The sequence below is a fragment of the Trichomycterus rosablanca genome, chromosome 2 (genome assembly GCF_030014385.1).
Source record: "Trichomycterus rosablanca isolate fTriRos1 chromosome 2, fTriRos1.hap1, whole genome shotgun sequence".
Classification (NCBI taxonomy): domain Eukaryota; kingdom Metazoa; phylum Chordata; class Actinopteri; order Siluriformes; family Trichomycteridae; genus Trichomycterus; species Trichomycterus rosablanca.
In genome coordinates this window covers 29,317,356-29,389,444 of record NC_085989.1, presented here as the reverse complement: position 1 = coordinate 29,389,444, position 72,089 = coordinate 29,317,356, and the positions used below count along the sequence as shown (strand labels likewise).

General features: G+C 36.3%; 4 protein-coding genes, 1 long non-coding RNA gene and 1 other non-coding gene across 6 annotated transcripts; 3 read left to right on the top strand and 3 right to left on the bottom strand.

Annotated features, from left to right (window-relative positions):
• Positions 1–20,747: 20,747 nt before the first annotated feature.
• tfpi2 (tissue factor pathway inhibitor 2) lies at positions 20,748–25,850 on the bottom strand. Its single transcript, XM_062990685.1, has 5 exons — positions 25,739–25,850; positions 25,374–25,544; positions 23,589–23,768; positions 21,570–21,743; positions 20,748–21,464 (listed from the first exon to the last, which is right to left on the bottom strand). Exons 1-5 carry the CDS (start codon positions 25,818–25,820, stop codon positions 21,403–21,405), a joined length of 669 nt encoding a protein of 222 aa, XP_062846755.1. The 5' UTR covers positions 25,821–25,850; the 3' UTR covers positions 20,748–21,402.
• Positions 25,851–28,398: 2,548 nt separating this feature from the next.
• gngt1 (guanine nucleotide binding protein (G protein), gamma transducing activity polypeptide 1) lies at positions 28,399–29,159 on the top strand. The gene is made up of 3 exons (XM_062990686.1): positions 28,399–28,448; positions 28,541–28,639; positions 28,904–29,159. Exons 2-3 carry the CDS (start codon positions 28,544–28,546, stop codon positions 29,027–29,029), a joined length of 222 nt encoding a protein of 73 aa, XP_062846756.1. The 5' UTR covers positions 28,399–28,448; positions 28,541–28,543; the 3' UTR covers positions 29,030–29,159.
• A 1,965-nt stretch (positions 29,160–31,124) lies between these two features.
• Positions 31,125–33,883, top strand: LOC134308348 (uncharacterized). The gene is made up of 3 exons (XR_010010622.1): positions 31,125–31,237; positions 33,477–33,577; positions 33,691–33,883. It is a non-coding gene; the product is annotated as an uncharacterized LOC134308348 (long non-coding RNA).
• A 1,006-nt stretch (positions 33,884–34,889) lies between these two features.
• On the top strand, positions 34,890–52,153 carry zgc:85777 (uncharacterized protein LOC405871 homolog). Its single transcript, XM_063014077.1, has 9 exons — positions 34,890–35,093; positions 40,383–40,503; positions 45,108–45,237; positions 46,443–46,549; positions 47,574–47,741; positions 49,102–49,275; positions 49,745–49,906; positions 50,999–51,149; positions 51,664–52,153. Exons 1-9 carry the CDS (start codon positions 34,905–34,907, stop codon positions 51,752–51,754), a joined length of 1,293 nt encoding a protein of 430 aa, XP_062870147.1. The 5' UTR covers positions 34,890–34,904; the 3' UTR covers positions 51,755–52,153.
• On the bottom strand, positions 35,815–35,897 carry trnal-uaa (transfer RNA leucine (anticodon UAA)). Its single transcript has one exon. It is a non-coding gene; the product is annotated as a tRNA-Leu (tRNA).
• A 66-nt stretch (positions 52,154–52,219) lies between the features above and the next one.
• bet1 (Bet1 golgi vesicular membrane trafficking protein) lies at positions 52,220–56,522 on the bottom strand. The gene is made up of 4 exons (XM_063014088.1): positions 56,357–56,522; positions 53,899–54,008; positions 53,721–53,777; positions 52,220–53,044 (listed from the first exon to the last, which is right to left on the bottom strand). The coding sequence occupies exons 1-4, from the start codon at positions 56,373–56,375 to the stop codon at positions 52,889–52,891; spliced, it is 342 nt and encodes a 113-aa protein (XP_062870158.1). The 5' UTR covers positions 56,376–56,522; the 3' UTR covers positions 52,220–52,888.
• Between the last annotated feature and the right edge of the window lie 15,567 nt (positions 56,523–72,089).

The window sequence follows — 72,089 nt, the reverse complement described above, 5'->3', positions numbered from 1 at the left end:
CTGACTTAATAAATCATACATATTGACTGAATTATAAATACTGCTCAATACTTGGTCTTAAATCAAATTTTATTGTTAAATCTCATGTGTTTTATCTAAATCACTTTTGTCCACTTGTGATTAGCAATGTTTAAAATATAAACCTTAATAACAGACCTAAGCACAATTTTTACGGTGTACTGCAGCACTTACACTGATCATTTACTCTACAAATGTCCTTTAGGTCCTGTTTGTGTATTTACTCCTGGTAAATCACCTCAACAGTGAAAAATTAATTTATGTGGCAAGTAGAAACTGCTTAAGACATACTGTACATATAGACTGATGAATAAAACATGAATTAACAGCTAGATGCATGAATATAGAGCAGGATGAGAGTAAGCAATATCACAGTCTAACTATCATAGTCATAATGTCCACTTCCTGAATGTCCAGACAGCTGCTACACAGCCTTATTGTGCAATCAGTATGGTAATATTTCATCTTCATAACCATGTCATTGGATTCAAGGAAAACAGACAGTCTGATAATGAATCAATTTGAATCAGTTTGAATGAATGAGTGCAGAGATGATTTAAGTGCATGTCACTATGTACCCTGGAGCAAGACTGCTGTTTCTCTTTTTGTGCATCTTAATGCTCATTTCAAGCTCAAAGTTCGACCAACCATGGTATTTCTTCAGTTCAGTTTTAGACAGTGGTAAAGTTGAGGTTATACACTTGTACAGTACAGCATTTTCAATTTTTACTGGCTACATGTATCTATAAGGATTTGTTAAAATTATTTTATGTCCTAACAAATAATATGCTTTGAATTAGGTTCAAACGTTAAATTAAACTTTGTATCTGCCTCTATACTTTGAATCATTTCATTGTATACGGGCTCAGTATGTCATTCATGCATAGACCATTTCCTGATCCAATTTGTATGTTATGGAAGAGCCTATGGTGCTTCCAATGTAATCAACTGATGTTAAAGCAGGAAAACAGTCTGCTGTATGAGAGTATGTAACACATACTAAATTATATTCATTTAATATCAGAAAAACTAAAAGTAATTTCTAGCTGCAAGACACGTAATTGATCATAGCATGCTGAATAAGCACATACAGAACCTCATTTGTTTTACAATTACTTTCAGTTTTCAGGATGACAAGTGTTTATAAGTGGTAAACGTAGTTGTTGTTGACTGGTCAGCATTATGGTGATAGTTGCTCATTAGGTCTGTTATACGTATATTTACATGCTAGGTACGTCCAGAGGTGCAGCATTTTGCTATAATATGTTTTGGGACCTTTTTCAGTTAAATTGTAAACAGGGTAAAGTCGAGGCCGAATGCATAGCCACTTTTTAACAGACAGTTTGTATATTTGATGATTATCAAAATTTATAATGCTTTTTGGTGATTTACTCTGTTGTATTTTCAAACGTACATACCAAAGTCTACATTTAAGTAGAAAAGCATTTTGATATGATGATAGATTTGATCTATTGTTGACTTAATAACTAACTGATATTATCAAACACAATACAAAGATAGTATTTAAAGAAATAAATAATAGAAGAGTGAATATTTCAGTAGAATTAGGCAAAAAATAAATCACATCAAATTTCTTGCAACCTGAGCCTAGGGTTAATATTGAATAATATATATTTCGAACAATGCACCAGATATAAGTACTGTAACAACCTAAAATGTGACAGTCAGCCCTGATCAACTGTATTATTCTATACAGCTGTATACAAGCTTGGACTTAACAAGAGACTGTTCAGGCTTTTTAATGCATTTATCCAGTAATTGTCCTAATGTTAGTTATAAAAAAAACATCAGACATCATGTGCTTGAATTGTTAATATCAACATTTTTTAATTTTATTTCAAAAATGCTGTGATAACCAAACGTGTGGCGACCACCCCTGTACTCCTTTACTATTCTGGTCAACTGTATGCAGGTTTGGGAAAGAAAGAAATGTCATCAAATTTCTTGCAGCCAAAGAAACAGAGATATGGGTTTCAAAGCTTAATCAGTGATGCACCAGATATAACCAATACTTGACAACCAAACCCGTTCTCCACTACTATTCTATCAGTTGTGTGTAGGTTTGTATTTAAACAGCCTTTTATTGCTTATTTCTTGGATCCTCATTAACTCATTAAGTCAAACCATTTTTCTAATCTAATGCTTAAACTCACAGTATAGTTCTTACAGAGACAAGGCGCCTTCAAAGCTTGACATTTTTAAATCAATATTTCTAAACAGTGTCAAAAGGTGTTTAGAATATAAATGACTTTGACAACCAGCCCTGATTTCCTCCAATATACTGTACAGCAAATGTAGACTTAGACTTGGACCAGACAGAGTCTGGTTTGTGTCTTAATTCTTATTTCTTGTAACATTATTAACTATATTAAAACAAAGGTCAAATGTCACTACTATAGTGATCAAGGATCTTTAATTCCTAAATCAGTTTAAACCTAACACTAATTTTAAACGTTCACTTGTAAACTGTGTATATTTTAAATGTTCTATAGTATTTTACTTGTTTTCACTATTACATATGTTTGTAAAATACGTAAAAATGCAAGAAGAAAAATGATCTAACATTATTAGATCACACGTCTAGAAACACAAAAAGAGAAACAATTCGTCATTTTAACAGAGAAATTGGAGATCTTACCTTTGCAGGTTAAAACGTAAATCTGAGATGTTCTTCAGTGGTGTAGTTTAGACTGAAAAGCACTAATACTGAATTCCATCATCCGCAGTTCTCAGAAGTTGCAGTGATTTATCTCTGTATGTATTTCCCTAAAAACAGCATATCCACTTGAATTGAAAATAAACCAGGTGTTGGCGTCAGGGTGGCAGTATTTCAGTATCAGATGATTGGTGGTTTTAATGAGCGCTCTGATAAAATTACACTGGTCGTTGTAACGTTACAGCTCAGCAGCCGATAGTCCAAGCGCGTCTAACTGCCAGCACTTCCACGCGCGCGCCTGGCTTCCACCGCTACACTTCACTCGCGCTGATCGTCCGGGTTGCCAGATCACAATGATTTATTCCTCCAATCACCTTTAAGTGAGTCATCCTGTAAGACTATTCGGTAATGACGTTAAAAAAAGAGAAAAGAAAGAAAAAAAAGGAAAGGAAAAACGTGGCATGTTATTAACACATTAATACAGTCTAATAATAATACATAATGGGGTGTTTCCTGCCAAGTAAATTATACCCACGGATTGAATAAAAGAATGAATAAATGAATTAATGATTTAATTAATCAATTAAAAAGAAGAATATATTATTATTATTATTATTATTATTATTATTATTATTATTATAATAATAATAATAATTGTTATTGTTATTTTTATTATTATTAATAATAATAATATGACCAATCAAAAAGGATTATGAATTTGAATGGTAACGAAAATGGTCTTTCTTGATGTAGATGAGGTTAAAGTTTTTGACTTAAACTGAAATCACAATGACTTGTATATATTTTCATACATCATGTTTGATTATTTTTTATGAACCAAAGCTTGTATAAGCTGTTTTCCGCTGCCAGTTTACTGATCGGTTGCTTTTTAAGCTGGTCATTTCTGGTTTTGTGTTCAAAACAAATTTGTAAGAAAGAATGTATTTTAGTGTTGACACTAAAGTGAAATTAAAGTTGACTGGTCCAGTTTAGTTGAATCCAAAATTGTAATAGTATTAGATTAGTAAATCTGATTTAGCAAATCCTGGCAAGATACCTGGACACTAAAAATATACTACGTAATTATTAAGTATTTACCCATGTTAGTTATTTTTTTCCAATATATATTTACATTCAATTTGAAATTATAGGCCTACATTATTACTTATAAATATGGACAAATAATGTACACATAACAAAAACAAAACAAATAATGCAATTAAAACAAATTAATTGTTTTAATCACTTTAAAAGCAAAAGGGGGAAGTACAGACCCCATTTCCATAAAAGTTGGGTCACTTTGTATACATGCAATAAAAACTGAAATCTGTAATTTGTACGTTTTCAATAGGAGACAGATCTAGACTGCAGGCAGGTCAGTCAAGCACATGCAGCCTATATCTGTGAAGTCACACTGTTGTTAATCATACATAAAGTGTCCTGCTGAAATAGACATAGAGTTCCTGTACAGCTTGCTGCTGTGTTGAAGTTTAATCTGAGTGAGCTTTGACTCTGAACTTTTCAAAGCACCACCAATGTGACAAATTCTTTATATGATGGTGCCTTTTTTAGATATCAATCCCATGTTTACTAATCCTGAAATTGCGTGTAGCTATAAATGGCTTTATAGCTCTTTGATAAGTTTTAATGCAGACTTTAAATGAAGCAGTGATGTTTCATTAACACATTTTCATAACCCATTAGCCACGTAATGAATGAAACTCTAAATGCTTATAGTGTAAAAGCAGCCTAATAGGAGTTTGCTGTAGGTAAGGCTGTGACTGTATTCTCCAACACACATTGAGAGCAAATATGCCATTGTAACTTTAAACAATAGCAGTAGCAACAATAGGACAGTTTTTGGTTTGCCACACTGTTTGTTTGGTGAAACATGGTAAAACATGGTGGAGTAACACTTTAATGTTGTATTGATTAAAATTCTGCTTCTGTTTATTTAATTCTATGTCCACTGCCTGTAAGAAGGTAACAAAAAGGAAAATGTAAAAGATGGTTTCTTTTAATTTGACCCAAGTGGTTCTGCATTTAACCAATAGCTAAGCAAGAAACAATGGCAGTTGTAGCCTAGCGGGTGAGGTATTGGACTAGTAATAGAAAGATTGCAGGTTCAAGCCCCACCACTGCCAGTTTGCCGCTGTTGGGCCCTTGAGCAAGGCCCTTAACCATCAATTGCTTAAACAATATACTGTCACACTACTGTAAGTCGCTTTGGATAAAAGCGTCTGCTAAATGCCATAAATGTAAGAAACAAGAACTGTAGATACTTTAAAATATTAAGTATAAGACCAAATAAAAGCTGTAAACTCAATGTCAATATACACTATATTGCCAAAAGTATTCACTCACCCATCCAAATAATTGAATTCAGGTGTTCCAATCACTTCCAACTTCCGGTTGCCAGGAGAACGGTACTTGTCTGACTGCATTGTGCCAAGTGTAAAGTTTGGTGGAGGGGGGATTATGGTGTGGGGTTGTTTTTCCGGAGTTGGGCTCGGCCCCTTAGTTCCAGTGAAAGGAACTCTTAATGCTTCAGCATACTAAGAGATTTTGGACAATTTCATGCTCCCAACTTTGTGGGAACAGTTTGGGGATGGCCCTCTTCCTGTTCCAACATGACTGTGCACTAGTGCACAAAGCAAGGTCCATAAAGACATGGATGAGCGAGTTTGGTGAGAAGGAACTTGACTGGCCTGCACACAGTCCTGACCTCAACCCGATAGAACACCTTTGGGATGAATTAGAGCGGAGACTGCGAGCCAGGCCTTCTCATCCAACATCAGTGTCCGACCTCACAAATGCGCTTCTGGAAGAATGGTCAAAAATTCCCATAAACACACTCCTAAACCTTGTGGAAAGCCTTCCCAGAAGAGTTGAAGCTGTTATAGCTGCAAAGGGTGGGCCAACATCATGTTAAACCCTATGGATTAAGAATGGGATGTCACTCAAGTTCATATTCGTGTGAAGGCAGACGAGCGAATACTTTTGGCAATATAGTGTAGTTTAAAATAAATGCATTATTAAACAAGACGGATTCCACCCAACCTGGCAACTTTTATTATTTCGTCAACCTTGGCTTCAGTATAAGATGTGCGCTAAGCGCGGAGGGATCACTCACCTACCCCAAGGGTTACCCCATAGGACAGACCCATGTAGAATTGAAAAGCAACCTGAATATGTAGTCGACACCATGTCATATTGAAAGTAATTAGTGGCACCCATAGACTGTTGGCATGGCACTCACTTTTTGGTGAAGCTTGCCCTAGAGGGTATGTTGTAAGGGAAACTAAGGCACTGCATCTCATTTTGTTTAGTAAGGTTTTTCCCATCTCCAACAGTAAACTGCTGTTTACTGTTGTTTACATGCCACACTGCACTTTATACATGCTGTATAATACCGTAACTGCATCTTACATTACTCAACTATTTATTTTACACTATTCTTATATTTTCTGTACATATGCAAATTCTGATGAACATGTAAATTTGTACATTGTCTACATAGTCTTGTCTGTATATTGTATTGTTTGTAAATTGTAGAGAGTCTACATAGTCTTGTCTGTATATTGTGTTGTTTGTAAATTGTAATGAGCTAACAACAGCCGGAAACAAATTCCTTGTGTGTGTAAACATACTTGGCGAATAAAGCTGATTCTGATTCTGATTGCAGGTGCACATCAACATGTTTTCACATTTGGAAGAACACCTAAAAGGGCACTCCTTAGGTTTTTAATCAGAAAGGCACATGTAGGGAATGTAAAGTTTATCCCACTGTGAGTGCATCACATTACATTTTCTACACAGGAGGGAATTTCATTTAGAAGCTTCTCCACATTCTCATGCATGCTGGTACACCCTTTACAGCACTGCATATGGTTTTATCCACTGGAGGGGCACCACTCCATTAGAGTCAATGAATTAGAATCAAAAATCAAATCAAGTCAAGGTTTATTTGTCACATACTGTACATAGTCATACACAGTACAACTGGCAGTACAACACAGTGACTGCTCAGCCACAGTAGTTACAAAAGTAAACAAAGTAAACAAAAATATATATTATACAAAAAATAGAAATGTTTAAAATCTAAAGCGTAAAAGAATACAGAAATTAAAAAATTAAAATGAAGAAATAGCTTAAATATAATTTAAAAATAAAAGTAATTTAAAGTGAACCGATTGTGCGAAAGTGACAACAGTTGTGCAAGAACTTTACATAATATTGATCTATTATTGCGCAACATAATGCAAAATGCAGTGTGAATATCGTACACAAATACAAATCTATATACATATACACATATATACATACATATACATAGAACTGTATACACGCATATTCATATATACACACACAAACATATATATCTATATATTTGGCATGTCATCATGTTTTCTTAACTTTAGGAGTACCCTGCACAGAACTGTATCCTATTGGCACCCTTAGGAACACTGTTAAGTAGGGGCAGCGTAAAAAACCACTTAAAAACAGCACCCTTTTCCATTGGAAGGGCACTCATTAAGACACATTATTGAATTTTCTTGCTCTAGAGGGCACATCATTACAATTTATTTCAGGAAAGGGCACCGGATTTTTTTTTTCATGTGAACGCAGCCAATAGGAAACTTAATCTCATTTATGCCACTCTAAAAGGCACTTTATGGGTTGCCTGCCCACACGAGAACAATTTAAAAACTGCTAAGACAAGCATGTCCAATACTACTGTATATTTATTAAGGCTTTCCACAAGATTTTGAGTGTGTATGTGAGAATTTGTGCCTATTAAGTCAAAGGAGCATTTGTAAAGACTGGCATTGATGTTGTATGATAAGGCCTTACTCGTTATTTTATTTAAATCTAATGGTGTTTATTTGGGTTTACTGTGCAGACCACTAAAGTTTGTCCAAACTAAGAACAAAGTGAGCCTCTCGGCAAAAAAAGAGATGTGCGCCGGCTAGCGGACATTTACTGAACTACTGGTCTTGGTACACTCCTTGCAGGAATTTTAAACAATCTGAGCAGACATTCAGTTTTCCAGATTTTGTCAGTTAAATCCGAAATCCGTTAAATAGAGGTTCCGTACTTTTATGCAGCTGTATAAGCAAAACACTTGAACTTAGTAGCTAGTAGGCGTGTCCACATACTTTTGACCATGCAATAATTGATTTTGAACAGAAACCTGTTAAATTTATTTGGTATTTATTTAGACTCTGTTCTGACCTGACCTGTTTTGAACTAGTCTACATCTCGCTATACTGAGACTGCATTACAATTAACTATCGGAATTGGCATTATTATTACAGCATTGTATGCTTAAACACATTCATGGCTCACCAGAGTCCTGATTAAATGTCACAGCCTGCTGATTGTAATTCCTGTGTCCTTCTACAAGATTCTATTCAACCATGAATAAAGCAATAATGATAGATCTTATAAGACAGTAACATTTATTTTCAGTATCTCTGCTAGTAACTGTCACAGTTCATTCAGTGTGATTATGGGTTAGGTTTTTTTATTATATAAATGTAATATTGGCGCGGCACAGTGGCTTGGTGGGTAGCACTGTTGCATCACAGCAAGTAGGTCCTGGGTTTGATTACCAGGTGTAGTGGTCCAAGTCCTTTCTGTGTGGGGTTTGCATGTTCTCGCCATTTCTGCATGAGTTTACTTTGGGTGCTTCGATTTCCTTCCATAGTCCAAAGACATGCAGTCAATGTTCGAGCCCTATGTTCGAGTGTGTGTGAGTGAATGAGTGTGTGTGTGTGTGTGTGTGTGTGTGTGCGCGCCCGCGCCCTGTGATGGACTGGTGTCAGGGTTGTTTACTACCTGTCACCCAGTGAATTGGACTCACCGTGATCTTAAAAAGGAATAAAGACATTTAATGAATAAATGAATGTGAAATGCATGTAAACTACCCAGGATGACTACATAATTATGAAGCCCAAGCCATGTGAGTAGTGTGCTTCCCTGCAAAGAACTGGTGCCTTGTCCAAATAGTACTCCTTTCCAGGATAGGATCTGGATCACCAACACCCTTACCTAAGAAGAACAGTTACTGAAGATGAATAATGCATCAATCTGAGGTAATTTTGGAGCCTCTTGCCAGGTTAATACTGTGCCACCTACTTGAACCTTTGTCACATACAAATTGTTTTTAGAGAGGCCTCATCTGCTTGGGACCAACAGAATAATTTCCACCATGTTTTACATAATGAAACTACAGTAGATGCTGACACAGACAACAGTGGATAAAGATCTGCCTGTAGACTATATTCATATTTTTATACATAAATCACCTTATAGGCCATATAATTCATTTTCCCACCTATTTACTCACTCACTGGAAGTTAGAACCTGATGTCAGTGCTGAACAAGCCCCAGGTCAATACAGGAAGAAGAACAGCACTTCTACCAAAATAGAAAGCCACTAGGATCCTGTGCTCAGAAAGTGACGACTAAAAAAAGACCAGAGAAAATGTAACAAACATCGTAAACATTGTAAATGATGTAGTATCTAACTGTAAACGTATAACAAATGTGAACAGGGTATGTGTTCCTATTAAATTGGCCAGTAAGTTAAGACTAAAAGTAAAAACTGTTTACAAAAACAACAACACTGCTGCACCTGACACAATAAAACCAGAACAAAATGCATACCATGTCAATACCACATTAGTGTCATTACAGTGCTAAAAATAATCCACCACCCATCAGCGGAGGGCCTATGGGGTTTTCTTTGATTGATAAATAGTTTACAGGGGACTGACAAAGTCAGTAGCACTGTTGCCTCACAGAAAGAAGGTCCTGGGTTCGATTCCCAGACAAAGTGACTCGAGTCATTTTCTTTGTGGAGTCATTTTCTTTGTGGAGTTTGCATGTTCTCCATGTGTCTGCACATGTCTACATATAGTCAGGTTAATTTGTGAATGTGCATATCTGTGTGTTTGTGAGATTGCCCTGTGACGGACTGGCAACCGCCTGGAGTGTTTCCTATCTTTTGTCTAGTGAATCAGACCCACTGTAACCCTGAATAGTATGAAATGTATGAACAAAATAGGTGTATCTAATAAAGAGCTCCACAAGTGTAGTTCCACTGGGTGAAACATGCTGGTTAAGTGAACTGGCTACTCCAAATGGCCATGGGGATGTTAATATTTGGGCTTGTTACAGCTTTATTTGCAGAAAATCCACTAACATAATTCTCATATGTTATCATTTTTAATTCTGTCTGAGATCAGGTTTAAAACTGTGGTAAAACCATTTGGGCGTGCTTGGAAGACCCAAGCAGTAGAAAATATATTATTTGCCAGATGCAGCCCTTTTCTGCTTGGAACCCTGCAACTGTTTGTTTGCGAGTTATTTCACCAAGTCCCCACTGCCAAAGGCTATATCCCAATTGGTTTCAGTAAAAGCTGTTGCCATTATTTCACAATGGTCTTTCAGATTGCAGAATACCATAGAGAAGCATTTGAGAAACAAATACGTTTATATGTTCTATCCACAACTACAGATCCTTATTATGAGCTGTGTAAGAACCTATTTTGAGATTGTGCTGAGAATATAAATGAAAAGATTATATCTCCTCAGATTTGATGTGTTGGTTTTGTAAAGGGACAAAAGTATTGCATTGTCACTGAACAACAGAATAATTTCCTGTCCTACAAGGAATGGAATTTAGATGTTCTGTACCCATGACTTTAATAAGAAACAAACAAATCCACCCACACAAGCACACACATATACACAACCTATTTCTCTTTTAGCCAACCACCCACACATGTACATGCATGTATATTTACAGATTTACCAGTAGGTGATGAGTGCCAAGATGCATATTTATATACTATTTTAGGGTAGCAAGATATTTTGTTGTAAATGAGAAATTGTTTTCCTTTTTTGCTTGATATAACACTCCAGGGTCTCCGTAGTACGGTGGCCGAGAAGTGCAAAACAAATTTACATTTCAGAAAACAAAATTACAAAAAAACTAAAACAAATTTACAACAAAAGCAAAAACAAATTTACAAGTGCTTGGGTACCCAGTGTTTGTAAATTTGTTTTGGCATATGTAAAAGTGTTTCAGCACTTGTAAATTTATTTTCGGCATATGTAATTTTGTTTTCTAAAATGTATATTTGTTTTGCACTTCCCGGCCGCACATTTCTGACGGAAAAGGCAGGGACAATAAACCGGAAGTGCGTGTTGCTTACCTGCTGTCAATCAAACTGTTTCTCAGCGATAAAGTGAACGGAGTTTGTGATGGTGACGATAAACAAGGTTTTGTCTAGTTTGTGGAAATCATTTTATCCAGTTGACCTGCTATTGTTTTTCTTGTGGAAAGTTTTGTGCAGATGTTTAGACGTGGCGTGTGCATCTCTATTTACCGTCCGCTCTTCTAAACATCTAAGGAATTCCCACAAGAACAACAAAAGCGAAATAATGAAAATAATTAACACAAAATGGACAAAACATTGTTTATTAGGGACGGAACATTTGATACCGAGGCTTGTTGAAGCTTGTTTCACTTTTGTAACACTGGACTCAGCATGTGCGGGACTGATGAAGCTTTGTGCTGTGTTTTATCTCACTCACTATATAAGAGACAATCAAACCAGGGTTACCCACCGTCCTGTAACATACAGAATCCTGCTTTATCTGGAGACTAAACGCCGCGTTCTGTATTGAACTGATACAGGACGCTTTGTTCCGTATTTTTATCAATGGGAGACAGTGTGATGTGTATAAAACAGAAGGAAACTGCTGCTTAATTCATTATATTAAGTAGTGTTCACTTTTATTCTTAGTAACGTGACATAACCTGTTTAATAAACCGCTGTATGTGTAGCACAGTGGGAGGAGTGCGTTGTTTTGCCTAAAATATGGTTCTGACTTATTATAAAGAATGAAAATAATAAATGTTAAACACCATAAATAAAACCTTTGTTCTCATGACTGTGTAAGGTCCCCCCCTGCTGCTATAACCAGCGCACACACACCGTTACTAAGAATAAAAGTGAACACTACTTAATATAATTCCCTCAGTCTCCCATTGATAAAAATATGGAACAAAGCGTCCTGTATCAGTTCAATACTGAACGCGGCGTTTGGTCTCCAGATAAAGAAGGATTGTGTATGTTACAGGACGGTGGGTAACCCTGGTTTGATTGTCTCTTATATAGTGAGTGAGATAAAACTCAGCACAAAGCTTCATCAGTCCCGCACATGCTGCTTTAATACGAGCTCCGATACACTGAGTCCAGTGTTACAAAAGTGAAACAAGCTTTAAAGCCTCGGTATCAAATGTTCCGTCCCTAATAAACAATGTTTTGTCCATTTTGTGTTAATTATTTTCATTATTTCGCTTTTGTTGTTCTTGTGGGAATTCCTTAGATGTTTAGAAGAGCGGACGGTAAATAGAGATGCACACGCCACGTCTAAACATCTGCACAAAACTTTCCACAAGAAAAACAATAGCGGGTCAACTGGATAAAATGATTTCCACAAACTAGACAAAACCTTGTTTATCGTCACCATCACAAACTCCGTTCACTTTATCGCTGAGAAACAGTTTGATTGACAGCAGGTAAGCAACACGCACTTCCGGTGTTATTGTCCCTGCCTTTTCCGTCAGAAATGTGCGGCCGGGAAGTGCAAAACAAATATACATTTTAGAAAACAAAATTACATATGCCGAAAATAAATTTACAAGTGCTGAAACACTTTTACATATGCCAAAACAAATTTACAAACACTGGGTACCCGAGCACTTGTAAATTTGTTTTTGCTTTTGTTGTAAATTTGTTTTAGTTTTTTTGTAATTTTGTTTTCTGAAATGTAAATTTGTTTTGCACTTCTCGGCCACCGTACCATTGTCATATATTGTGCTTTATAATATGACGCACGTTTACAAAGAGAAAGAGGTGTGGACTGCAGACAGGCCAGTGTGCACCTGCACTATCTTACTACTAAGCCACACTGTTATTCAGCTGTAGTGTGCAGAATGTGGATTGGTATTGTAGTGGTAGCATATGTTGCTTTAGAAATGCTTATTAATGGGCCCTTTAGAGATGTGCAATTCCCCCATGCTATTGGCATCAACACACCCACATACTGTGATAGATGCTGGGTTTTTTTTTCATCATTGTTAACAATGAAGACTGTCCTTTTCCGTTTTGTCCAAAAGAATACGCTTTATTATTTTCAAAAGCGATTTAGAAGCTGGCCTTGTCAGACTTCAGAACATGTTTCCAATTTGCATCTGTCTGTCTGTCTCTGAGATTGAGCTCAGAGAAGTTGGCAGCATTTTTGTTTGTTGTTGATATATGCTTTTTGCTTTGCAAAGTAGAGCCTTAACTTACATTAGTAGACACAGTGAGAAAATGTGTTTAATAACAAGTACAGTATATGCCAACATATTCCAGGGCTCAAGTGGTTAAATTCATTATTATGGAAGTTTTGTCAGTTTTTGATGTAGCACTGTCTGAAGGTTTACAGATTATGGGCATTTTATTTTATATTGGTTTTCATCCTCACCTTTTATGCACAGAGATTTTACAGGTTCTCTAAATATTTTAATACTGTAATGAATTGTAGAATGTAAAATCGCTTAATACATGCAAAACTTTACTAATCATTTCTCTTTACTGACAAACAACTAAGCTTTTCATTAATGTTCCTTTTATATCCAATAGCATCATTTTTACCTATTCACCACTTTAGATGTGAAAAAACGTTTTTGAACATCTGACATTGACTCTTTCAAAACCTTTATTATCACATTGCAAATAAGAAATTTAGCTAATTTTAATTACATTTTAATAGTTTTAATTAAACTATTTTTTTCCTGTATCATTTTTTCTGCAAACACTTCTTAAGGTGAGCAACAGTACGAGGTTGTGGAGCTGGGGATTTGGTCAAGATTAATGGGAAATACTGGCAGATACTTATCCATCATGCAATGCGATCATAGAGGCGTCTATTTTTTTCTGCAGCAGGACCCCAAACAACCCCAAACATATAGCCAATGTCATTAGGAACTATCTTCAGTGTAAAGAAGAAGAGTCTTGGAAGTGATGATATGGCCCCCACAGAGTAGTGATCTCAACATAATATCAACAAATTAAAAGTATAAGCAAAGCTACACCAGATTAATGACGCCAGCATTTTTGCAGGCAATTCATCAAAAGAGCTGTAATAGCATGAATGTACAACTCCATCTTGTGGCAGTTTAAGCAGGTCAAATGTAAGCCCATTGCTTCTGCAGAAACAAATACAACCAAGTGTCTGCTCAAACTGATACCATGTAACAGTGCAGCTGTAAGTATCTACTTACTTGGCTTTCTACAATAAATCACGTAATTATCCAGAAAACCTCGATCATAATAATACATCCAATACCATTAACAATTTTTTGGTCTTTATTTAAAGGCTGCACATAAATGGTGGAAATTCAGTAGGCTTAAAATGGCACAAAAACATGACCTGGGGGATCAGTCTACAAGGGGACAAAGAACAAATACTGTTTGCACTCTCCTGAGGACTGGGCATTCTGCAAATATCTCCAAAATGAACAATTTGGCAAAGACAATGTTTTGGACAGTGAGAATAAATCATTTAAGTTTTTCTGTTGTTTTAATTGTGGGGGGTATGGGGCAGTGGCGGCTCCTGCCAAATCTCTCAGGGTAGGGTAATTGTTGCAATGATGGCCAAGGTGACCCGTTCAATGGGTAAATTAAAGCTAAAATAATTAACATCTTAAGTCATCTGTCAGTTTGCCCTCACAAATAACTTTGAACATGGAGAGAGACCAGCTTTACCATTAATCATAAAATTAAGTAAAGCCTTCACACTAACAGTTTAATTCAGTCTCCATCAGATAGCATTTTATTTTAGGTGCAGCAGATCCAGAATAAAGATTGGCATCGGGGCTGATGTGCAATGAATAAAGAAGTACAATTAAACAGTTGGGGAGATACAATAAGTGCATTCACAATTCACAAATTAAAAATTATATTACTTACTTGCAATTTACTTGTAACTTATATGATTTTCCCCCCTTTGTAGATACTTGCTTGATGTTTAAATTTGGTCTGGGTGGCCCTTATTCTTAAGTTGCTAATCTATCCTGATTACTATGACGACTTAATGGCATTTCCCTTAATGACACGATGGAGTTGCTCCGAACTGAGGTGATGGTAGTCATGGTGACGAGATCACGACACCAGGTTACGTGTGACGCCAGCACGTAAGGGCGAGCCCTGCCGGAACCCATTCAGATTGTATTGCAGCGCCTGCAGTTCGAAAAAAAGAGCCTTAACATGAGAGTCTATGAGAGCAATCCGGGGCGATTTTCAATCAGACTGAAATCGCCCCAAAAGGGGCGGTACTGTAGGAACACAACTCGACGCTGATTGGACTACGATATTCAAAGGCAAGACAGACTGTCCAGAACAGTCACAGCTGTGATAGAAACATTTCTTCCCTTTCGCCCTTTGGTGGTGCGTCGCCCGATCGCCCTAAGGAACAAGCCGCCCCTGGTATGGGGGCTTAACCGCTTGCAGTCTTTAATGTAATACTATCACTAATATGATTTAAAGCTTGGTAAAAAGTTTGATTCTAGAAACAAATCTAAAACAGATGCTGTTGAATGACCTGAAAAGGCTGTTTACTTAAGAAATCCAAGAATTACCTATTATTATTGTGCAAATCTGATCAGCAGCAACAGAAGGTGTAACAATAAAGAGCTTCTGGTTGTGCCCCGTACCAAACGGAGGCAGAAAGGGGACTTTTTCTGTCCAGGCTCCTAAATTATGGAATAGTCTCCCACTTGATATCAGACTTTCTGAGTTTACACTGACCTTCAAGAAATGTCTTAATACACACTTTTATTCTTTAGCATTTCAGAGCAGTGATCTTAAGCAATGGGGCTGAATTTCTTTTTAAGAAGTGTATGTGTATGTTTGTGTATGGGTAAATCTGTGTATGTATATGTATGTATGTGTATTTATAGTGCATTTATAGTTTCTTATTTGTGATATTGTATTAATGTACAGTATTTATGTTATTGTGTAGCATTTATGAGTTTTAATTTTGTGTTTCATTTTATTATATTTTACTTCATTGTAAAGCACTTTGTGGCCTGGTCCTAGAAAAGCGCTATATAAATAAACTTTACTTACTTACTTACTAACTAGTTAATAATGACAGGCATAGTTTTTTCCAGCCAGAACTGTCAATAATTATTGCATGTGTTCCAAAAAGAAACAGTTTGTTTATTTTTATTTATTTGTTGTTATTTGTGTATTATTATTACTTGGATAACGATTATAGACAAAGATTTATAGACGTTTTACTATATTTATCCAGTCATCTCAATACAACTGCGCCTTTGGCTGGCCTGAGGCGTGAGCGGACAAGCACACCAGGGGGTGCTACAGAGACATGTATGGTTAATGGTTCATCACTGTCATAGTAGCATTAATTTTTTTTGCTTCTTTTGCTGCATTTATTAAAACAAAGTAAGGATTTTTTACAAGGATTAATTACAAATGTTAATTACCAAAGCTTTGCAACGACTACTTAAATACACAAGAAGGTGCTGTATATGGAGAGCTGACTGTCGTGTACTTTACTTCGCAGTCAGCTGGTATAATAACCACAGAGAAGGCAGGGAAAGCAAAGCGTTCAGTAACTTCACAAGATGCTCTTTGGAATATTGTAAAATCATGCTAGTATAACACAGATCTTCAGATTTTGCCCAAACTTGGAGTCCATAAGTGCATGCTGTCATTGCAGATAAACGGAGCATAACAAATACTAAGACATTTTAAATTCTTGTATTTTTAAGGATTTAACTTTTTACTTAAATGACTGACAATGTTGACTGTTAGATTTGTAATTTATCTTCATCCTTTTTTTTTTTCATTTTTATTTTAAGTTTTTCACTAACTGTTTTTGTTAAGTGTGTTGTGTTAGATGGTGTGTCCCCATTCTGTGCTTATCTGGTCTCTTTTTCATGCTTTTGTCAAGTCAAGTCAACTCAAGTCAACTTTATTTATAGAGCACTTTAAAAACAACAACAGCTGTGACAAAGTGCTGTACATAGATAATTATAAAACATAAAACAAACACTAGAAACAATGAGAAGCTGTGATAGAAACATTTCTTCCCTTTCGCCCTTTGGTGGTGCGTCGCCCGATCGCCCTAAGGAACAAGCCGCCCCTGGTATGGGGGCTTAACCGCTTGCAGTCTTTAATGTAATACTATCACTAATATGATTTAAAGCTTGGTAAAAAGTTTGATTCTAGAAACAAATCTAAAACAGATGCTGTTGAATGACCTGAAAAGGCTGTTTACTTAAGAAATCCAAGAATTACCTATTATTATTGTGCAAATCTGATCAGCAGCAACAGAAGGTGTAACAATAAAGAGCTTCTGGTTGTGCCCCGTACCAAACGGAGGCAGAAAGGGGACTTTTTCTGTCCAGGCTCCTAAATTATGGAATAGTCTCCCACTTGATATCAGACTTTCTGAGTTTACACTGACCTTCAAGAAATGTCTTAATACACACTTTTATTCTTTAGCATTTCAGAGCAGTGATCTTAAGCAATGGGGCTGAATTTCTTTTTAAGAAGTGTATGTGTATGTTTGTGTATGGGTAAATCTGTGTATGTATATGTATGTATGTGTATTTATAGTGCATTTATAGTTTCTTATTTGTGATATTGTATTAATGTACAGTATTTATGTTATTGTGTAGCATTTATGAGTTTTAATTTTGTGTTTCATTTTATTATATTTTACTTCATTGTAAAGCACTTTGTGGCCTGGTCCTAGAAAAGCGCTATATAAATAAACTTTACTTACTTACTTACTAACTAGTTAATAATGACAGGCATAGTTTTTTCCAGCCAGAACTGTCAATAATTATTGCATGTGTTCCAAAAAGAAACAGTTTGTTTATTTTTATTTATTTGTTGTTATTTGTGTATTATTATTACTTGGATAACGATTATAGACAAAGATTTATAGACGTTTTACTATATTTATCCAGTCATCTCAATACAACTGCGCCTTTGGCTGGCCTGAGGCGTGAGCGGACAAGCACACCAGGGGGTGCTACAGAGACATGTATGGTTAATGGTTCATCACTGTCATAGTAGCATTAATTTTTTTTGCTTCTTTTGCTGCATTTATTAAAACAAAGTAAGGATTTTTTACAAGGATTAATTACAAATGTTAATTACCAAAGCTTTGCAACGACTACTTAAATACACAAGAAGGTGCTGTATATGGAGAGCTGACTGTCGTGTACTTTACTTCGCAGTCAGCTGGTATAATAACCACAGAGAAGGCAGGGAAAGCAAAGCGTTCAGTAACTTCACAAGATGCTCTTTGGAATATTGTAAAATCATGCTAGTATAACACAGATCTTCAGATTTTGCCCAAACTTGGAGTCCATAAGTGCATGCTGTCATTGCAGATAAACGGAGCATAACAAATACTAAGACATTTTAAATTCTTGTATTTTTAAGGATTTAACTTTTTACTTAAATGACTGACAATGTTGACTGTTAGATTTGTAATTTATCTTCATCCTTTTTTTTTTTCATTTTTATTTTAAGTTTTTCACTAACTGTTTTTGTTAAGTGTGTTGTGTTAGATGGTGTGTCCCCATTCTGTGCTTATCTGGTCTCTTTTTCATGCTTTTGTCAAGTCAAGTCAACTCAAGTCAACTTTATTTATAGAGCACTTTAAAAACAACAACAGCTGTGACAAAGTGCTGTACATAGATAATTATAAAACATAAAACAAACACTAGAAACAATGAGAAGTCTCATGCTGGATTGAAAGCCAAGGAATAAAAATGGGTTTTAAGACTAGTTTTAAAAATAGCCAGTGAAGAGGCCTGTCTAATATGGAGTGGTAGGTTGTTCCATAATTTAGGGGCAGCGATTGAAAAAGCTCTATCCCCTCTGAGCTTACGCTTTGACCTTGGTACCTCCAGGAGCAGCTGACCTGAGGCACCGAGCAGAAGTGTGGGGATGGAGCAGTTCAGCGAGGTAAGGCGGGGCAAGTCCATTTTGTAACTCACTCTAGAACACCAACGCCTTAGTATCTCAGTTGGGTCAAGCGCTGAAACATTGGCCAAAAGCTGTGGAAAATACCCTGACCCTGCTAATTCACTCAACTCACTCACATCTAGGACCATGTTAGAGAAGCCAGTTTAATTGTTGCATGTCATTGGGCTGTGGAAGAAAAACATAATGCCTAGAGGAAAACCACACAGACACATGGAGATTGTGCTAAACTTCTCACTGATGTGCCCCATTGTATTTCAGCATATCGATGCATAAAGTAAGATCCATAAGAAAATAAGTTACTGAGTTTAGTGTGACATGTTTGGTGTTTGCATGTCTTCAAAACGTACATTAACACCCTCCAACACATCTGAGATAGAAAGCTATGGTGATTGTAGAACAGGCTAACGTCAGAGCCTGACCTTATTAATGCTGTTTTGACTAAATAAAAGCACCATTATATATGACTGTAACATTTTTTTATTAAGTATGATGAGTACCAATCTTTTATTTACCATGGTTACGATTTACTAATTAATTATTAACAGAAATTATAATTGCGTGGCAGTTAAGTATAATTATTTCACCATAAGGGGCAGGTCGATTGTGGTTCTTTTGAACTTTCAATCATTAATTAGAAATTTTTTTACTTTTGTCTGAAACAATTACCAAAAAAAAAAACCCGTGATTATTTGGTGTAAGACAAAGTAGGCAGTATTTGTATGGTTATAATAGGCAACCCTGAGCAAGTGTTTTTAGAAATATGCTATTAAATTATTCTATTAAAATGTAATATTGTGACAAATAACATTGTTGAAAAATCTCTTTTATTCTCAAGCTTAAACTCAAGCTTAACAATGAAAATATAGATGAAATATTTTAAAAGTGGTAAATCATTAGTGTTTTACACAAACCCTCATTTATCATGGTATTGTAACTGACACACCAGCAGTGGGCTTAGATTAACGAATCATGTCCATCTGCGCTGCCACAAATGGCTGATAGGGAGCATAGATGCAGATTTCTGTCTGTGGCAGTCTCTTTCATCAGACAGTCTTTGCTTCTCATCAATGGCATTGCGGTGCTTTTTGGTCTTCACGGACTGACCACCCTGGACAGGCAAGTTGCCTCCAGAGGTGGCATGATCACACTCTTTTTACCAAAGCCCCACCAACTAATCCGCACTGGACATAGGCTACATCAGTGGCTGATTGACTGCTCTGCTCCTTTTTCCTTTTGGAGAACGAGATCCCCTACTCCACTAAAACACTCGTCTATCTGTTTTATCACCTTTCCACTTTGTTCTGCAGACTTTTTTAAACCTTAAACATTTTTGTTTTTTGGCCATCATTTATTTTTGCTTTTATATTTGTTTATGGCTCTTTAGTCTCAGTATTGTTCTACCTTGGTTAAGCATCGTGCATATTGGGTTAATCCTCCCTATTCTCACAGATATGTGGCTACACCTATCGCCTTAGTGGCCAGGCATGCCCAGCACATAAAGGAAAGTAAAGAAAAATAAGGATGAATAAAGCTCAAAACATTAAATTTGAAGCCCAACAAATACTTGGATGTATCCAACTGGGGTCTATCCAATTTCCCTGTGCAGTTTGTTGACCGCTGTGGCTTCTTTAACAGCTTTATTGGCCAACAAAGTCTCCTCAAGCATGTTAAAAGCTCTTAACCCTAACACGTATGAAAATGAATGCTGTGCTTTATGTATTTTTTACCAGTCCTGCTGTGTGCTCGACTAGACAACAGAAGTTGCTGTTGGAGCCATAAGAAGAAAAAATATCCTGAGAATTGTCTGTTAAGTGCTGGTTTGGGCTTGTGGCTTTGCTAAAAATTGAACTCTGTGTCCTGTGGTGAAGGGCTAGCATATTGCACTGCTGCACCACCCAAACGAATATATTTTAACATTATTTGACAACAGCTGCAGTGAAATAAGCAGTCATATGTATCTTTTTTAATTTATTCATATGAAAATTAACATAATCCAATCAGTTTATGATTCAAACCATTTTTGCCCAAGATCGGGTTGCCAGAAAATTGAATGGAACATTATTTAAAACAGCATAGAAACAGTCCAACATCTTATGATACATTTACAGAGAGGTCTCTCTGTAAATATAAATATAAATATTTACAGAGGGGTTTAAATGATGGCATAACAGAAGGCCACTTATATGGATATCACACTACATAAGTAAGAAAAAATATCAACTTCACTAAAGAGCAATATTCTTTATAATAATATAAATTTATAAATGTAATGTTCATTCATTCACAGTAATCATTTCATACCAATCAGCCTCCATCACACACTCACCCATTTACTCAACCAACATGGACATGGGAGGAACATGTTAAACTTCTCTCAAACAGTGACCAGAGGCAAGAATCTAACCCATTTACCCAGGATGTAAAACCCACACTACCTGCTGTTCCACTGTGCTGTATATATACTACTATAAAAACTTAAAGAAAGTTAAAGAGACGTACATAAGCACAGCACGTGTGTTCAGTTGGTGTGCTGAAAGATTTTCAGACTTGTATAATGGCACTATTTTGAATACAAATCTTATTGAGAAACATACTGCACATTATAACACATTAAATTCTCATTTGAAATGTTTTTGTAGATGTTCTTATCTTGGGTTTCCATGGTTTGCCCTCTGAAAAAAAGCAAATTAAACAACAAATATATGGTTATTTATTTTAATTGTAGTAATGTAGTATTTTTCATAATATGTATTAGTTATTTATAGTTTGACACTTACTTTTAGCACAAACATTCAAGCAGCTTTGTTTGGAGATAAAATTGTTAGCGTTCCCTCCACATCCTGTGTAAACGAATTCTTCACACATTTTTGTAGCCGAGTTGTAAAAATATCTTGGGATAGACGCGGAGCATTTTCCTTTATCCCGAACATCATTGCAGATCACAGGAACAGCTACAAAATGACACCATAACATTAAAATCACGCAGCTAATGTGTCATTTAATTACAAATTAACTGTGCAGTTAAAACGTGTAATATAATGAAATTACTTGTTTGAGATAAGACAAAAAGACGTGTTTTATGCATTTATTACAATAATCATGAAATTAATTTTGCTAGACTAGTTTGTGACTAGTGTTTAAAGCTTTATTGACAATTTAGGCAATCTTTGAATGTTCTCTACTACTTTACCATGCATTTCTTTTTTGCCATTACAGTAAGTGGTTTTGGTCTTTACAAATCTCAGATTAGGTCTCAAAATGTGTTAAGCCATTGGTCGCTTCTTTATACCAGCCAGCATAATTTACGTTAATCTGTTGAATCAGCACCCACATGTGATAAAAAATATTAATGTTGTTACTCATCATTAAAAACTATGTAAAAGTAGTAATGGTACCACTGTTGTATAAAATATAATTAAACAACATTCTCACCACATAAATTATGTAGACACAGTATTTTGCAATATTAGAAATGTAGGTGAAGGAAAAATGACACATATAACAGGTTTGCATTAGCACTTTAAGATATCCTGTAAATAAAACAGTTTTATTATAATCTACTTAATTAATGAATTAGACACGCTACTACCTGTACTGAAATGTGCACAGATTTACAACAGGCTATCACACTACCCATTATCTAATTATTATGTGCATGTAACCTCACTTACTGTTTTTTAATAGGATTAATTTAAAAAGTAATTTATTTACATATAGAGTTTCAACTGGAAAAAAATCAACCCCTCAAAGAAAATAAGGATATATAACAGTAAACATTTTTTGCAAAGCTAGATTTTCCTTTTAATTAAGTCTTTATAAGTAGACCTGAGGCAGCAAATGAACAAAGAAAATGATTATTGTAGCAATACAATAAAACAGTACAATAGTCTTTAAGTCTACTGCTGGTCTGTAGGAGCTAAAGTTAAGTTACAACATGATTAAACCATTAGAGGTTCAAGTGTTCAAGGTGTGTTGCAACCATGGTGAAAACTAAGGAGCTGTCACAAATTTGCACCATTAATTTGTACCTGTCTGTGGGAGAAAAAGAAAAAGGATGGTCTGATGAAAACTGGGACAAACATTCCAGTGGCACCCATAAGAAAATCCTTAACAACCTTAACAATCCCCAAAACCTCAAAGCCAGACTACATGACGCACACCACTCTTGAACAAGAAGCACAGGAATATACCAGAAGGAATTTAGATAGGTCTGGAGAGTTCTGGACACAGTTCTATAGAGCGATGAATAACTGGAACTGCTAGGCACAAGAAAGGTTAGGCTTATGACCAGAAAAACACTATGCCAATGTTTTGATTATAATTTGAATATTATGGAGTGGCCATTAAAATCTATGGCAGGATTTAAATCAAGCAGCTGCAATGTTTTATATGAGAAGAATAGAAGAAAAAGACAAGAGCCTCCGCAATAGAGGTTGTTAGTAAAAGCTTGTTAGCACGTACCAAAATTGCTTATTAGAAGTTATAAAAGCAAAAATGTTTCACCGAGACTGAGACTGGGGGTTGAATAATAGTGCACATGGACATTTATCAAGAGAACTAGATGTTTTTTATTTCATGCAAATTATGTGAACTTGCTTGTTTGTATGCTTCAATAAATATTCATTCTCTGTTAAGTGTGACTTCTCAATGTGTATTTTTATCCAATTCTATAGACATCACCATAATAACTTTTATAGTGAGGGGGTTGAATATTTCCAACTGCAACTGTAGATTTTGTTTGATTTATAAAAACAAAAAAATATCAGTCATCAGGTGTTTGCATTCTATTCACTTACATTTCGAGGGACTGCAGTAATCCACACATGATTTCTTATCTAGGAAATTGTTTTCATTTCCCATGCAGCCTCCATAGAAAAACTGCTCACACTGCATGGTAGACATGTTGAAAAAGTAGCGTCTTAAAAGGGCTTTACAAATCCCCACTTCTTTTGGAAAACGACAGATCCTGGGAATTTCTGCAAAGAAAAAAAATTTTGTAATCATATTTATCATCATATTTATATGGGTATGTAGCATGTGCTTTTATCAGAAACAACTTACAATTACGACTGAACACAGTTCAAGCAATTGAGTGTTAAAGGCCTTGTTCAGGGGCCCTGTTCAGTATTTTTACAGTGTAGTCAGGTTAAGTTTAAAAACACAATACACTGGGCACTCATGTACTCGATCATTTGGATGCTGCAGTGGGAAAGCCCACACACAAGCCCACCAGTAGTGAGATCTTGAGCTTGCAAGTTTGAATCTCAGCTCTGCTACTGGTTGGGCAAGCTCCTACACACAGACTTTACTGCTAATCTCTGCTGCAGGCACGATTGGCTAAAGTCTGCCAGGTTGAAGGTCCGGAGGGATTCTTAATTACTGCTGCAGTTACAGCCTCTACTGCTTGGTCAATGGCTCCTGCACAGAGACAAGGGATAATGGAGAGCAGTGTGTGACTCTCCGGTCGTGATACTGATCCCTGTGTAAACCCGCCTTGTGCAGGTAAAAAGAAGTGGTTGGCAACTGCACACTTGTCGGAGGGAGTGTACGACCCACCTCAGCCAGGGTAGGGGTCTGCAGCAGTAGAGTGGAGATATAACAAGAGTAATTGGATACAACTAGATTGGGAGAAAACTGAAAAAATGCATAAATAGAATAGATTTGTGTACAAAATAAAGAATTTAAAGAACTGAATAGAAGCCCCTTTACTGCCCACTAAAGATTAATAGAAAACTCCACATTGTCAGATTTAGACAGCATATAATCCTGAAAGTGTCATTACTTTTCTGTAATGAGTGCATTAACTATGTAATGTCTAGATATCTTGGTCCTATGTTGGCCTCTTTTCATTCATAAATGGGGTAAATTGAGACGTACAAATTGTTCATAGCAACAGACACAAAACAAAATTTCTACGTAAAATGCCTTCTAATGTGCAAAGGCGAAGATTTACAGATGTGGCCAATTTACATACATAAAAAAGAGCTGGTTAGATAACAACCAACAGTGATATTGAACCGTAAAAAAATCTCTAGACACTGAGCTGTACCTAAAACACAAGGACCGCACAAACAAGTGATTTTTCTGTTTTTATGACAATGGTTCCTATGATTTGATGGGTAAAAGTGAAGTGAAAACTAACAAACAAATTTATGACCCATGCATTAACTTTCCAGACAGACAGGCAGACAGATAGATGGATACTTTATTGATCCCAAACGAAAATAATTTAGTTACTGTACAGAAAGGAAAACATATAATGGAAAATAGCACTGGTGATTAATATTTTAATATTTTCTGTATCATCAAATTAAAAACTTTTAGAAACCCACACATTGAATACAAATACAGTAAATTAAGTTACAAAACTTAAAAGCCTTTAACACTAAACTAAGCTAAAACTCAGTGCATACATTTAAAATTAAGTGTATATAAATTAATAAATGTAGTTCTTTTTACATTTAGGTAACAAATGTATTATTCATTAGACATTGCAATAAAAAATCAATTCCAATCATTATGCTAGTGAAGAAAGTATGAAACATGTTAAACGAATTAAAAAGTGAATTTAAGCCACATACTTGGTACAGAGTAGCAGGTTTTGTGACACTCCTCATAGAACTTGAAGTTGTTTTGGTTTCCTTCGCAGCCTCCATAGCTAAACCTCTCACAGCGCTGGGTGATGGTGTTGTAGTAGAAACGCTGCACATCTTCGAAACACGGTCCCTCATCCACTTGGAGAAGGCAAACCTCTGTAAGCCATGCAAAAAGGAAAACATACAAATACATTTTGTTAGAAAAATGAGATAATGGTACATATCCTAAACTTGAGTTTGACTTTGTTTCGGCTGTTGGTGAGGACCGTCAGCCAGTGAGCACGTCTGCTTTGTACACAAAAGTGGAAAAGTTCTATACGAGAAAAGGGGACACAAATCGGTATATTTACCTCTGTGTGGACTTCGGACTGCAAATACGTTCTGGAACAAGTTTATAAGTAAAAACCCTCCAATAAAATAACCCTTCATCATTTCTGTAGGTTGTGGGATCTAAGTTTTAGTTTCGGGGTGTCTGTGTAAACTGTAGAGATTTCCTTTAGGGCTTTTTATAGGTACTCGCTGAAGCGCTGATGTCCGGTGGGAACCATGGGCGTGTTGCAGTGACTAAAAACTTTTGTTGATTTACGTCATATATAATAAGGTGGATCCGAGTGGGAATACTTACGACATTATTAGTAGTAGACTATTTTACGTCCTGAAATTGTTTGTAAGACGCAGGAAATTTTATTTTCGAAAATGACGAGGAGTTCCCAGAAAGCTTGTGGATCCGCCAGTGCGAACACGTTTCACAAACACGTTACACGTGGAGTCGCTGCTGTCTTTCCAACTCTACAAACATCAGCCGAATAGCATTTTAAAATAATATTAATAATAACAATAATAAGACGAGTGTGTTGTGTTGAACGTATTTTACAGCAAAGACATGATAAGCAGAATGTTTTATTTATTTATGCTTATACATATCTTTTAAACATATTAAGGTTACTGGGGGGGAAATTTACATACTTTGTAGAAGCCCCTTCGGCATCTATGGCACCTTGATTTGGGCAGTTTATTGGAATGCAAGAATCTCTGAACTACCAAACTCAAGTCTCTCCACAGATGTTTGATTGGGGTTTAAATCTGGGCTTTGGCTGAACCACACAAAGACATTCACATACTTTCCCCAATCTATGCCTGCTATGCCAGCACAGCCTCCATAGCTAAACATCTCACACAATTACACCAAAACACGTTTGGAAATTGTACTTTTCTTTACTAATGTTAATGAAGGTGACATGGTGGTGCACCTGGTAATGTGGCGATCCCTTAGCTTTAATGTAAAATGAACTAGGTTTAAACCTTGCCCTGGTCACGGTCTGTGAGAAATTTGGTATGTTCTCTTGTGCCCATGTGGATTTTCTTTGAATACTTCAATGCTGATATAGCATTTTTGCCCTTTGCTTAATGTTTCCTGGTTAGTGTTTTTAGATTAGATTATTATTATAGATTAATGAATGATAAATGATGATTGACAGAAAAGAGATCACCACAGGGCGACCACTTACCAAAGCGTTGCAGGGATTTAGGAGCACTGTATTAGCAAACACACCAAAGGAAACATCTTGCTTTATTTAATATGGATGTAGTTAGAGAATATAGCCTTTCTAAACTTGTTGGTTCAACTAGACGACATGCACGAGTTCTTATTATCATTGTGTGCGTGTGAGTGTGTGTGTGTGGGGGGGTCTTCAGGATACCCTTGCTTTGGTCACGCTACATAGTTTATAGGTGTTAGTGAGTGTATGATGAACTGGCAGTATGTATGGTATGTGGTTACACCTTGCTTACAGTGTTTATGAGTAATCTCAAGACTGGCTGTGACCCAAATCGTGACAGAACAGTCAGTGAAAATGAATGAACTTTACTGGCAAATTGATGGCCTTTTGATATTACTGTGTACTCAAAGATGTTGCCAAATAGGTTTTATTAAAATAGTCTCCTATATTACATTTTCTTTCTAACAATGACTTGGGCAAGCACTTGGGTCTTGTTTTTTTTAATGATTTCAACACTTTATCCCCAGCTGCCTTCTTGTGCATCCATCTTTTAACAGGTTTTTAATACCATTTTCTCAATAAACTTGTATTTATTTTAAAAGGTATATGCATATACAAACATATACCTTTGTCTTATAGGAATAGACGAAACAAGGCTGACATTTTTGAAAAGTGGAAAGGGAGCAAAAAATAACTTTTGGACAGTCTGTCAAAAAAATTCATAAGCACTTGTTAATTTTAAGGCTTCTTTGCATAGTTTCAGGTCAATAAGCAGTGAGGAATGACTCACTTCATTTTACACCCTATCAGTAGTCAGAGTTATGATCCTGGTTTCAGTCATTTTTCTCAAACACTTCAAACTAATGAAACTGAATAAAAAATAGAAACCTCATTTACAGAAATGTTGGAACATTCTGTAATCTGATTAATGGCAAAAGTACAACAAAAGAATCCAACTTTTCACTGACCAACTTAAATGTATTTTTTAAATAAAAACAAGTTTACACTTTACATTTTTTGGAAACTGAGAACACTACTTTGGAAAAACTTTTCTTTGTGGAACAAATCAGACATTCTTCTTTTTAATAAATTTTACAAAATGTCCCAACTTTTGGGGGGTTTGTACTTTTATTTGTGGGCACCCCTCTGATTTCTTAAGCAAAAATGTTATTTGGGACTAATTATGCATTGTCCAAAATGACAGGTTGATGTTAAACATGGATTAGGTTTCTTGTCATTGTGATTTGCAATGCTTTGTTCCCTTGACCTAAATTTTTTAAATCATTTTACTATGATTGCAAAAAAAAAAAAAAAAAAACACTAGCATTTCACACTACTCTAAAGTCTGTGTACATTCTTAAAATTCTGCGTGACAACCAAAAGTAGTAACATAATGTCTCCCTTTTTAAATACATGTCTAAATAAATGGCAAAATAAGAGTGTTTTAATAAGATTAAGAGATTACAGTGTTTATAAGGATTACTTTATAACCCGGATTGAGATAGAGCAGAAGGATTCCCTGGTCGTTTTCAGGGTGGAAGACACCTTGTCATAAGTAAAAGTAAGTTTAGACATTATTAGTAATTTTATGCTGTTTAAATTTAAAAATAAAAGATGTTACTCAGCTTTCTTAACAATTGTGTTATTTCACAGACTATGCCGGTTATAAACGTAGAGGATCTGACGGACCTGGATAAGGCAAAAATGGAAGTAAATCAGCTAAAAATTGAGGTAAAACTAGAGAGGGAAAAGGTAAGCTTGTTTTTTTTCTAAGTGCATATCACTAATATGAATTGTGTATTATTTAAAAACTTTTATATGTTGTTAAAGGTAAAGTACTGTAATTGGCACTGAATGTGATTCAAAGCTTTCAGGAGTTAAACTGCAGCCCTTTTTATGCTAATGTTTTACATAGTAAGATATTCAGAGATTAACCTTGAGTCAATTTTACAAGGCATATTTGTATTATAAAACATTATGTATGTAAGCACTGAGTAATTTTTTATTCACCTTTAGGTGTCTAAAGGCTGTGAAGAAATCATGGAATATATTCAGAGTGGTACAGATGACGATCCCTTGGTCAAAGGCATCCCAGAGGAGAAGAATCCATTCAAGGAGAAAGGTGGATGTGTCATTTCCTAATGTGGACAGAGGCTTTTTCCCTACCTTTAAAAGTGTAAAGACTTGGGACAGTACATGAAGACTGGTTTATTAATAGCCAAAAACATCTTTGCTGCCTAATATTGAGAAAACACTGTCAATGATAGATATTTACCCTTGTCTAAATGGCTTATTTCACTTTGTAAATAAACCTTTTGGATATAGACCATCTCATATCTTGCACATTTATTTTTAAAGACAAAATCCTTTTGTGTGTGTCATGATGTGCATGTTTGTGTCCAATCACATTATATTTTTTTAATATAATTCAATAAGTACACATCCTGTATCACAATAATCTACTATACTTTGACACGAACACATTTTCAATACATCCTAATCTATTTTGTTTTTAGGGCAAAACAGCCCTACCATAAGTCCTAAATGTGTGTAATTTATTAGCTAAGTTTAAATAAGTTACATGTACAATGTTAGGTGACAAAGTATTATGCAATGAAGATTTTTTTTTAAGTTTTGAGTCTATTGTAAACAACTTGTATAATGTACATTATTTGGTGTTCTTGGCACCACCTGGGATTTTGGTGAATGTAGTACATGAAGTAAATGACTTTAAAGCCTTTTGAGAGCCCTTATAAATAAACCACATATACAGTTACTAATATAGACCAGTACATGGTAGGTAAATGAAATTAAATAGGTTTGAGTACATTTTAAGTTTAATGTATGGGTAAAGTGTTCAATACATTTAGTTTTAAATAATTCATAACTATATATAAATGGGCATGAACTAATAGTCTCAATCTCCAGGTTAATGTCTTTTGTAAAATTTTTAATATGATTCTTATATTTAAACGACAAATAAAAAAAAAAAGCTTAAATACACTGACTGGCATTATACCTAAAAAAATATGTTTTTAGAAATCCATGCAACACCAATTAAATTTTTTTATAGATGAAATTATGAATAATAATTATTAATACCATTCTAATATTTTATTATTATTATTAGATGTAGGACACAAATACCTAGTTTACAGTGAAGTTTTATTGTCCAGCATATTTCTATTTTAATCATTTATACTAACCACTTTATGCTGGTAAGGATCACCACCAGATAACACCAGCCAAAAGCAAACAGATAGACTGAAAACATTCAAAATTATTGATAAATAATTTAAAAAAATTTAGTACGACGGCGTATTAGGGCCACTGTCTAAAATGTTTTTAAGTTTTGATTTCGAGAATAAAGTCGTATAAGTTTCGAATTTTTATTTTATATTATGAGAATAAAGTCGAAATTATTTTGAGATTAAAGAGTGTGCATCCGTCGTAGGCTTGTCAGTTCAGAGAAGCACGGGTCTCAGTACCTGGATCGGCATGCAAGCGCCGAGGGCAGCTTATAATGAGTGTTATTGTGGTTATCCAATAACCCACGATTCTTTTTGGCTGTTTGTATTGTACACTTCCATCCACATGACATGATGACTAAACATGTCAATGCAACCATTTATAGCGATGCCATACAGCTTTAGTTTATCATACGAGTGCATAAGGCTCGGTTAAAGTAGTGGCGAAGACGCAGACGCCAAGCGAACCGTTGGCGAACGTTCTTCTAAATAAACCCAGTTTATTACAAAGCCATTTCACTGTCCTTATACTAATAACAAACTGGTGCTGATGTGCAGGAGATTGGGTATTTCTTTATTTGTAAAACTGATATGAAAGTACAAATCATGAACATCCCTCATTTTAACACAAGGAGGTTGCTATGGCCATAATATTTCGACTTTAATCTCGTAATTATTTTGACTTTAATCTTGTAATTATTTCGACTTTATTCTCGTAATACTTTGACTTTATTCTCAAAATCAAAATTTTTAAAAATATTTTTCTTTAAAGTGGCCCTAATACGCCGTCGTAAAAATTGAATGTTGAATATTTTCAGTTGCAATTGTACACTACACTACTTAGGAGTCTGCACAAGCTTGTGCTGGGTACTGTGGTTTTCCTCTTTATCCCAAAAACTGGCTAGTATGGTTAGCGAGCTGTCTGTGTGCATATTTACTCCACTTGAGGATTTGCGAGTTTTATATTTAATATATGTGGCGCCGGTGTTACGGAGAATTCAGTTCCCCCTGTTTCCCCTTTAACGCGCATGTGCAAAAATCATGACGTTTTTTTCAGTCGCTTCGTTGAGCGTCGGTTTATTTGGAATATGTGTTTATAGCGGTATGTTCTTTTCACATTTCATGTTGTATGTTAGGTAGTTTGTGATTAAATACATACTTTAAAGTATTGAATGAACTACTGTCAGAGGTTTTATTGCTCCACCGCAAGTCAGAGGTTTTCACACTGCTGTCTTCAGCCTTGCTGTCAAACAACTAGAATAAACGTGTCAGATTTATTTGTAAATATATCCTAATACAGGACATGCTCTTATTCACACACTAGTTTAAGGTTATTCATCTCAGCTGCACTACCATTTACTTTCAAGAATAGTTTCATTCATGGTGATCTCTCGTTCATTTAAACTTCACAAACTGCATCCATGTGATTTAAAATTAACAAACAGTATGTAGAACAAGTTTAACCTATAGATCAGTCCATTACACTAACAACACAGGGGGGAACACATTTACCTGGAGACCTGGGGAATATGGTTCCCCACATGTATATTACTGTGTGTGTAATTATAAAACTCTACAGTGATGCTGGTGATGTATTTACCTGTTGTTATTATGTAGAACAAGTTTAACCTATAGATCAGTCCATTACACTAACAACACAGGGGGGAACACATTTACCTGGAGACCTGGGGAATATGGTTCCCCACATGTATATCACTGTGTGTGTAATTATAAAACTCTACAGTGATGCTGGTGATGTATTTACCTGTTGTTATTATGTAGAACAAGTTTAACCTATAGATCAGTCCATTACACTAACAACACAGGGGGGAACACATTTACCTGGAGACCTGGGGAATATGGTTCCCCACATGTATATTACTGTGTGTGTATTCATATAACACTACAGTGATGCTGGTGATGTATTTACCTGTTGTTATTATGTAGAACAAGTTTAACCTATAGATCAGTCCATTACACTAAAACACAGGGGGGAACACATTTACCTGGAGACCTGGAAAAAATGGTTCCCCACATGTATATCACTGTGTGTGTAATTATAAAACTCTACAGTGATGCTGGTGATGTATTTACCTGTTGTTATTATGTAGAACAAGTTTACCCTATAGACCAGTCCATTACACTAAAACACAGGGGGGAACACATTTACCTGGAGACCTGGGGAATATGGTTCCCCACATGTATATTACTGTGTGTGTATTCATATAACACCACAGTGATGCTGGTGATGTATTTACCTGTTGTTATTATGTAGAACAAGTTTAACCTATAGATCAGTCCATTACACTAACAACACAGGGGGGAACACATTTACCTGGAGACCTGGAAAAAATGGTTCCCCACATGTATATCACTGTGTGTGTAATTATAAAACACTACAGTGATGCTGGTGATGTATTTAACTGTTGCTATTATGTAGAACAAGTTTAACCTATAGATCAGTCCATTATACTAACAACACAGGGGGGAACACATTTACCTGGAGACCTGGGGAATATGGTTCCCCACATGTATATCACTGTGTGTGTATTCATATAACACTACAGTGATGCTGGTGATGTATTTACCTGTTGTTATTATGTAGAACAAGTTTAACCTATAGATCAGTCCATTACACTAACAACACAGGGGGGAACACATTTACCTGGAGACCTGGGGAATATGGTTCCCCACATGTATATTACTGTGTGATGATTCTTTTCTTTTTTTTAGTGCAAACTACAGGCACACACACATTTTAAGAACAAAATATCTGTATTAGAAATTAGTGTTAAACTAAATTATGCATATATTACAATTATGCAAATATATAATAAAGAAATCCACCTCAATGCAAATTAAAACTTAAATACATATTTATAGCTTAATAGAAATATATATATTTTTAAACGAAATAAAATAAAATCTGGGATGGTGCCCTGGGATTGACTAGCATCACATCCATAGTGCACTCCTGCCGTACGTCCAGTTTCCCCAGGAACAGTTCTGGATCCTCCACGGCCATGACCAGGATAAAGCAGTTACTAAACAGAAATGAATGATTAATTTACTATCTACTTTTTAAATAAACTAAAAGAGCAACATAAAATAAAATACAGCAACAAGCAAACTTTTTAGAAATAACGTCCCAGTTAACCTTGGTCTAATCTTAAGTACATGCCGGACAATGAAGGTCTTCCTCTACTGGTGGGTTGCCAACACATGACTGGTGGTACCAAAGAAATAATGCCTTAATTTTATTGGCTTTTTCACTGCACCATGCTATTATATATGTCCTTGACTTTCCCTCTGGGATTAATAAAGTGATCTATCTATTATAGCCTGTGATGGATGTGACAGATGGTACCACCAGTCATGTGTTGGCAACCCACCAGTAGAGGAAGACCTTCATTGTCCGGCATGTACTGAAGATTAGACCAAGGTTAACTGGGACGTTATTTCTAAAAAGTTTGCTTGTTGCTGTATTTTATTTTATGTTGCTCTTTTAGTTTATTTAAAAAGTAGATAGTAAATTAATCATTCATTTCTGTTTAGTAACTGCTTTATCCTGGTCATGGCCGTGGAGGATCCAGAACTGTTCCTGGGGAAACTGGACGTACGGCAGGAGTGCACTATGGATGTGATGCTAGTCAATCCCAGGGCACCATCCCAGATTTTATTTTATGTCGTTTAAAAATATATATATTTCTATTAAGCTATAAATATGTATTTAAGTTTTAATTTGCATGGAGGTGGATTTCTTTATTATATATTTGCATAATTGTAATATATGCATAATTTAGTTTAACACTAATTTCTAATACAGATATTTTGTTCTTAAAATGTGTGTGTGCCTGTAGTTTGCACTAAAAAAAAGAAAAGAATCATCACACAGTAATATACATGTGGGGAACCATATTCCCCAGGTCTCCAGGTAAATGTGTTCCCCCCTGTGTTGTTAGTGTAATGGACTGATCTATAGGTTAAACTTGTTCTACATAATAACAACAGGTAAATACATCACCAGCATCACTGTAGAGTTTTATAATTACACACACAGTAATATACATGTGGGGAACCATATTCCCCAGGTCTCCAGGTAAATGTGTTCCCCCCTGTGTTGTTAGTGTAATGGACTGGTCTATAGCTTAAACTTGTTCTACATACTGTTTGTTAATTTTAAATCACATGGATGCAGTTTGTGAAGTTTAAATGAACGAGAGATCACCATGAATGAAACTATTCTTGAAAGTAAATGGTAGTGCAGCTGAGATGAATAACCTTAAACTAGTGTGTGAATAAGAGCATGTCCTGTATTAGGATATATTTACAAATAAATCTGACACGTTCATTCTAGTTGATTGACAGCAAGGCTGAAGACAGCAGTGTGAAAACCTCTGACTTGCGGTGGAGCAATAAAACCTCTGACAGTAGTTCATTCAATACTTTAAAGTATGTATTTAATCACAAACTACCTAACATACAACATGAAATGTGAAAAGAACATACCGCTATAAACACATATTCCAAATAAACCGACGCTCAACGAAGCGACTGAAAAAAACGTCATGATTTTTGCACATGCGCGTTAAAGGGGAAACAGGGGGAACTGAATTCTCCGTAACACCGGACCTGAATACACTGGTTACTGAATCCAAATAAGTACATTTGCCACGACGTCAAAGTTTATATAGCCAACCTCTCATCCACTGACCTTTCTAAGCTATAAAGTGCTGGTGCGCATGCGCGCGGAACAGTAGTCCATAATAATGGCACTGTGTACAGGAGTACGTAAAGTGCAGTTCATAGCAAATTGTCACTTCCTTAAAATAAGCGCAGTTTATCAAAAAAGACATGTTTCTGAAAATGTGTCTTCCAAAGCTAAAACCAGCGTAGAGACAGCTGATCATGTTCTTTACACTCCGGAGCATTTTGCACTGAAGGAATCGCTAAGAAAGGTAAAGTGTAGATACAGTAATACAGTAAACACTCTGTATTAATGATAAACGACTTTGCTGGATCTAGCTCGTAAGGTTTAAGAAGTATCGAGGTTGTTAACCTTATGTTAAATAGAAGATCAAAGCTGTAACAGCAGCGTACTTGCAATGTAGGTGAGGGGGTCATCATAAACAGCACACAACACAGTCCAACAAGCTAACCTTGCTACACACCGAGCCATTTGTATACAAGCATGTGGGTTCAATTACATATTAGATTGTTTACTCTGTTAAAAAACCTATGTAATCATGGTGTTTTTAAATATGAATGCAAACGCAGGTTGTCACTCGACATTATAAGTTGTAGCGAAAACTAAAAGAATGTGTTCGAATGACTTTCGGGCTGCGCAGATTGTCTGACGCTCGTTATGTTTGTTTAAGAGGATTTTAACGTCATGTTTTACATTTACAATTATATTTTCGGTATTTAGCAGACGCTTTTATCCAAAGCGACTTACAATATACAATCGAAGCAATTGAGGGTTAAGGGCCTTGCTCAAGGGCCCAACAGAGACAACCTGGCAGTGGTGAGATTTGAACCGGCATCCTTCTGCTTACTAGTCCAGTACTTTAACCGCTAGGCTACAACTGCCTCATATGTATATAACTGTTCTTAAATTAGCAACCTACCCTTTACAATTCTAAAGTCTTGAACTAACACTGTCCTAAAGTCTAGGATTCCTACCAGGAGTGGGGTTTGAACCCACAAGGACATTCGTCCATTGGATCTTAAGTCCAACGCCTTAACCACTCGGCCATCCTGGTCCTGGTGTTTTACACTTTTGGTTACATTAATGACAGAAATGGTAGTTACTCATTACACAAGATTAATCAGTTTACACAAGGTTATATAAAACACAGTAATGGGCAATTTAGTATCTTCAATTCACCTCACTTGCATGTCTTTGGACTGTGGGAGGAAACCGGAGCACCCGGAGTAAACCCACACAGACATGGGGAGAACATTAAAACTTCACACAGAAAGGACCCGGACCACCCGACCTGGGGATCGAACCCTGGACATTCTTGCTGTGAGGCGACAGTGCTACCCACTTAACCACTGTGCCGCCCCTGACGTGTTTTTTGAGTAGGTAGGTAGTCCAAAAAAGAATGCCACACTAAATAGTGTCCCACAATTTTTTAATTGTTGACCTAAAACGCTGTATAAGCAGTACTTTAAAACCTTCCCATGCCACTGGATAAATGTAGAAAGCAGATGGACGCTATAATGTATTTCATTTGACCAGCTTAATAGGAACACCACTGATTCTGTGTAATTGTGGAATCTTTATGAGAGTGTATAAAAGTTTATTGTAGTTTATAAGTCTAGATTTAACATCTTAATCCTTCTTTTCAACTTTTCTTTTAAAAGGAAAACAACTTTTTACTACCAGTTGGCTTTCTAAACAGTCCATGATGGCCCAGTCAGCATAAAGGTTTTTGCTCACAGTGGGATATGAGGGAAAAGACAAATAACTAATTCCGGAGAACATATATTTTTTATAAATTAAGTAATACTAGTGCAGCAGTTCTCAAAAAACTTACAAAATGTGTATGTATTTTTGGGACACAGTATTAAATGTGTCTACCTTTACACTACAAAACAAAGACTAATAGCTGTGAGTACATATGGGGATGAACATCTAGACCTTTAGCGCTTCCAGACAATAATCGTCTCCTGAGAGGAAGAAAGTGTTTGTGCATATAAATAGAGTATATAGTGCTGTTTAAAAATAGTGTCAGTTGGAAATGGGTTTAACAGAGAAAGGATGTGGTATATTTCCCAGTGGTTCCCAAGGGTGGCAATGCTGGTCAGTTCAAAGAACAATACACTGTAAATTACAAACAAGACGTGGATAAATATGGATACATACGAGAGGCTCATTTATCTGCTTCTCGTGTTATTTAATCTTGACCATTTTTTTCTTGAAGTTTATTAAAATGAATACATACCAAATTTTTAATTAAAAGGTAAAAAGGTAAATCATCACTTGAAATTCATGGGTAGAACAGCCACTGTCTCAAATGCTTTTATGCCCTTGCAACCATAGCACTATTTGGAACAGGGTGTCTGCACTGCCTATTGCAGTAGCTCTTAACCTTTGTATTGGCCAGGCAGTGCTGTGAGTGCTGCCCACTGAGCCACCGTGCTGCTCGTGTTTGTCACTTGTGAGTTCTAAATTACATTCCAGATTAACAACAATGTTTATATGTTCGTCAGTACATGTTTGTCTGTATATTGAATTTGACTGGTTTATATCATATGCGGGTCACAATGAGCAAGTACCACCTGGTAATAGTTACTGCACAGCAGGAGTATACCCTGTACAATGCACCAACCCATCACCTCACACTCAGTCATTTACTTATCCACTCACACACACTAAGGTAGTTTAAAGTGTATTTTAAAAGTTTTGGGGAGGTGGGAGGAAATTGAAGCTTCCAGAGAAATCCCACACAGGCACAGGGAGGAAATGCCAAACTCCTCACTAAAATGAGCTGCAGAAAAATGTAATGTGCCAGACAGAATGAGAAGTAGAGAGATGCTTTGTGAACACTGTGTATAATCCAAGGCGTTTGTCACTGTTTAATATTTCTTAGTTTATTAACTGATATTAAACACTTCACTGCAACAGTGACTTAAAAATGTAGTTAGTGTTTTTTCTTATTGCCCATTTGTGGTACCTCCCTTCCTGGACATAATGAGTGATCCAGGGCAACAGGATTTGTGCCAATGTGCTTATTGAGGATACGTTTTAGATTGTGTGCACTTAGATTTGGAACAGTAACAATGTTGTTATCGACTGGCAAAGGACCATGGCAGTGTGTGTTTCTCACAGTCACTGAAACAGTATCAGATATCACTAAACAGCCATTGAACAGAGAATGTTATTATTAATATTATGTAGTAATATTAATATAAATATTCATTAAATAATAATTAAAAAAATAACCTGCCCATTATACTGTGGACAAAGTGCAGATCATATTTCTCTTAAATGCATTTGGGGCATTACTGAAAGTCAAAATATCTCTATTAATCTTAATGATGTTTTCTCAGCATAGTTCTTTATAGTGAGTAACAAAATTAATATAAAATAGCATTAGGGTATCAGTTTAACTTGAAATAGCCTCTTTATCAGATTGTGCTTTCAGTTTGCAATCACTTTTCAAAATGTAAGCGATCACTTTTCAAAAAAATGTAAAGAGATCTTGTCCAACTGCACTGTGTTTTTGGTAACTGTCAAGAATTAGCACAAGTTTATCATGATCCAAAGCATTGTTAAGAGTGAAGCTATTTTTAACTTACAAGTTATCCGGTTATTATATAATTTTCAAGGAAGAAATTCAGGAAAAGGAAGTATTAATAGAAAGTTTTAATGAAATAGGATATTGGCATATGTGATTTCACCACAGGACATGACTGGACAGGAATTTCTTATTGATGGGAAGGGGTATGACAGGAAAACATAATGTTTCACTAACAATATGAAAAAATAAATCTAAGCAGGAGAATTAATTTGTTCAGTCATGGTATGTTGTATTCTGAGGTTGAGTGTTGGATTTTGCATTCACAATTTTGAGAATTATGACATTTTTGCTTGCATCTTTACGGTGTCCTCATTCTGGCCAGCTACTAAAAATAAAATGCTACAATGCTTCCTAAATCACAAAACCCCATATGTAGGTCTCAAAAGGATAAATGTAGTATGTTTTTGCTTTCTAGATGGTATCTATCTATCTATTTTAAATTTAAGGTATATCTATGTGTTTTGGGGATGGGGTGGTGCATGGCTCTTTGGGCATTGTGTCTTTGTAAAAAAAATATTCAATGGCATCACTACATTTTATTTCCCTTACAAAATACCAACATATCCACAAAAAACCCACATCTACCTTACATTAGTGTACCCTAAAGTATAAAATTTGCTTAGAAATATTTATGTGAAACAAAATTAGGAAACATTGGATGGCACAGCAGCCTGTTACGCTAGTCCACCACCACAGAGTTTTGGTTCAAATGATTGGCTTGTGAATGGTTCAAACCCTGTAATGAAATGGTGTCCTGTTCAGGGTGTTCCTGCCTTGTACCCAGTGTTTCAAAGTGGAATCGGACCCCTCGCGAATGTGCAGGATAATGCTGTATATGAAAATGGAAAAACAATTAGGTAACAGTTAATTATTAGTCAATAATGTGTGTAGCTTTGTATCCATTTATAATTCCTACAGGCCTAGTATTACTACAACGATTACAAAGTGACTCAATCATTAATCAGAAGTGATTTTGCAGAAATTCTTTTGAAACGTCATATATTAGCAGGCTTAACTGTAGCTCTCTGTTATTGCAGAAGATGAAAGTCTTCAGTGACGCACATAATAGTGGGTAGTTTTTTTTTTTTTTCCTCTCATGGAAACCTTTTCCCAAGCTTTGAGTTGTAAAAGAATGATTGAGCAGTATTACCATTATATACATATAATCAAAATGCTCTTAAATAAAATGCCCTAAATAAAATATAGAGAAATGAGATATGAAATATTAATACGAGATATGAGAAACTATTTGTGGCTGTGTTAATTATAGACTTAAAATGTTATTGCAAACGTGCAAATATTTAATGCTACTTTGAAGGCTTCTTTTTAAAGTGAATTCTTTTCATAGGAATTGTTGACCTAGTCTGAACCGGTTCTATAATACTGAGGAGACTGCGTTGGGAAAATAATTATATTGTAAAAAACTGGAAGATTACAGCATTGTTTTGATAATGATTCAGTGTGCATCATGCGGCTTGTGCACAGCCTTGAATGTGGATTGACTTTGTAATTACATTATTCAGATTTAATTATGTTGTGTTAGGAGCTGTCATAAATCATTAAAGCAAAGTCATCCTGCAGTTTAAAAAACATACATTTTGTTTTCTAAATGTTTGTTTATTAGGATTTTAACATCATGTTTTATACACTTTGGTTACATTCATAGCAGGAAAGTTAGTTACAGGTTACACATGATTCATCAGTTCAAGTTTAATGTCAAACACCGTCATGGCTAATTTGTATTTCCAGTTTACCTAACTTGCATGTCTTCCTGTGACAGGAAACCAGAGCTCCTGGAGGAAACCCACACATGGCCACAGCACTACAAACTGTGCCACTGTGCCGCCCTGTTCTAAATGTCCAAGGTCTAAATACAGGAGCTTTAATTATGGTCTTTCTCTTTAAACTAGTAAAACACTTTGTTCTATACTTTTGCAGATAATTGAAAAGGAAATTAACCCATATGTGGACAAATGGGAGGAGGAGGGTCAGTTTCCTGCTCACAAGGTCTTCAAAATCCTAGGAAGTGCTGGATTTTTGGGAATCAACAAACCTGTTGGTAAGCAGACAAACTTAAAGATGCACTGGTAGCTATTTAGTTGCTCTTACTTTTAAAATAAGGTGGAAAAAACTGCTAACAGTTGTTAAAAACTGCAATCTAAATTTGTCAGAAGGCAAACAGCATCTGAAAAATATCCTGGCTGTCACATTTCAGACAGGCCCTGCAAAAGGTTTTTTTTACTTTAAGTTTTCTGCTCGACAAGACACACTCCCTTGTTAAGCAACTAGCATTTTGTTATAGCATTGTAATGGGGAAAAACATCTGCTGTCATAATTGACCTTGTAAGTACTAAAGCCGCAGTTATACCCAATCCTACAAGGGGTCCCTTCAAGGCCCTCTAGGTCCTAATAGAGAGCCTAATATACTTAAAAAATATATAAATGAGGCCAAGCAATAGGAATGTAATTAAATGAAAGCAAAACTGACCAATCATATCATCCCTCTACATTTAGCATTGGTGGACATTGCTATCGCTAACTTTATGACTTTATAAGTTCTGCCCACTGTGCCAGCTGGAAGAATATCTGTCAGCAGAGCAACATGTGCATAACGTTTATGCATTTTAGACTTCAAGCCAAAATGGAACTTGTGTGGTGATCGTTTCTAAGGCTGAACTTTTTGAATATTTTTCTTTATATTCCTAATGAAACAACATGAATATAAATGTTTATTTTGTAGAAGACAAGCTAAAGTAAGTAAAAGTTTTTTTTGTATTTCAGGGCAGCAATTTACTGCACACTTTCGTTTTGCAGTGAAAACAAAGCATTATTAAGTTTTAAACTTTTGAGGGTTTTATGCTTTTATTTGAAGCAAAATGGCCAGTACAAATGTGATTGTAATTTGTTTGATATGTAAGGTATCAATATATATACAAATACAGCCTTGTAACATTACAAAATATAAATACTATACTTTATAAAAATGTACCAAGGTAACATAAACTAAAATCATTTACACTGCTGAAAAATAAGGCATTCTAAGCATAGAGCATACATTCTAGCATAGATACAGCATAGAGAGTAACAGCATAGAGTTTTTCATGTAAAGTAAAACTTTGTAAAATAGGATTTGATAGTAAGAGTAATAATTGTGGCTTAGTTATAACTAGATAGCAGTGTATTTCTTTAAAGTATTTCTGCTTATACATACAGGGTCTCAAATGTAATTTTGCAGATGGTGATCTAATTGTAGATACAAACTGAGAAAAGAAGGAAACTGTTAGGTCATGTTACCAACATGGTGACCATCTTGAAGACTTTATAGTGAATTTTCTGATTTCACATAATCACTGTTTTAACATAAAGAAGAAGCACACCATTTTTTCTAGAGAAACTATCTACCAGTTTGATGTGTCAACCAGGTACCTTCTTATCTGCTAAAACTTATATAGCTGCATTAAGATGGCCATCATGCTGCTGACACGGCCTAACAGGTTTCCCCTTTTCCCCATTTTATTTTTTATGGGTGTTTTTGAGACACACTTGATGCTGCCAGCACTAAGACAATCAGATAATCATTAATAAAATTACCACTATCAAACAGCTGTATGCTTAGAAACCAGATTCTATTTTTTCTGCTGCACCAGCTATATTGTCAGCCAGTATCAAAATGATGGTTTAATAAGAGGAATTAATAACTGTATGCTCAGAAACCAAGCTTTAATTTGTCTGCTGCACCAGCTATATTGTCAGTCAGTATTAACATGATGTTTAAATAAGAGGAATTAATAACTGTGCTGAATAGCATGCTGTGTGTAATCTTACACAGTGATACTGATAAGTAGTAAAGACTTATGAAACTTAGTATATTATGAACACACTTTTTCAGTATTTTACAGACTGTGTTTTTATAATTCTGTTTTCGTATTCAGATTCAGCTGTGTAACTTTGTGTTGTTAAAGAAGGTGAAAAGCTTTTTGAGACAGTGTGAAAATGACCTGATAAATCCTTAGGTCAGAAGAGAGAGGCTTCTGCATTAAAAAGTGCTGACACAGAGAGCCTCAGGCATTAGCAGGTAGGATTAATCAGGGGCTTGACTAGTCTGACCTCTATATAAGGATACATTTAGCATATGATACACTGTATGGTCAAAAGTATATGGACACCTGACCATAAGCCTTACATTTTTACCATATGTTAGCAGCTTTAAAACATTTTCTTTTTGTATTATAATTTAAAGCTTTGACATTTATCAGAAAACTTAATGGTTGTAAATAAATAGGATTGTGTAGACAGAATTTCCCAAAGATTGAAACAGGTCAAAAGATGTGTGTGCGCAATCAAATCTTTAGCAAAGGAAAAATCCCCAGTGCTATCAAGTGTTTACAAAAAGGAAGAGTCAGCGTCTAATATCTGTACATGTCATTGACCTTTTCCTCCCTACTGCTACAAAACATTTTGGCTTAAGACATATTTGGGGAAATCTGGCACTTGCTTAATTTGGCATCCTGGCTTGTTTCATTTTTTCTCTATTAAGCTTAATCTGTAAAATATTTTGAAACAGTTTGCTATCTTTGTACTGACACTTCTAGGATCATTAAATAATGCAGTTGCAATTAATCAAATACAACCTGTCTTAATCTGCAAGTTATAACCAACATTTGAATTTTCTCTGTCTAAGATTGTGAACCTCCAGACTAAGTACTTTAAAGGTCCGGTTTTCCATTTAGTAACTGACATGTAGAGGTGTCATGGTCTGTAAAGAAAGAAGGACTAAGTCTGTTTTTCTTGAGAAATCTATTTATTTTAATAGTTCTTTAGTCATGACTTAGTTAAAACACATTTTAATTATAATTATAAAAGGATGCAGTAAGGTAGCATCACCTGGAGCTTAATGGGAGTAGAATTATGCAAAAAGTCAGTTATACAAAACACACAAGTAAATTAACAGAAATGGTTTAACAGAAGAAAGTGATTAAGTGTTTTTGAATTGCCAAGTTAGAGAGAATAGAATAGAGAATGTCTTTATTTGGCATATATACATATACAGGTGTACAGTACAACAAAATGCTTTCTTCACATATCCCAGCTTTTTCGGGAGCGCAAGGTCAGCCATTATACGGCTCTCTGCACAAGGGCCCAACAGTGGCTGCATGGCTGCATGATTCGAACTCTAAACCTTTCAGTTAATAGCCCAAAGTCCTATCCACTAGGCTACCACTGTCCCAAATTCTCTGCATATCCCAGCTTGTTTGGGTCAGAGCGCATGGTCAGCCATGGTATGACGCCCCTGGAGCAGACAGGGTTAAGGGCCTTGCTCAAGGGCCAAACAGTATCTGCATAGCTCTAAAAGCATCCAAAACTCTACCCACTAGGCTACCCCTGACGAGGCCCTAAACCACAAGAGATGCTGTGACATGACCTGAAGAGAACTGTTCTTACAAGAGTGTACGAAATGGTCTAAATTGCTTTTAAAAGAAATATTATTGCTTCTAAAGTAGGTTACACAAGTAAATAAATACAATGCTTTGAACCATATCAGCTAGAAAAATATAGAAAAATAGATCGGTTGTGTGTTAATACATCGTGTAGGATGTTTTTGACTTATCACTTTAATATGGATCAACCACATTTCTGGGTTATTAATAGTTAACACCCAATTTCCTTGGAGCTGTATAGCTATCTGACAAACTTAACACTTCAAGCATTGCTATAATTACACAATTCTATAATAATTACTTTTAAAAAGATTTAATTAGATTCCAATGTTAGATTCCAATGTCCACATGTTTACTTTCAGTTACAGAAGTTTTTTTGCGATCAGTCTGAATTACACAAGTAAGGGACACAAAATATTTATATACTTGTAGTTGAACACACAAGGCTCATGCAAGGCTCACACACAAGGCTGTTTGTCTTTCTTTGAAACAAAAGATTTATCTTCCTGTTTTATTTAAAATCACTGAAGCCAATATTGTTTCCTACCTTATCTTTCTGCTGATTGAGACTCATCACGGCAATAATTCTATCTCACTGCAGCTTTATCTGCTTCCTCTTTTCGTCTTTTTTTAACCCTGTATTTTCCCTGTTTATCCAGTTACTGATAGAAATATGTGCAGTGTTCCACACTCTTGACTGTTGATATTAGCTAATATTCTGTTAGCGAATATATACAGTATGTATTGTATACTGTGATGAAATAGAAATGATGTGCTAATTTAGTACCAAGTTACTAAAGCCTGATTCATCACTACAAACAATTTCTAATGTCATAATGTCCAGTAGCAGTAAGCTTTACACCACCCAGCTTTTGTGTGGTTGATGGGCTACTCAAGTTTTGATGGCAATCAATGTGGAAAAAGTGGCTTAACCAATTAATTAGAAGGGGTGTATACATGCTCTTCATCATTTATTTTTGATGACCCCAGTGTGTCGGCACGGCGTTAAAAACTAATCAATCAATCAATTCATCATTTATTTTTGTATTTGAGGTTTAGACAGGTGTATTTAGCTTTTTATTCAGATCACTTAAAACGTGTTTATATCAGTAAACCAAAAGCAAAGCAGATGTGTGTTATTTAATTAATGAGTTACCAGAAACCTGACAAATATCATTGAAATAAGTAATTAAATGAGATTTGTTGGATTGTTTGATGATGGCAGAATATGGAGGTCTGGGACTGGACTTCAGTTACAGCTTGGCCGTGGCTGAGGAGCTGGGAAACATCAACTGTGGAGGAATTCCCATGGCTATTGGTGTTCAAAGTGATATGGCTACTCCTGCACTGGCCAGGTAACTTTGCATGTACTTTGTCTGTTTAGGTGGAATACTCAACATAACACATTTAGCATCTTAGTAGCCTGTAGAATAGTGTAGTACAAGTAGAGTAAAAAACCTGCCACTTTAATCAAATGGTAGGGCTGCATCAAGCAGAGCCTCAGTGACCCAACCGTTGGTGCCAAGATGATGTACAGTTTGGGGAATACAATGAAGGGGGAAATTAACCTCTTTTTAATTAATATACTTATAAACACAGTGCTTATATCCTCTTTAAGTGTAAACACATGCTTAAACTTATTGGAAGGTGTTTCACAAGGTTCTGGGGGCGGCTCAGTGGGTAGCACTGTTGCTTCACAGCAAGAAGGTCCTGGGTTCAATTCCCAGGTCCTTTCTGTGTGGAGTTGCATGTTCTCCCCGTGTCTGCATGGGTTTCTTCTGGGAGCTCCGGTTTTCTCCCACAGTCCAAAGACATGCAGTTGGGGTTAATTGGAGATACAAAATTGTCCATGACTGTGTTTGACATTGTGAACTAATGAATCTTGTGTAGCGAGTTATTACCTGTCCTGTCATGAATGTAACCAAAGTGTGTAAAGCGTGACGTTGAAATCCTAATAAATCCATGAAGTTTTGTAGTGCGGCTATGGTAATTTGTGCTTATTCAGTTTAAAAAGCATTTGTAAATCAGGCACTTGAATGAGTACCACAGTGCATATGGCAGTATGTGCTACCAAAACGGCTATGCACACAATGAGGTTTATATTTATATTTGTATTATATATATATTTTAACATTAAATGTAAATAATTTTAATGGTATAAAATAATTGCTATTTTACATATTTTTGTGTCCTTTCTATTGGCTGTGTGGGCCTTGTATTTGTGTGTTTCTCTTCTACGTACTCTAGTTTCCATGAACATCACAAAAGCATGACAGTTTGTGGAGGGACTTCTTTAAATTGCTTCTAGGTTGAAGTGAGTGCATGAATGAATGAGTTGCTGCTTATTAAATATCACGTAAGCATGCTGGTGTCAGCTATGCAAATTCAGTGTTTTTCATATATCCCGTGGGTCTTTGCTGCCAGTTTTTATGATTAATTTGCTATTCAAGGGTTTCTCCATCACCTTTTAAGAACTTTTAAATGGAAAAACTGTGCTGAATTAATAAGAATCTGTAATTGTTGCTGTGATCGTTTGGACCTAAGCTCTGTGCCACTGCAGGTTTGGATCTGCAGAGCTGAAAAAAGAGTTCTTAATGCCATCCATAATGGGAGACAAAGTGGCATGCTTGGGAGTAAGTGAAGTGGGTGCCGGCTCTGATGTTGCAAGTAAGTGTTTCTTTTCCCCAAGGTAAAAAAAAAAGTTAATGAGGGTAAACATGGACATGGAGAATATATTTCTTTTTTAATTATCTCCTGAAGTAAGGAATGTCATGCGTAGACAATATGCTAGGAAAAAACTAGCATATTTTATTTGGCTTGGCTTAAATTCCTCAGGCAAAAACATTACACCAGGATGTGATATCTGTGGGTGCAGTGATAAGAGAGTTGGCAGGAGCTTTTGTTTTCATTGCCCTGACTTCACTCGCTGTTTATTTCAACTTTCCATTTTGGAATTTAAATGGCTTTTTAAATGCCAGTTATTGATAAAAGAGAGATGAGTTATATTTTATCCTAAATGTAATTACATTAAATTTTTCTTTTTTCTACTGCTGCAGACGCCTACTCTGACCGAGGAGTGCCTACCTTATACACACCTTCTCTGACAAGTGTGCAGTTGCCAGATGCTTCTTTTCACCTGTCAGAGACGGGTTCACACACTCAGTGTCGCATGCAGAAAGTCTTAGCTCTGCCTGCCAGCTGGGCTGAGCAGCCACATGAACAGCGATTGGCCTGTTGTTCAGATAGGGGTGGGATATTAAAGCCAAATAGGGACTCTCTCATAACTAATGCAATTACAACCTCTGCTGGCTGATTGAGGGCGCCTGCACAGAGATGGGAAAAGAGTGCTGTCAGGGTGTGTCTCTCCGTACACAGTGCTGATCCGCATTGCACTCGTCAAAGTGTAGGTGACAAAATACATACGGCTGCTGCCCACGTGTCGGAGGGGGCATGGGTTAGCTTCGTTCTCCTCAATCAGAGCGGGGATCGGCATTGGTGGAGAGGAAGCATGACGCAATCAGGCGATTGGACGCACTAAAAGGGAGAAAAAGGGGAGAAAATGCATAAACAAAATATTTTACAAAAGATTTAAACTCTAATCTCTGCGATGGTAGGCTAGCACATTAGACTACTGTGCCACGAGAGAGGCTTTTGAAATGCATTGTGAAAATGAAATATCTTTGTGTTTCAGGTATCAAGACTACTGCTGTGCGTAAAGGAGATGAGCTGGTCATTAATGGTGGAAAGATGTGGACCACTAATGGAGCACAAGCAGACTGGATGTGTCTTTTAGCCAATACTAGTGATGGACCTTCACACAGAAACAAGTCCCTTATCTGTTTACCCATGAATCTGCCAGGTATGATTCATTTTGTATTTATGTAATCAAACGAATTTTCAGTTGCACAATATTTAGAATAGCCAGTCTAGTACATGTGTAAGATTATTTTTGCTTTAGGCTTCTTAACAGCATGAACTCAATTACAGAAACATAACATTTAGATTGAGAATGACTGGTAGTCAGCTAGCCAATCTGCAAAGCTGACTTGTAATAAAAGGTTATATAGCAAAATGCCAGTGCTTAAATCTTACATTTAATTTGGTACAATGCTATTTATTTTGGGATGCAGCCAAGATGGGAGTTCTGGTTTTAAATGCATTTTGATTTTAATTAAAATAATATACTGTGCCAGATACTGTAAATGTAAGTCAATACTGACAGATTTAACCATTATCCAGTAAATAATTGTGAATAAAGTAATGTAAATACCAATATTTTACTGGAGTTTATTATGCTAGTCTACCACTGCTGAGATTCAGGTTCAAATCCTAGTGGAGCTATTGGCCAGCTGGGTGTCTACACAGACATGACTGGTGCCATTTCCAAGGTTATCTTGCCTTGCGCCCATCGTTTCCCTATTAACAATAACGTGGTGTGATGAAATTCTGTATACACTTTACAGTAGCGTCCATGGCTTGGCTCCGCCATCTCTGTTTAGATTTCTGGCACCAAAAAACACAATCCCTGCAGTGAAGCATTGCAGTGGTTGTATTATGCTTTGGGACTGTTCTTATTCAGCTGTAACTGGGGCTTTAGTCAAGGTGAAGGCAATTATGTACAGTTTCAAATATCAGTCAATTTTGGCACAAAGCCTTCAGGCCTTTAGTAAAAAAAAAAACACTGCAGATTAAAGGGAATTTCACCTTTCAGCACAACAACAACCCAAAGCATACCTCCACATCAACAAGTGCTGCTAGACTTCTACCCCTCAAAAAACTGAAAGCGGTCATAAAACTAGTGGTGCTTCAACAAAGCATATTTATGCAGCCACATCTTAAGTTTTTTTTTTAGCACTGCCTCCCCCGCACACACAGACACCAAAAAATAATTCAGTTTGTTTTTCAGTTGAATTGTACAGATTATAGATCACATTAACAATGGAAATAAAATAACAAGAATGTGTAAACTTTTTATTTCCACTGTAAATTTACATGCTACAATTCACTATATTTATTGACTGTATAGAATATAAGTGTTGTAGAATCTACATGCCCAGTTGAGCATCAGTAAAAGATAAGTATTTGCAAATTAAATAATTGATAAGATTGCATAATACCAGTCACTTGTAAGCTTAGTATTTACTAAGCTTTTTCTTGGAGCTCATCTTTTGTTGCAGTGGTTTTGAACTTTATTACACAACTTTTTATTTTGTTTACAGGAATTCATATTGCTCGTAAGATTGACAAGTTGGGAATGAGGTCCTCTGATACGGCAGAGGTTTTCTTTGATGACGTTCGGGTGCCTTGTAAAAACGTCATTGGCCAAGAGGGAATGGGCTTCACTTACCAAATGCTACAGTTCCAGGAAGAACGCCTTTGGGGAGTAGCCAATAGTAAGTAATTATATTTCCCTGGTAACCCAAAAAGCCATAACTCCCACTACAGAGAGGTTATGTGGCATATAATTCACGTCAGTTCATCCCTGACATCACAGGAAATATGGCTAAACTGTTTATGAAACTGCACACAACACAGCTCCACAAATGACTTCCTTAGTGAAGTAACGTCTGTAATGTAATTGAATAATGTAACTGAAAGTGTTCATTAACTTCACGGCTTTTGAGACTGTTTGGTTAAAACGACTGGCTGTTTATGGAGGACCGGTCATCATGTGGAAAGGAAGAATCTATTTGGATCTCCTTTATTATTCTTGTAATGGTCTCCTTAAAATGAACAACACACTCCTGCATCTGCTACCTTAAATATGATTAATGTAGCGCAACTAAACAACACCTATTCCTGGCATATTATTCAAGTATAAAATACTTACTTTTGTAACCAGTCTTGTTTTTTATTTGCAAGTCCTGACGATAATGGAGAAAGTAGTGCAGGAGACAATTAACTACACTCGGCAGAGGAAGATCTTCCAGCAGCCGGTGCTGTACCACCAGGTAGTGCACTTCAGGTTGGCAGAGCTTCAGACTGAGATTGAGCTCCTACGCTCCCTGCTGTACCGCTGTACAGGTGGGCTCACTTATAAGCCTTATTCTTTGTGATTCTTCATTTTGACTATGACCTTGACATAATTGACAAATATATGCAGATACTCCTAATACTTATTTGATTGTTACTTCTGCAACATCACTTGGAAAGCATACAACCATGTTTGTGAACTAAAACCTGCCAAACTCCTGTCACCGTTAAACATATCTTGACTGAACACCCCAAATACAAAATAAAAGATGACTACACATGCCTGAGACAACAGACAAAATCTCCACACAATAAAAAAAACACTCCTCAGGTTCCTCACAAACTGAAAATGTACATGTAAGACTGACACCAGAAAACACATACCAATGAGAGCAATGAACTAAAACCCCAATCCTGCCATAAATACCACTAACATGTTTAAACATAGTGTTAAATTACAATTATACAACCAACCATGTGTATACGCAGCAACAACCACAAAAACCATCATCTCCAAGTCATCTGTTATAACATTCAACACCGGAATTTAAACTGCCCCTGAAAACAGTCACAACAGTTACCTTTTTTGAAGCTTTTTTGCATGTGGTGTTATTGATCACACAGCTGCACAAAAACCTGAAATCATCTGCCAATGCCAAACATCAGTGAGAATGGCTGTTTGATTAAGTAACGTTCTGGTATATTCAGTTTAAAAATCTTGATGCTACACCACCCAACACAGCTGGGTGCTATCAACAGTTTGGGGAATGCTCTTTGGAGTTTTAGTTTGACAATGCACACATTCACAACCTGAAGCTTTGCTCGTGTTTGGTATTGAAGAACTTTGTTGGGCAGCCCCGAGCTGAATTCCGCCCAACACCATACACAGGAACTGCAGCCAAAATTCAGACCTAATGTTCTAAAATCAAAGTCTAACCTTAATGCCCTTGTAGCAAAATGGATGTGAATCCTAAAATTTAAAATATATATTTGGATGTGATAATTAGATGTCCACTAATAACTTCTGATTATGAAGAACCAACATGCATATTTTACTGGTTGGCTATGTAATGTAAAATTTCAACCAGCAGCACCAAATGCTACATTAACATCTGGTTGAAAACTGTTTTCTTTTCTCACTAGGTCTGTACATTAAGGGCAACGATGTCACAAAGTTGGCAAGCATGGCGAAGCTGAAGGCAGGTCGTCTAGCTCGAGAATTAGGTGACAGCTGCCTGCAGTATTGGGGGGGAATGGGCTTCACCAGCGATGTCCTGGTCAGCAGGTTCTACAGGTCAGTACTTAACAGTCTCTTTTATTATGCTGTACTGACATCTAGTGATAGGACACATGAAGATAACACTATAATCCTCAGTATTGAGCAATAAACAGATATTAAATAAATGTTAGAAATTAGCATGTTAATACAAGTTATTTGAGATTAATTTAAAGGTTATTGAGATTAACCAATTACATAAATCATAATGACTTTTTTTTTTTAATCTTGTGTCTGCAAATGCAGGAACAAATTACGACATAACGTTTTAATGTCTCAATCTCAAAGACATCAATCCCAGTTCTAAAAAAGTTGGGATAGGAGGTAAAATGAAAAGAAAACCAAAAACTTAAAAGCATTTACTGGTATTTAATTAAAATTTTTTGTGAACAGTGGTCTAATTCCTAAACTAATGCTTGCACCACATTCCAAAAAAGTTTGGATAGTACAAACATGACTTTAAATCTTTAATGTCCCAGCTTTTCTAGAAATTGGGGTTTGTATGTGCATTACATTATGCCATTCTCAACAGGGATGCCAGACTGATGTCAATTGGGGCAGGAGCAGATGAGGTCATGCTGTCGATCATTTGCAAGTACATGGACACACTACCCAAGAAATAACCCCACTGATACCTGTGTATGATGTGTTGATAAGTGCTCTTAAATTGGCTTTAAATGTCAAAAAGCAATTTTAATAAAGTTTGTGGAGCTTTTCCATCACAAATTAAAAGAACATGGATTTATAATCATAGTTTGTTGTTTTTGATGTGTATGTAAATATGTTGAGTGATCATTTTAAGCTGTAGTCATTACTAAATCTTGTACAAATACTAAATACTACTTGCTTTTAACCCATTTTAATTTGAAATTTGAAGCTGGAGTTGTCAGAAAAGAAAACGAGAAACAAGGTTTTATGCCACTAGTTTGTTATACATCTATAAATTATAAACACAGTACAGTTTGTCTAACTGTAAAAAGTACAAATAAGAACATTCACTTCAATAAAGATTTAAAGCATTATATTGTCTCTTATTTACAAATCACAAATGAATGAAATACAGCAAAATGGGAATTATTTGTACAAAGTTGTTGTGTGCATGTAATCAGAACCAAATTAAAACTGATATTAAATATGACCATTGTTATTGATACACTACGTTAAAGTGAATTATATGGTAGCCTTTTCTGACTTAAATGCATTTGGTATTATCTTGTTTTTGACTGGATTCTGTACTGTACAGTCTTCCATGGTAAAACTGAAAAGGTAGGCTGACCAGAAATGCAACGTTTTAATAAAATAGTTGATGGCACATAATTAGCTTGAGAACCAAGCTGGTGTTCCTCTGCTCTCCACTCAGTCTGGCCCATAGTCTAGTCTGAATCTGCACATTTATAAAAATTCACATCTTTTTTTATTAAGTTTATAAAACCTAAGTTAATTACACATTTAAATGGTGCAGATTAAATATGGGATCATTAATCCTAAGAAAAAGCTGCATATTTGCTTTTCATTAAAGCCTTTATTTCACAAGTAATACTAATGGCACAAACAGCTATACCAATGAAAATACTAAACTGTGGCAAAGGGACACTAAGATATAAGATATAACAACTTAGCAGTTAAGATTAATTGTGTGTTATTAATCATTTCTTTCATTTTAAGCACTGGTCTGATCCTGTTTGTCTGATGCACTGGAGCATGGCACACACAGGAAATGAGGTTCAAAAACTCAGTCAAATTCATTAGTCATTGCATCACCTTAGTTTGATCACCCAATAAAGGACAGTGAACACAAATAGGGCAAAAAGTAGCATGTAGCAGTAGATTTTGGTCTGGCTTCCTCTGGATAGCAGCTTTAGTCTGCCCATGGTGGCTCCCAGCAAACCACCAGTCGAGTCAAAATCTGTGTCCTACAAATTTGGAGCAAATAAAATTTAGAAATAAAGAAAAGAAATTAAGAAACAGGATTAAACAAGTAGTTACACTGTTGAGTCAAAAAGTTATTAATAGTAATTATTTATAATAAAATATTTTATATAGTATATAGTAATTATAAAGACTTTCATGCACCCCCACTCTCTAATATACAGCATGAATGTTTGTTTATTAGGATTTTAACATCATGTTTTACACTTTGGTTACATTCATGACAGGAACGGTAGTTACTCATTACACAAAGTTCATCAGTTCACAAGGTTATATCGAACACATGGACAGTTTAGTGTCTCCAATTCACCTCACTTGCATGTCTTTGGACTGTGTGAGGAACCCAGAGCTCCCAGAGTAAACCCACACAGACACGGGAAAAACATGCAAACTCCACACAGAAAGGACCCGGACCGCCCCACCTGGGGATTGAACCCAGGACCTTCTTGCTGTGAGGCAACAGTGCATGAATGTGCATGTAACAAAATGCTGTTCTAAGAGCAGGTTCCTACTCAATATTAGTATGTTATAGAGGACAAAATAGTTTTAGCCATAGTATTTGTACACATTGTAAGTACATTTCTCATCCAATAACATTAAAAGACAATTTGTTGGTTTGCTATATGTTTGTCACATGAAAAATATTGTATATAAACTTACCATGTCTGTCAACATTTTATTTTGGTTTTTGACTTCATTTCCAATGTCAATTGAGAGCTGTAGGAATATAACAAGTGACAAATTAAGTGTTTAAACTGGTTTAATGCATATAATCATTTAAAGTATTTTTAACATATAACAAATTTTAACAAATACACATACAATATTCATAACTTACATGTTTCAGGGCATTTACTTTGGCTCTGAGGCCTTCCTGTAAGTGTTCATTCTCCTCCTCATAAACACTGTAGCCACTGGCAACATAATTTCCTTGTGGTGCCCCCTCACCTGTAAACCATAAATAGACAATATGGTTTTGGTACAATTTACTGACATTGGTTGCTGCGTATGACGTCTTAATCTGAAACGGTGTTGGTACTGGGGTTGATACTGAGCTAAAACGTTGGATCCCTGTTTTTTATAGCTGTACACATATAAATTATACAATGTATAAGATGTTTTAATAAAGTTGCCCAGTAATAGCAACTGCAGAAATTTGGAAATCTTAATAACAGCAGGAGTCTAATGATGGGTTACAGTCAATAATGGTATCTAAATACAATACACCAACAATTTGAGGTTTATAATATTTAGTTCAATAAAATAAATATGTAATACCTCTTTAATCGGTCATGTGTTTGTTTCTTTGTTACATAATGAAAAAAAAAATGTGCTATGATTTCTGTAGGAACTGTAGGCATTAAACATGACGGTAGATGTTTTTGATGCACAAGTAAAGATTATGATGTTTGTATCTAAATAAGGTGTATAGATTACCCTGACCACACTTTCCACATATGTATAGTGTACTCTTACAATTAAACATGTTTTTTATGTGAGGTGATACTTTTAGTATTTTCAAATGTTTGTTGGGTGGTTAGTGAAGACAATGATCCAGGGCATCTTGCGACCAGACGGCATTCTGCCACGTTTCTAAACCCTATGGAATATTTTTAAAGGTGACATAGGTCCACTATTATTACTGAACTTAAAGAACTTCCCTTTCAAAAACAAATCTGTTAAGTGGTTTAATAATTAGGAAACATACCACATTTTCTCACATTTTCTTGTAAACTAAGATTATATCTAGATTAATGATTTGATTGCATGTTTAGCAAATAAGGTAAGTCAATTACATAATTACAAAAAGAATAAACTTGTGCAAGTAGTTTGAGGTAGGCCTACACAGCAGGATAATAAATGTCTTGTGGTACAAGACTAAAAAGTTTTGGAACCCACTGCTATAGATCATGTGTAACCGTACAATAGCTTTAATAAATTCATTAATGGCTGGTCCTTATAAAATGTCTTTTTTATTTCCATCACAAATTAAAATAACATTGATTCATGTTTGTTTATTAGGATTTTAAAGTAATGTTTTACACTCTTTGGTTACATTCATGACAGAAACAGTAATTACTCATTACACAAGATTCCTCAGTTCACAAGTTTATATCGAACACAGTCATGGACAATTTTGTATCTCCAATTCACCTCACTTGCATGTAATTGGACTGAGGTAGGAAACCCACACAGACACAGGACCTGGACCGCTCCACCTGGGAATTGAACCCAGGACCTTTTTGCTGTGAGGCAACAATGCTACCCACTAAGCCACTGTGTTACCCAGGTCCACTATTATCACTGAAATTAAAGAAGCTCACTTCCGAACACAAATCTGTTAATTGGTTTAATAACTTGGATACATACCACATTTTCTCCCTATCTATTTGAAAATACACCGATCAGCCATACCATTAAAACCACCTTCTTGTTTCTACACTCACTGTTCATTTTATCAGCTCCACTGACCATATAGAAGCACTTTGTAGTTCTACAATTACTGACTGTAGTCCATCTGTTTCTCTGCATGCCTTGTTAGCCCCCTTTCATGCCAGGACCACTACAGAGTAGGTATTATTTAGGTGGTGGATCATTCTCAGCACTGCAGTGACACTGACATGGTGGTGGTGGTGTGTTAGTGTGTGTTGTGCTGGTATGAGTGGATAAAACACAGCAGCGCTGCTGGAGTTTGTGATGAGTATATAAATGTGTTAATAGTGATCATTCAGTCTGCAATCATTACTAAACCAATTTAGATTTGGGATTTAAACATGTTTAGCAAATAACAGATGCATACATATTACGACTACATAAAGTAAGCTTAGCAACCCTAAGTACAACAACTAAAAACATTTCTATAATTTATTACGATTTCTTTCATGAACATTTTAACAATGATGGCAGGTAAGACTGCCAACAACAAATTACATATTTGTAATGAACAAAAGCAGCTTCTAATAAGGTATCAGCTTTATTTATCTAACTGCAGACTGTTATTCAACAATTAATCAGTGCCAGCAGATAAGAATACCGACTGTAACATTTAACAGCTGACCACGTATCAAATTCCAACCAGTTACGTAGGTAGACAAAGCGAAACATTTGTGTTTTTAATAAGAGACACAAACACCTTTAAGTTACATATCTACAAAACTGACACAGCTCAGGTTTCGTATTTCTATAATAATTGAGCTATACCTACACAGGCCAACTTCTACAGTCCAGTAATAAACGAAACCGGTCTCAGCTAGCACCATTCAATTAAATAGCTAACAAAACTAAGAGCTACTTACCCAGTCCTGAACGCCTCATTTTGTCCTTTTATTTTTAATTCCCTTACACTGCCACACCGCCGCCCAAAGCAAACAAATAAAGATATTTCTCTAAAAGTATAAACAAAATTTGCTATATCGTTAGCCTACGTCCTCACGCCACGACACCCTACGGAAGCCGGCAGTGACCTATTGCGTCAATAACTGAGGATTCTGGGACTTGAAGTTCTTTATTGGAATCATTCGTGCTACACATTAGCTCTGTTAATATACTTTTTTTATTAAATGTAAATAACAATCGAACATAGTCATACAGTAAAAAGACTTTAACAATGAAATAGATCTACAACACTTCTTATTTTGCTTCTGTCGGAAATTTACCAATGTATCTATATAGTTAGATAGATAGATAGATAGATAGATAGATAGATAGATAGATAGATAGATAGATAGATAGATAGATAGATAGATAGATAGATAGATAGATAGATAGATAGATAGATAGATAGATAGATACTTTATTAATCCCGAAGGAAATTGAGTTACACAAGTCCGTTCTAACAAAGGTCATATATGTAGGTGTTTTTCTGGCAAATTTCATTTTATGTATATAAAATTATGATCAGGTTAATTACAAAGCACTCTTCTGGGTTAAATAAAGGGTCACTGAAAAGAAATAAAACATAATGGCCTTTCAGAGGAATTTCCTTACTACATCATCTTTTTAAGTCTAGGAAGAGATCAACCCAGAAAGAATAGGAAAATACACAATCAAAAAATAATTCTGTAGCCCCTGTAAACACTCACATCATAACATTTTTTCAGAATTGCATTTACAGGGTAGCATTTGTGTAAAATTGTATAAATCCGCTCCTTTATTTTGTTATTAAGAACATATTTGTAAGGGAGAGTCCAAATTGAGCTGCTGTTTTTCCTTTGTTGAGCTGACCACTGGAAAGTTATTAATGGAGTGGATTTAAGGGACAAGAGCTGCCTTATAAAATTATTATTACATTTCTTATCTACTATATCAACCCCATTCAAAGCTATAACATATTTAGGTAAAGAAAAGTCTGTTGTTGCCTTATAGTTACTTTTAAGTAAAGAGAGAAGACCATCAGAAATAGAGTCACAAACCTTCTTAAAATCTGTATTGGAAGTAAAAAATCTAAATTTGTTACAGAAATCAGAGTAGGAAATAAAATTATAACAAGCATATATTATATGATTATATAATTATAACAGTAGCAAACAGAATATCGTTATTAAACCATAAATGTAAGAACAGTGATTTTCCCTTATACTCTGTTAACATGCTACAACAGCGGTTTTAAGCTGAGATGCTAGTACCACTGGTGATAGCTAAAGCTAACCCAGGTGGTACAGGAGATTTTTTTTTTGCTTAGTTCTCTCTGTGTACTGATATATTTTACAACAGTGAAACTTTTAAATTACTTGAGCATGACTGGGGTTTTCATTTTAACATGAAACATAAGACCACTCCCCAAAAATGTGCTTTGCATTCCTATTTGGCAAAAAACATGCATGTCATAATCGTAGACATTTTAGCATAGGCTATTTATGCAACTGCACTTTTTGTGGCTTATATTAGGAGGCTCTTTTTGACAGACAGGTGTACAAACGTCATCAAAATTAGTTAAGCCACCTAAAACTAATAGTTACCCTGAAAAGAGTAGTCTATCCACAAGCTACTGCATGTACAACTATGTCACTGTCTGGTGTGTGTGGCCCCAGTACCCACTGCTGCTGCCGTTTGCTGATTATACTTTCTTTCTTTCTGATTATGCACACTTTTTTGCCATCTTAGTGACATTGCTGCCAGTAACAGCTGCTGTTATCGCTGAACCAAGCCCTAGCTGCTGTACTGGTGTATATGAAAAGGGATGTTGCTGTAAGAGATTGGTCCATCCTGCTGTCTCGGCACAGCAATTTTGCACTTTTAAAAGTGCACTTTTATTGCTTTTCTTTTTCTTTTGTGTTTAATTCCATCCATGCAGTAACAGAAATTGTAAAATGTATGGCATTGGACATTAAAACTGTTGTGGTGGCACACTGTGCCCTAACACATTACTAAGACACTTTATGTTGGTTATTTTAATTTGTCACCCATCTATAAGTGTTTATGTCACTGTACTAAAACTTGTAAATCAGAAAATGAAGGACTTTTATGATTTAATATCATAAGGCTGACAATTTATTTTACATTTATTACAGTTACTAAAGTGCAGAGGATGGCTTTCAGTGCTTCATAAAAGATTTATTTCTAATGGAGCCAAGCCACTAGCTGTATTTTTCTTCCTTTGCAGTTTGTACAAATTGATTAGGATCTCTGTTGGGCTTATCTACATGCCTGCTGTGTTTCAACATTTGATAAAATAATGCCCAGGCACATTTATAAATAAGATTATTGAACCTTGTGGAAGGGGTTAAAAGTTAACATTAACATATAAATTGAATACACAAAATACTTCAGTGACTATAGGAGGGTGAAACAGATTGTTATTAGAATTGTGTCAAAGGAGCTGTTGGCACATTGCAAATATAAATAATTAAAAACAGCAGGTCCATTAACTGATATGTCCTGTTTGATGTATTGTACTTAAGTAATGACATTACCCACACATACATGAAGAAATATTACCAATTGCTTTTGTATTTGGTACTCCTAGTTTGTTTTTACACTCACTGACCATTTTAGGAAGCAATGGTCAAAGCAGTGGATTCAAAAGTATTCAAAAGGTTATCTTCTTGCACACTTTATTGTATTGTGGGTTTGATTTTAAATAAATTGAATTGCCCGGATCCATAATAATGAAGTAAGATAATTAAGTCAAATAAATCTGTATCATATTTACAAAAGTATTCAGATCCTTTGTAGAAAATCAGCTGCAAGTCTTAAATACACCTCTTAGACTTGCACATCTGAATTTGGGCAGTTTTTACAGCAGATCCTCTTAAGCTCCATCAGATTAGATGGTAAATGTCTATGAACTGCAATGCCAAGGTCTTTCCACAGATGACCAATAGGCTTTACATCTGGCCTATGGCTGCATTTATACATTCCTCAGTTTTTACCCAGTCCCAGTCCCTGTGTCCCAGTCCCTGGTTCTGAGAAACACCCCATAACCCAGTGATGTACAGTGCTTGGTTTTGGCAAAGCATAGTGCTTGCTGTTCTGCCCAAAAAGTTCAATTTTCCTCTCATCAGAACAGAGAATTATTTGCATGCCATTTATCAAGCTCCAAATGGAGTGTAATATTGCTATGAAGGCGTAATGTTATAGAGATGATCGTCCATTCAAAAGGTCTTACATCTTTGCACATTACCTTTAGAGCTCATTTAGTGTGTTTATATTTGGAGCTCATTTAGTGTGTTTATATTTGGAGCTCATTTAGTGTGTTTTTTATTCTTTCTTATTTTACTGACAAATTCCCTTTTTGCCCAGACGCCTCATTAAGTCCATTAAATGGGGCTATTGTGGTCCTGGGGACACTCAAAACTGTAAATATTTTATGCCCTGATCTATGCCTTTCCACAATTTGATCATGGAGCTCCACAAACATTTCATTGAACTTCATGGCTTATCTAGGATTAATTAAAGTAAACAGGACACAGCCAATTTAGAGTGCTACAGCAAAGTATTTTGTGAATACTTTGGTGAATAAGGTTTTTTTTTTAAATTATGATTATAATTATTAAATATAGTTTCTTCTTAGTGATTATGGCTGAATGAGTGTCGATTGATGGGTAAAAATGACACTTATGTCCATTCAAAATAAAATCATAACACCATAAATTATCATTGTATCATGTAACAGAAGAAAGGTACCACCATTTGACATTTACTGACCATTATAAATTGAGTAGCAGGCCATTTTAAGCTGTCACTCTAAAAGTGGCAATTCAACACATGTGCCTATCTGCCCACCTGCTATAGACCTGTTTAATTAACCACTGGGTTGGCATTAGGCATGTTTGTAGAACAAAAGTAGATTATTTCACTACTGTAATCATTAACCAGTTTTTGACTCAGAAGCATGTTAACAGTTTTATTGCTCTGGTGAATTGCAAGTGATGGAATTGAACTCCCACTTTTGACATTACTTTGAACTGTGAATGCTTTACCCTTTTGCTGCATACTAATCTTGTGAAAGCTGTTGAGGTTATGTGCTTTTTCATGAAGAGTTCGCACTTGCTTTGAAGTTATTTGAAAGTAAACGCATTTAGGAGCAATAACAGCTTAGCTGTGAGGCAAAAGTTCACATAGATCCCCAGTGCAAGCCCCAAGTGCTGAAGTACACTACATGGTCAAAAGTATTTGGACAGCTGACCATGAGCTTGTTGGACATTCCATTTCTTGAACAAATGGTATTAAAAAAAGAATGACCTCTGTGTGATCATTTCAGCAATAACAACTATGAAGTACACTGATCAGCCATAACATTAAAACCACCTTCTTTTTCTACACTCACTGTTCAGTTTATCAGCTTCACTTACCATATAGGAGCACTTTGTAGTTCTACAATTACTGACTGTAGTCCATTTATTTCTCCACATACTTTTTTAGTCTGCTTTTGCTCTGTTCTTTAATGTTCAGGACCCCCACAGGACCACCACAGAGCAGGTATTATTTAGGTGGTGGATCATTCTCAGCACTGCAGTGACACTGACATGGTGGTGGTGTGTTAGTGTGTGTTGTGCTGGTATGAGTGGATCAGACACAGCAGCGCTGCTGGAGTTTTTAAATACTGTGTCCACTCACTGTCCACTTTATTAGACACTCCTACCTAGTTGGTCCACCTTGTAGATGTAAAGTCAGAGACGATCGCTCATCTACTGCTGCTGTTTGAGTTGGTCATCTTCTAGACCTTCATCAGTGGTCACAGGACGGTGCCTACGGGGCGTTGTTGGCTGGATGTTTTTGGTTGGTGGACAATTCTCAGTCCAGCAGTGACAGTGAGGTGTTTAAAAACTCCATCAGCGCTGCTGTGTCTTATCCACTCATACCAGCACAACACACACTAACACACCACCACCATGTCAATGTCACTGCAGTGCTGAGAATGATCCACCACCCAAATAATACCTACTCTGTAGTGGTCCTGGGAGAGTCCTGACCATTGAGGAACAGCATAAAAGTGGGCCAACAAAGCATGCAGAGAAATGGAATACAGTCAGTAATTGTAGTAACTACAAAGTGCTCCTTTATGGTAAGTGAAGCCGATAAAATAGACAATGTGTGTAGAAACAAGGAGGTGGTTTTAATGTTATGGCTGATTGCTGTATGTGAGTGTGTGTTTGTAATAGCTGCCATAGCTGCTGCTGTTGAGCCAGCACAGGTTTTGCCAGAGAACTTTATATTTGCACAGCTTTATTTCTTTCCATTTTTGTCAGAACAATCTCTATTTGGATTGTGCTCAGAGGAATCATGTGAAGAACATACTGACAAAGACAAATTAAAAACAAAAAACAATATTTAATTTTTTGTATTGTCTCTTATTTGTCTGTCTTTCACACTAAATATGTTGCTTGCATTTTCTTATCTTCTGTAGCAGTAATCCCATTAGCCTATACTGTGACTCCTTGCTGCAGGTGCTAAAAAAGCCTTCACTAAACAAACATTGTTTGTTGCCAGTATTTTATGCCAGTGTTGTTTTGGAGTACAGCCTTTAAAAAAAAGTAGACATATACTGGCTCTTGGGTTGCACAACAGAGCTGACATTTTAAACTTGCAAGTTCTAATGCATGGATGCTAAGTAGGATGAATTTGCATAACTGAAGTAAATAGATAAGAATGGAGTATATGGAAATGTGACCATTATTTTTTAGTCACCCTGGAACCCTGCAAATCAGAACAAAAGCTTTACTTTTTCTGCTCATTTTAATTCCAAGTTCATCATACTTTAAAATCATGTACTACATATATAAAGAAATACAGAATCTTTTATAGAACGATACTTTTAGTATTTAGGCTTTATTCAATAATGCACACCTGGATTTGAGTAGTTTCTCCCATTCTTCAAGACATATTTAATTACTGTCAGATATTATAGCACGCATCTGAATTGCCATCTTTGGGTCTTTCCACAGATGTTCATTTGATTCCGAGACTTTGGCTTTGGGCTTTGTGTACTCCACTCAGGGAGAGCCTCAAGCCAATGCAGTGGTTTGGCTGTATGCTTTGCGTAACTGTTGTGTTAAAAGGTGAACTATCGGCCCAGTCTGAGTATACATTCGCTCTAGATGAGATTTCCTAGATGTTTTTTTCTGTATTTGACTGGAAATGTTTTAATGTCTTTGGTGCTGAGAAGCACCTGTCGTGGCAAAAATGTTTTCCGCGATATTAACCAGACCGTATCTGACCAGACCTTCCACGAACTGTTAACACTTGTGTCTTTTATACTGCAAGAACACCTTTCAACATGAAATGCATACAGTTTGTGGTGTAGTTTCATTGGCTAATCCCAAATGTTCATGCGTTTGACCATGCATTGTTCACAGGAATCACAGGACCTCCAGGGTGAAACAGATGTAGAAACTTTAGAATGAGCCCAGTTGTAAATTCCATACCCACTACGGAAGGGTGAAATCCTGTTCCTCTTGTAAACTCCAGGTGTAAACTTCCTTCTTGCCCAGATATCCAATTTGGCCAGACAGGCAACTCTAACTTGCTTTTTAAATGTTACACTTTAACAAGTTTGCAAAAATGCAGAATAATGATGCCTATCACAAGGTTTGTTATTACAATTCCTTTATTTAATTACAATTCCCCAATGTCTTTGCCAAAGAAAATATTCTATTAATTCCCATACTGTTCTTTGTGTTTTGACCCAAGTGCATTTTCTTTCATGTTGATTTTTGTAATTGAAACCCACTGCAATTTGGGTCCTTTTTTCCTTTCAGCAGTTTTTCTTGTCAAATATTGTCCTTTGAAAATGAACTGTGATAAGGTGTAGCTCTATTACATTTACTTTAGATCCCCAGTGTTAGAGTCTTAGATAAGTAAGAGTAACCTTGCTGAATAGGTTGAAATTGCTTTTGCAACCCCACAACCCCCATCTCAAAAGGAAACATTGTCATCATCATATCTGTACACTCCTTTACAAAAGCAGATGTTTATCATTCTGGGAATGGCATCATGGCTTTGTGCATTCTGCTTTTAGTTAAGCTTTGATAAAAAAAAAAAACAACAGTCTTCAGCTTTATCCTGAGGACAAATTTCCCCAGGGCAGCCTGACTGCTAACTTACTGTGTGCTGTGGGGAAAAGACCATCTGCTAAGTTTGTTTCTTCAAAGGAAAGAAGCCCAGGCTTGGCCTTTATGAAGGTATTACTGCAAATGTCTTAAACACAACCAGAAAAAGGTAAGAGAGGTATTACTGGCCGCACAAATAAATGTATTTTGTGTAGGCTGATAATCATGTTCAACAAGGGTTTGTGTAATTAAACCTGTTGGTAAAACAGTGTATTTGAATTTAGATCTTTGATAAAGCAAGCCACATGTTCATGTTTATCATGGTGGTGTAGTCTTCATTTAAAGTGAATGAGTTATTAGTGCCCTTAATAAACTAAAATCTCTTTGGGAAATCTCCACATTCAGGAGGCTCTTCGTCATGAAATAATTTAAGATCATAAAAAAAGAATCCACAGCACCATCTATTAGTTGCTCACTCACTCACTCATGTTTAGCAAACAAATGTCACTCCACAAAGAGAAAATGCAATGTAGCAATTAGCAATGTTGTGTTTTTGATCCAGTCACGCTGGGCATTCACATCACATTCACACTGCATATCTTTGTTTCCCCTTTGGTGGCCCTCCTTTGGGTGCTTCTACCTCCCAAATTATGCAGTAGGTGAACTGTCTGCTTCTAAATGCCCTATTGTGTGAGTGAGTAAAAGTGTGAGTGTATGTTGTTCTATGATGGATTGGCTCTGACTTCATGGTGTATTACTTCCAGGGTTCCAAACCTAAGCATAATGAAGTGGTTAGTGCAAATTAATCAAACCATAATGGCATGACAGGTGGGCATGGAGGCGCAGATGATTGATAAGGCTGTTTTTTTAAAACTGCACTTTAATGGCAGTCTCTGTGCCTTATTAAGCATAAATTCACTGCAGCTGGTAGAGTGCCGGAAAAATTAAAAAGGGCACCAATTGCATGATATGTTGCCCCACAAGTGTGTAAAAAGCTAAAATGCGTCATGAAAGATAAAAATAGTCTTAATTTTTCAGATTAACATTACATTATTTGGCAACACATATTACATAGGGCACATTATATTTGACAAACATTTCAGGGGTAAAACACTGAGTTAAAAGGTTACACAGAGGCTGAGGCCTACAACAACATTAAAGGAGCTGCAGGAATTTCTGGCAAATACTAGTTGTGTACTAAATGTAAAAACAACCTTTTGTTTTCCTCATATGTTTGGGCTGTGGGTTAGGTTGGTAAGAAAACATCCAAGTGCGGCTACAAGCCTGTTTATATCCCCTCCAGGCAATCTTTCAACTGGTGCACCACAGAGCTCTGTACTTGGTCCTCTTCTGTTCTCCATCTGCACCCACACAAGGTCATGTCTTCTCTTGCCACTCCTATGCAGATGATTGTCAGCTCATTCTGTCATTCCCTCCTTCAGATACATACAAGTCTCAGCTCGCATCTCAGCATGTCTGGCAGATATCTCACTATGGATGTCAGCTCATCACCTAAAACGAAAAAAACCCTGCAAGACAGAGCTGATATACAGGGTGAGTCAAAAGTCTCAGGACACTCTTTTATTTCAGAAACGAAAGGGAAAATGACATATCTGAATACCCCAGCAAGTAATGGGTGAGGGGGACTATCTTTTAGGCTATGTCCGGAACATGGCCGCCATCTTGAAAGGGCATCATACTGTCCTATAATGATCTGAGTCATCATACTGGCCCCATCAACTCATAACAGGGTTTTCTTGTTTCCTGCCCTTTTGTTTTGTTTTGTCTACTTATTTTTGTTTATGTGGTGAATACGCTAGGCTGAAATTCACTGGCTGATTCTTAGACCTGCCTTACTTTTTCCACAGTTTTTTTTCTTGGTGCTCTTCATCATTTCCAGGAACTCATCCAATGGCAGTTTGCTGGATTTTTCCCTTTTTTATTGCCATTGCCAGTTTTACTGAGTTCCCTGTTATTGTTGTTTTTTAAAGCTTGGGTTTTTACTCGCTGGTGTGTAGCTGGCACTATTGGCAACCAGACTCCCCTGTAATTCTCCATCTCCCTCTCTGTGTGTTTTCTGTGTGGTCTTGTGATCGCTGGGGGCTTTAAATAATTATGTCTCTGTGGGGTCATTACATGGCTACCTGTGTTTTAGGATATGTGGTTAAGGTTACGTTAAGGTTATGTTCTCTGTTCTATCCTCTCTCCACTTCTGGTGGTGAATTATGGTTCAGTTCTTCTTTTGTTTTTAGTTATTTTAATAGTTTTTGCTTTTAATGATTATTATTCGTATTCTTATTATTATTGTTGTTAGTAATTGTTTTTTCTTTTTTGTAACTCTTCAGCCACAGTAGTGTTCCACCTTGGTTTTCCTGTAGTATATTGCAATTGGGTTAATTCTTTTTTTTTTTGTGGCATCCCCCCCAGTTTTCCACCCAGTTTTCCACCCAGTCTAGTCATATCCAATTATCCAATTGCATTACACTTCCTCTCTACTGATGTTGACCTCCACTGTGACTTAGGAGAGCCGTGACTAACACACGCCCCCTCCGACATGTGTGCAGTAGCCGACTGCATCTTTTCACCTGCTTGAGGCAAGTTCATATGTGGATCAGCTTTGTGTAAGGATAGACACACCCTGATCACACACTATCCCCGTCTTTGTGCAGGCACCATCAATCAGCCAGCAGAGGTCATAATTGCATCAGTTATGAGGAATCTCCTTCGGCAACGCAACCAACACCACCCCTCCCCACCCCCCTTGAACAACAAGCCAAACGTTGTTCGTGTAGGACCTGAGATTCGAACCGACAAGTTCGAGATGTCAGCTCTGGTGTGCTAGCCTGGGTTTATTCTTTATAACTTTACAGCTGTGGCACCTATGTAATGAGGTGTGTGCAGCCTGTTACATTTTCACTAACCACTTTATCATGGCGAAGGTTGTGGTAACGTAGTTGTTATAAATAACTCTAAAAAATTTTATAGTGTGACATCATTTTTTCTGGGTGTCAAAACTATTTTCTACAGTTCTAAAGAGGCAGTAAAATTTTAATATAATTTTATATAATTTTTTAATACTATTTACAATTTTTAACCCAATCACATATGATTCACATATGAACTTGCCTAAGACAGTCTTCTCTAAAATTGGATGTTTGACCTTCACAAACTGTTGCATTAAATTCACATAAAATGTCAACACCAACCTATATGTTTACAGGTGTCATTGGACAAGGTAATGGAATGCAGAACATTTTTTTTTGTTTTTTCTATAACTTTATTATTATTTTCTATACTTCATGCTCCAACATTCTTGTAAGTGATAAACATAAACCTTTTAATCAATATTGCTATAAATATAATTCATGAAAATCTAGTAGGACAAACACATTCTGAAGGATCAAGTGCAATCAGAATACCTGCCAAAACCATTTACATATTCCTTATTAATAGGAAATGGTGAATGGTGACCTGTTTTGGATTGGTGCACTGTCCTTGACCTTGTGGTCAGTGTTTCCAGCTTTTCTCTGGAACCAGCAATACCATGATCACTGGTTACTAAAGAGGAATCAGTGAATAAATACCTTCCATATTAAAGTCTGTTAAATTATTATTAATTGAAGGACTTCACCAATCTTCAATATTTAAAACAAATGACCCTTTTAAAACCTTTAATTTACTAGAGTGTAATATAAGTAGCATATGTGTGAGCAAAATATATGATGGTATGCTTCTAGAATAAGTCAGTTGTGAAAAAAAGCTCATATAACACCCTTGCAAGCCATAAGCAGCACAGCTCCTGATGCACTCCAAATACCCATCTGTGATTTTTATGGCTGACTCATTTGTGGAATGCAGCTTAATAGGGGAGTATTTGAGGAGGATTTCACAGGGCACTTTTGCTATTTGTGGAAAAGTACATTTAAGGGTTTCAGTCCAGGAGGCTATTATCAGCATTACACCACCCTGTCTTTTTGAACCACTGTTTGCTTCAGCCCAAGCAATATTTCATGAATGCACTGTTGGTACGCTGTCAGACGCAAGCAGTCATGACAAACACATTTTGCAGTTAAAATATCTGGATTAAGCAATATTCATCCATTTATATTTTCCAATTATATGCTTCAGTGACTAAATCTCCATGATCAAAATCATTGGGCACTATGCTGGAATACATCCTCAGTAGGTCATTGGTTTATAGAATTTATTTTTATTTTTATATAAATAATTTATTAGTATTCATATCAATTATTTACAAGAATTAACTTATTAATTAATTAACTAATTTAGACAGGGCAGACACACATAGGGCAGACACACACACACACACACACACACAACTCCCATTCACCTGTAGGGCAATTCAGTATCTCCATTTAACCTGACTGCATGTTTTTGGACTGTGAGAGGAAGCCGGATCTCCCGGGGGAAAGCCACACAGACATGGGGAGAACATGCAAACTCCACACAGAAAGGACCCAGACCGCCCCACCTGGGGATCAAACCCAGGACCTTCTTGCTGTGAGGCAACAGTGCTACCCACCGTGCCACCACGCCGCTAATTAACTAATTAATTAACTAATTAATTTAATTGAAATGTATTACCCGTTCCACCTGGGAATCAATCCCAGGACCTTCCTGCTGTGAGGTGACAGTGCTACCCACCGAACCTCCTTACTTACTCTCAAGAAGTACTTTGTGGAGTAGACTCCACTTTTACCATTGTTTCTTTATTAGGATTTTAACGTCATGTTTTACACTTTTGGTTACATTCATGACAGGAACGGTAGTTACTCATTACACAAGGTTCATCAGTTCACAAGGTTATATCGAACACAATCTTGGACAATTTTGTGTCTCCAATTCACCTCACTTGCATGTCTTTGGACTGTGGGAGGAAACCGGAGTAAACACACGCAGACACGGGGAGAACATGCAAACTCCACACAGAAAGGACCCGGACCGCCCGACCTGGGGATCGAACCCAGGACCTTCTTGCTGTGAGGCGACAGTGCTACCCACTTAGCCACCGTGCCATCCTCACTTTTACCATTGCAATAGCCACAAGAACCTGCTAAACTCTTTGACATGCTGACAGTTTGCTGCATTCATTTCATTAAATTAGTTTTTTATTTTTATTTAACCACTTTATTCTGGTCAGGGTCAGTGTGTCTTGTAGAATTGGGAAACACTGGGAGTAAGGTAGGTACAACCTCAGCATGGTACCAGTGCATAGCAGGGCAGCTCTCAGTCTTACATTTATTCACCTAATTATTTAACACAATGATCTAAAGTGAAAAGTTTATCTTCTGTATGTGTTTGCCCAATGTTGGTGCACCCACCCTACCAGCTGTGCCACTGTGCTGCCCTCTATTAACTTTAACCATTTAAAAAATTTAAACAATTTATTATATGATTTTCACTGAAGGTTATCTATGTCAAATCTTGTAAACACGTGTGTCATCCACCAATAGTTCTGGAATTAGATCAACAAGCACACATAAATGTGAAGCCTGGTTGTTCACATACTTTTGGTTGTGTAATGTATATGGTTGTATATACCTTAAACGTATATAATTTAAACATTTTTTATCCTTTAGAATTTTCTCACTTTTTAATCTGATTGGAGGTATATGTCAGTGGCTCAAAAGATTAGCATTTGCCTGAATGCTCTGTTTCTCTCTGGCTGTCTTTCAAGAGTATTGATCTGCAATTCATTTCCCTTGAGTCCTTTTTGGAGTGATAACATATTATTTAACCTTTATTCATGAGTTCTGCTGCATACTCCTGCTGCATTTACAAGTCTGATATATGCAGATAACAGAGACTTATACTCTCCTAAGTAAAATATAATAGAAATGACTGAGGTGATATACAAGCTATTTTTTTTAAGCAAGGTGAGGGTTATTACATTAATACTAGTTAACAAAATGTAACATCTTTTTTCCAGTATCTTTCAAAATTTCAACACATTGCATTAATGGTGTTCCTCATACAATTCACTACAAAAGAACTGTGTTTAATCTTCATTCAGAAAGGAAATGATGACTACAAGTATACACCCTGTACAAGGTGGTAGTTCATGACAGGGCATCACATTTCCTTCATAGCTGGAAGCAAATGAAGTAGTCACTTAACCCAAAATACACACAGACCCTAAACAGTGTTCTGGATCAAACCTAAGACCCTAAAGTTGTGAACCACAGCACACTATATGTAATGCAACTGTATCAACTCTGAACAAAATCAGCTTTATCCATTTAATTGATGGTGCAAATAAGATCCATTACTTAATTTTGTAAACACACACTATCTTTAGCACTACCTTTATCTAAATCCTGCAGTTTTAAACTAACAACTAATAATGTTTACCTCTTTCATTATTTATTTATTAATTTATTATCCGGAATACACCAAACCATACTCAAAGCGGAACCTATTGTAAGAGTTAAAGCAGGGTTCCTGGGGGACCTGCAGTACCAGCTTCAGAGACCCTGGTCTGTCCTGCTTTAGGACAAAATTACCTTATCTATTTATTTTTTGGGCAGTTTCCATATTATATAACCATAAGTGATCTTTTAGAATGGTAACTGTCTTTGGTTGAAGTTCAAAGTTTTAAAAATTGTGTTCCTACTTCCTAAAATAAATGCTTTCATTTATGACTGGCAGGCTAACAAAACACATTATTGTGTTTACTGATGATGAAGCCTGTTAATGATTTTAATATCTACAAAGCCTGGAGCAGTCAAAAGATATGTTTTTGTTTCCTAAACATTGCTTTGTCACCTTTCAGAATATGATAAGCACTAATAGCAAAACCATTTTCTAATTGAAAATTCTTGACCCCTCTTTAACTCTGTTTATCAACGACAGGTACATGATAAACATGTCCTGGAATGTTCCAGCAGAGATGTCTGGGATCAGTTGATTAGGTTAATTGTTGAAATTGCAGCTGGCACCAGCGTCACTCATCGTTTCCATATTTTGGTATGTGAGTGCCACCTAGTGGAGGAGTAGGGTCACTGCCTTGATAGCACCGAATAGTGTGGTCTTTTCATTATCATACGTTTTAATTATTTTGTTCTTGTTTCCCGGTGGAACCGGACCTGTTGCGAACATGAAGAGGACAAAGCGGTTGATAAATAAAAACATTCAGTAAAAGCGTTATATAGTTTAAAAACACTATATTGACAACATACCACCTTAATTTTACACTTTAAAATACATTGAAAGGGATGGATTAGCGCTAGGGTTGCCAACCGTCCCGTAAAATACGGAATCGTTCCGTATTTGGAAACTAAATGTCGCGTTCCGTATTGAACTGATACGGGACGCGCTTTTTTATCAATGGGAGAGAAATGCTGCAGATTAGATTGTTCAATACTAGAGCTGGGCGGTTCCTGAATCACCCGGGTTAATGATTCGAATCTTTGTACTAAATCAGGAATCACGAGTCCGAAATCTTAATTAACCCGGATCCTACGAGTCCTCTGACTGGCTGCTGCTAAGTATACAAGGCGAGTGAGCCGACTCACTGGAAAGACCTCTGACTCAGATGATTTGGCTGAACCGACTTCACTCCAGTCTATGAATCTAAGTAATAAATTAAATATTCCAATAAACAGCGATTACACACACTGGTGTTCGTTATGTGGCTGATTTTATGCACATGCTATTATCATTATTATTATTATTATTATTAATCAGTAGTAGTGGTATAGATTAGTAATGCAGCATATTTTCTTGTAAGCAAAAGAACAATATAGTTATATTATTATTAAAATGCAAATGCTTACAGGCTACTTTAGTACTGTACTGCTTAAGGAGTATCACAGCCCCCATGGTAATTTTAAACCCTTGACCCATTAATATACCCATCTGATTGGTAGGTGAGTCCACCCTCCTCTCCTGCATGGTCAAGATTTCACTTAAAAAAAGTGTCAACTTGTCACTGACAGGAGAAGTGTGAGGTGCCAAGAGAATTAAGAGAGAAGGATTTATTTACAGAAGATGAGTGCATGGAAGACAAGTGACTCAACTGACTCAAGTGACCCAAGTAAACCGGATCACATTACTGAGTGACTCAGATTAACTCGAGTGCATAAAATGAACTGTATTTACCACCACTATAAATACTTCACTGTTTGAGTAGCGCAGTGGGCAGCGCGCATCGCGCACGTTCTTCTGCCCTAGGTTCGAATCCGGCTTAGGGCGAAACTAAAGTAACACAAGCAGGGCCAGCGCTATGAGGGGCGCTGGGGTGGGCATTGCCCCAACCCTCCCCCAATTTTCTTACTGCCCCCCTAAGCAACGCAGTCCAGAACCGGGCTGCATGTCGGTGTTAAGATGGATTATGTAAAAATTTTGTTTTCAATGTTGAGAAAAAATGTTATATGATGTTTATGCATGTTCTTTTACCTAAAATATGGTTCTGATTTATCATTAAAGAATGAAAATAATATATGTTAAACAGCTTAAATTAAACATTTTGATAATGTTCCTATGATGGTGTAAGACCCGTTATATTGTTTACAGGTGC

Coding starts and splice junctions, on each gene's coding strand:
- bet1 (XM_063014088.1), bottom strand. Junction 53,778..53,898: donor AAGTAAATGCCCTGAAACAT/GTAAGTTATGAA, acceptor ATATTCCTACAG/CTCTCAATTGACATTGGAAA. Junction 53,045..53,720: donor ATAAAATGTTGACAGACATG/GTAAGTTTATAT, acceptor CCAAATTTGTAG/GACACAGATTTTGACTCGAC.
- gngt1 (XM_062990686.1), top strand. CDS start 28,544: ATGCCGGTTATAAACGTAGAGGATCTGACGGACCTGGATAAGGCAAAA. Junction 28,640..28,903: donor TAAAACTAGAGAGGGAAAAG/GTAAGCTTGTTT, acceptor ATTCACCTTTAG/GTGTCTAAAGGCTGTGAAGA.
- tfpi2 (XM_062990685.1), bottom strand. CDS start 25,820: ATGATGAAGGGTTATTTTATTGGAGGGTTTTTACTTATAAACTTGTTC. Junction 25,545..25,738: donor AGTCCGAAGTCCACACAGAG/GTAAATATACCG, acceptor CATGGCTTACAG/AGGTTTGCCTTCTCCAAGTG. Junction 21,744..23,588: donor TTACTGCAGTCCCTCGAAAT/GTAAGTGAATAG, acceptor GTCATTTTGTAG/CTGTTCCTGTGATCTGCAAT.
- zgc:85777 (XM_063014077.1), top strand. CDS start 34,905: ATGGCACTGTGTACAGGAGTACGTAAAGTGCAGTTCATAGCAAATTGT. Junction 49,907..50,998: donor CCTGCTGTACCGCTGTACAG/GTGGGCTCACTT, acceptor TTTTCTCACTAG/GTCTGTACATTAAGGGCAAC. Junction 51,150..51,663: donor CTGGTCAGCAGGTTCTACAG/GTCAGTACTTAA, acceptor CATTCTCAACAG/GGATGCCAGACTGATGTCAA.